General features: G+C 41.3%; 8 protein-coding genes across 13 annotated transcripts in view; 4 read left to right on the top strand and 4 right to left on the bottom strand.

The window, feature by feature from the left end:
- LOC140365892 (uncharacterized) overlaps positions 1–787 on the top strand; it is a 5,589-nt gene extending 4,802 nt beyond the window's left edge. The window contains exon 5 of the mRNA XM_072452491.1: positions 634–787. Coding sequence (XP_072308592.1) covers positions 634–702 — 69 coding nt within the window. The 3' untranslated portion in view covers positions 703–787. The remainder of the gene's footprint in view (positions 1–633) is intronic.
- Positions 788–6,647: 5,860 nt separating this feature from the next.
- Positions 6,648–10,084, bottom strand: cunh3orf18 (chromosome unknown C3orf18 homolog). 2 transcript variants are annotated; one of them, XM_072452489.1, is made up of 5 exons: positions 9,958–10,084; positions 8,986–9,421; positions 8,248–8,273; positions 8,042–8,171; positions 6,648–7,488 (listed from the first exon to the last, which is right to left on the bottom strand). In XM_072452489.1, exons 2-5 carry the CDS (start codon positions 9,265–9,267, stop codon positions 7,408–7,410), a joined length of 519 nt encoding a protein of 172 aa, XP_072308590.1. In that variant the 5' UTR covers positions 9,268–9,421; positions 9,958–10,084; the 3' UTR covers positions 6,648–7,407. The 2 variants fall into 2 exon arrangements, with proteins under 2 accessions (XP_072308590.1, XP_072308591.1); XM_072452490.1 differs by lacking the exon at positions 6,648–7,488 and adding an exon at positions 7,801–7,895.
- Positions 10,085–11,045: 961 nt separating this feature from the next.
- LOC140365763 (calglandulin-like) lies at positions 11,046–16,905 on the bottom strand. The gene is made up of 4 exons (XM_072452323.1): positions 16,692–16,905; positions 15,396–15,540; positions 11,871–11,971; positions 11,046–11,173 (listed from the first exon to the last, which is right to left on the bottom strand). The coding sequence occupies exons 1-4, from the start codon at positions 16,903–16,905 to the stop codon at positions 11,130–11,132; spliced, it is 504 nt and encodes a 167-aa protein (XP_072308424.1). The 3' UTR covers positions 11,046–11,129.
- A 3,654-nt stretch (positions 16,906–20,559) lies between these two features.
- gnb1b (guanine nucleotide binding protein (G protein), beta polypeptide 1b) lies at positions 20,560–30,315 on the top strand. 3 transcript variants are annotated; one of them, XM_072452488.1, is made up of 11 exons: positions 20,560–20,795; positions 24,629–24,739; positions 24,817–24,855; positions 24,967–25,073; positions 25,207–25,270; positions 27,313–27,475; positions 27,580–27,646; positions 27,716–27,917; positions 27,989–28,205; positions 28,281–28,396; positions 30,221–30,315. In XM_072452488.1, the coding sequence occupies exons 2-10, from the start codon at positions 24,683–24,685 to the stop codon at positions 28,385–28,387; spliced, it is 1,023 nt and encodes a 340-aa protein (XP_072308589.1). In that variant the 5' UTR covers positions 20,560–20,795; positions 24,629–24,682; the 3' UTR covers positions 28,388–28,396; positions 30,221–30,315. The 3 variants fall into 3 exon arrangements, with proteins under 3 accessions (XP_072308589.1, XP_072308587.1, XP_072308588.1); XM_072452486.1 differs by having other exon boundaries at positions 28,628–30,315; XM_072452487.1 differs by lacking the exon at positions 20,560–20,795 and adding an exon at positions 23,673–23,751 and having other exon boundaries at positions 28,628–30,315.
- Positions 30,316–31,740: 1,425 nt separating this feature from the next.
- Positions 31,741–39,771, top strand: tardbpb (TAR DNA binding protein b). Of its 2 annotated transcripts, XR_011927856.1 has the most exons (6): positions 31,741–32,514; positions 33,523–33,686; positions 33,783–33,920; positions 34,340–34,510; positions 37,032–38,078; positions 38,738–39,771. XR_011927856.1 is itself a non-coding variant. In XM_072452482.1 (5 exons), exons 1-5 carry the CDS (start codon positions 32,274–32,276, stop codon positions 37,512–37,514), a joined length of 1,197 nt encoding a protein of 398 aa, XP_072308583.1. In that variant the 5' UTR covers positions 31,741–32,273; the 3' UTR covers positions 37,515–38,678. The 2 variants fall into 2 exon arrangements, 1 of the variants encoding a protein (XP_072308583.1); XM_072452482.1 differs by lacking the exon at positions 38,738–39,771 and having other exon boundaries at positions 37,032–38,678.
- On the bottom strand, positions 39,574–41,210 carry cenps (centromere protein S). Its single transcript, XM_072452484.1, has 5 exons — positions 41,084–41,210; positions 40,859–40,982; positions 39,974–40,007; positions 39,818–39,884; positions 39,574–39,744 (listed from the first exon to the last, which is right to left on the bottom strand). Exons 1-5 carry the CDS (start codon positions 41,111–41,113, stop codon positions 39,640–39,642), a joined length of 360 nt encoding a protein of 119 aa, XP_072308585.1. The 5' UTR covers positions 41,114–41,210; the 3' UTR covers positions 39,574–39,639.
- A 610-nt stretch (positions 41,211–41,820) lies between these two features.
- On the top strand, positions 41,821–45,086 carry LOC140365888 (uncharacterized). The gene is made up of 6 exons (XM_072452483.1): positions 41,821–41,897; positions 41,968–42,030; positions 42,124–42,203; positions 42,687–42,817; positions 42,884–42,950; positions 44,648–45,086. The coding sequence occupies exons 1-6, from the start codon at positions 41,824–41,826 to the stop codon at positions 44,725–44,727; spliced, it is 495 nt and encodes a 164-aa protein (XP_072308584.1). The 5' UTR covers positions 41,821–41,823; the 3' UTR covers positions 44,728–45,086.
- Positions 45,087–47,087: 2,001 nt separating this feature from the next.
- h6pd (hexose-6-phosphate dehydrogenase (glucose 1-dehydrogenase)) lies at positions 47,088–58,321 on the bottom strand. Of its 2 annotated transcripts, none has more exons than XM_072452502.1 (5): positions 58,244–58,321; positions 52,547–53,205; positions 51,917–52,034; positions 51,052–51,321; positions 47,088–48,559 (listed from the first exon to the last, which is right to left on the bottom strand). In XM_072452502.1, the coding sequence occupies exons 2-5, from the start codon at positions 53,177–53,179 to the stop codon at positions 47,208–47,210; spliced, it is 2,373 nt and encodes a 790-aa protein (XP_072308603.1). In that variant the 5' UTR covers positions 53,180–53,205; positions 58,244–58,321; the 3' UTR covers positions 47,088–47,207. The 2 variants fall into 2 exon arrangements, with proteins under 2 accessions (XP_072308603.1, XP_072308605.1); XM_072452504.1 differs by lacking the exon at positions 58,244–58,321 and adding an exon at positions 54,046–54,104.
- Positions 58,322–68,212: the final 9,891 nt, after the last annotated feature.

Below are 68,212 nucleotides of genomic sequence, written 5' to 3'. Positions count from 1 at the left end.
GCACACACGCTATTGTCATTCATGTACGAGTCTGTGCAAACCTCTACTAAGTTGACTTTGAAGACATTCGTTCAGGACAATGTAAGGGTCGCAAGGAACTTAAACCTTTAGCCGCATAATGACAGAAATCAACTTCAATAACATTGAAAAAACATTTACCAGCATCAACCTGATTTTGCAGTGTGGTTCTAAGTGTGCAACCTTTAAAGGTGCACAATGTAATTTTTCTGGTGGAGGTTCCACAACTTGCTTGTCTCCATGGATAAGTTTGATACCACTCTGGAACATTTCAGAGCAATAACATCTCCATGTAGACAAGCAGGTGACTGACCTTCCTCCAGAAACGTTAAATAAGATAAGATAAGATAAGATATGGGGGGCATGAAAGGCAAAATATGAATCAAATGAAAAAGTCATTTGAAAAAGTCTTTGATGTTGAATAATGGCACTTTCTGAAGCCTTTGTACAAACACAGAGAAGATGCAAATCTTTGTGATATTTCATGTGAATAGGCCCAGTAATTACAGAGATATTAAGCATAAAACAGGTCAACAAATCTCAGTTAAATTGAGTCTCTTATGAGGCCAGAGCTGAACTCTGAATCTCAATAGGATGTTTCTTTCCTCATTTCAGGAGGAGTCTGAGGAGGATCCATCGCAGTTGGAGTCTGCGTCATCTCAGGATCCAGAGGAAGGGCAGTAGACAGTTCTACCTCAAGGTTTGTTCTCGAGCAAACGGGGGACCGCAGACCCCCCTCTGCAATGAGGATTCAGGAAAACACACACACTCAAAGATAAATATCATGGTTTCTTTTCACTTAAAAACTCAAACTGAAACATTTTGGATGTCAGTCGCCCCGTACATTTGCTGAAGCGGGACAGGGAGAAGGGCGGGAGCTGAGGGCTAACAATTGGAGAAGGGTGCAGGGGAAAAAAGGAACCAAACATTTATTTTGTTTTATTTTCAAGTGTCACAAACCCTTGAATAAAATGAGTGCCAGACACTGACATCTGTATCAATGCTACAATTTAAACATAATGCGCTGAAGTCGTTACTATTTCCAGCCAATGTGAGAGGTTTGGTTTTGAGATCCAGTGTCAAACGGAGAAACAGCAATGAGATCTATCTGTAGAGTCCCTATATTAGCACGGAATACATTGAGCAAAGACTAGTTTTGTATCCTTTGAATATTAAATTAGAGACTGATATTTTTGCAAAGTATAGTATAATATATACTGTATCTACATATTTTTATACTTAAATGCAGGTCGTCTGATCCTGGGGTCTCTTGATATTTTGCTCAAACTAAAATAGCACAAAGAAAACAAATGAAAACGATTTAGTTTTGTCGCCCAGTTTTAGTCGGACAATGTCATAAAGTGATATAAAGCTTCAGACTTTCCAAATTCAAGCCACCATTTATAAAAGTGGTTATGGAACACGATGTGTTACGATGACACGATGTGTCTAGTGGAGGGTCCGTCTATGTTATTGCTTGGTCTGAAACGTTCCGCAGTATGACTCTCCATGGAGACACATGAAGCACATGAAGCTACAGGTCAGATCTGTGTTTGTTTGTGTTTTTTTTTGTTTTTATTTAGTAAGAAAGACAGCTGCAGTTAAGTTAATCCGTCAATCAATGAATCAGGAATGTTTTTTTTAAAGACTATTTGAATATCGAGTATAATAAAAACAAATGCTAGAAAAAGAGTTATGGTTATGCTGTAAACTTTAAAAGGGTGTACGGTGATATTTCTGCACTTTTGTAACATTTGTCTGATCATTAAACCGCAGCTGACACGTTTAAAGACACGTTTCTGTTGGATTGACATAATATCGTCTGAATCTCATTATCGGGTTATTCATTTTTGTCAATATCGCCCAGCAAGTAGGTGGTGGACCTTCTACATTGTGCACCTTTAGTTGGTGTAATAGTGATGATTTCAAGGCAGTGGCATTTACGCATTTGATCTTATTTTGAAATCAAACCTCTCACATTTGCTCTGACAACATTTGGAGTTGACCCGTCATTTTACCACACTCAGGATTGTACTGTTACCGTGCGTTCTTTAACCCCACTTTTGAACCATTTTTTTGAAATATTGAAAACCTCAGGTACAGAAATATATTCAGGAACACGTTGCCAGTCTACTCAGTCGTAATGATTGTTCTGATGTTGTGTTTGACCATATTTGCCTCGACACAATGACCTCACATGAACCTCAGTATCATCTGTCATTCTACCTCACTGTACCTCACAGACAGCCACTCTCCACTCCCACACACACAACACCTGTCCTGAACACACACATGTACTCAGAGAAAAAGGCTGCAGTTCAACACAATACACGCACCGGCCATATTATTAGAAACGCTGCTCTAATGATTGTAAATGCAAATATTTTAGGAGTAAAACTAAAATATTGCAACTTAATGGGGGCATTTAGGTGTTGTTGAAGGCTAATAATGAAGAATTAGAGTGGTAATTAACGCTAGTGTGGTGTCCGGAACCCTATTCTGTCTCACAATTTAAGATGGTATTGATAGAAAGGCGGATAAACCAATCAGAGATACGCATGGTCCGTTTGAGTCAAAGCAAACATTTGGTGGCTTAAGAAAGAAAGATAATAACTTGGCACAGGGTTCTGCAGAATCAACAAGCCAACCGCTAAACTCACTGTAAATCTGAGAATGTATGAGTTATTTGTTTTGTTCTGAGGGATACAAGAGGAGATGTCTTTCATAGTTAAGAAGCGTGAGCTACAAATAAGCGGCCGTGGGTCCCAAACCCTCCTGCATTTGAACAAAAAGTACAGTCAATAGAGGTTATGTCGGTGACACATTCATTCATTCAGAATTTTTGCAGTGAGTGGCAAAAATGCACAAGAGACTATGGTGTTGAGTAATGTAATTGTCTCCTGTAAGAGCTCAAAACACAACAACAAAAATGAGAAAGAGCTGTAATAATCTAATGACAAATATGATGGTCTACTGCTAAATATCGTGTTTGTTCCTGACATCTAAAAGAGGTAAATCAATCATTTATCACTGATATAGACTTTGGGATCACACATAGTTAACTTGAATAAGTTTGAGTCATAACTTGACCAAAACAATGGCTACACGGTCAAATAAGCTCAAATAAATACATTTTATGATTTGCACTGCCCATAATTCTGCCACTCAGTCGAAATATTGAGTTTATTTTTTCTAATTAAAGAACGGGTGCAGTGCAGTACTCTGAGACCCATCTCCAGATCTTAAACTAAGATCTTGATCAAAATGTAGACCTGCCTAGGTGAAGATACGACATATTAGGCACGTTTAGTGTTGTAGGGGAAACCAAATTGCCCACAAAGTCCACCGAACCAAATTTCTTCTGAATTATGACGCATGTTTGTCTTGAACGCGCACCTGAATGCTCCTGGCTGCCGTCACATGATGTATTGTTCAAATATTTACGTGATCAAAACAATGTCGGCAACAGACGTACCTAATAATATGGCCAGTGGTGTTCACAAAACCAAGACATTACACTCCTTGGGTGAATTGCAGCCAATGGTTTACAATGCCTTAATGAAATACAGTACGTTTTGTTTAGGGTTTAGTAGTTCTTTGTGTTTTTATTTTGGGTCTGTTACTTTTATTTTTTTCTCATTTTACTGCTTCATGTATTCTCTGATCATTACACTGTAAATGTCACTCAGTCCGTGTGATTGAAAAAGCGGCCGATATCAACGCAGTGCTGAAATACATGACAGTAATTCACTAATGTTGTATTAGATAACGGCTTACCTGCTCATCACATTATATTAGATTCTCTGACTATTTTTATTGCATGTGAGGGAAACGGTTCAGTCCTAGCATTTTAAAACACACATGGAAATTACCTGCCGCAATAGACAGTATCAATAACTTAGGCAGTAGTTTTTATCAGTTGTATTTGTTTATCTACAGCTCTTGTCGACATTGAATTGGTGCTGAAAATGTTATTAGACTTGCTATTCTATATCTATGTTAATGAATACTGAGAAAACAATGTCATTATTTTTTTAACAAAGTGCGTAACCTGGACTATTTTTTAGCCCAAAATTTTACTTTTAAACTCCCCTTTCCACTTAGAACATCAACGCCTTTTCAAACCACATCCTCTCCATTTATCTAGATTTGGCACAAAACATACCCAATCTTATAGCCGTGTTATGTTTACGGATATGTATTTAAATAATCTTCTTGTTGATCTTCTTTTTAAAACAAAATCATTGTCCATTTCACTCAATTTACACATAAACGCACCAATAATTAAATTACAGTCTGTGTTTTTACCTCTTGACAATTTGCTTAATGTAATGAATTGAAAATGTTGTTTTTATAACCAGCTAATTTGACCTCTTATCTCTTTTTACTAGGCTCACACGAATAAAGTTTTTAGTTATGTCCAAATCATGTATTTCAGCATTGTTCCATATTATCTTTTCGTTGCTGGATGGACGAGCACTCACGCAGGGTTGTTTTTTTCTTGTTCAAACTGCATCGAGGTATTTTTACATTGCCAATGGACTACCTCTGCAAAAAAAAAAGCAAACACGCCTGGATCATCAGTCAAAAAAGGATCCAGTTTTGAAATAATGCAAAAAACATCGACAAAACACCTCAAAATACTGTAATATTTTTACTACACGTAGTCCAGTCATCTCATCTCGCTGCAGTGAAGTCGGCTTGAAGGCAAATCTTAATTTAAAAACTACAGCTATCAGTCAGTGTTTATTTTACATCATGTGTGGTGCATATTTACTCTTGTTTTTGGGGACAATTTTAATGTTCTGTGATTTTTTTAAAAACTGATAGTGACATACAATATACTTGATCCAGTTTCAACGCTTGAATGAATTAAAAGTTGAAAAAAAAAAAAGTGTAACTTGAGAAATCATCTTTTACGCCTTATTCTTAACCGCGTGTATTTCTAGTACTGCATATGTTATTGATTGTCCTCTTCCACTTACATTAACACAACTCACCAACCTGTGATATATATTTGTTATACTTCGTAATAACCATGTGATTTGTTTTACTCTGCTTCTTTTATTGCTTATCAATAAAATATCACACTTATTGAGCCGGCCTCTGTGACTTTGTATATGGTTCATAAAAGAAAGTAAACGCAGTCCTACTTTAAGGTGCATTCACGTTTGCACACACCACATCAAAACTGGGATCAAACTGGGGCTAAACTCGGAAGTAAGACAAGACCTGGACTAGACCTGGACTAGAAGTGGACCAAACCAGGTCTACATCAGGAGCAAACTGGGCTCAAACCAGGGCCATTACATTACAGGATAAAACAATCAATCAAACACACATTTAGATGATGATCTAGACCGAGATTGTGCAGGTCAGGTCACAGTTGTGTTATTATTGTAACTGTACCGTACATTTTTTATTGAAAGACCTAAAAAATTGGGTTGCCAATGTCTGTAAATACCATACTAATTGATCTTTTTCTCATGCATTTGAATGATAAGCAACAGTAGTGGATGAAGTACTTCTTTCTATTACTCAAGTAAAAGTACAGCTAGTGGAGCAAATACTACACAAGTAAAAGTATCACATATAAAAAATATTAAATTACATATTTAAAACTGTACTTTAAGAGTAAAAAGTAAAAATGATTCTCGCAGATTTTGAGAACTATTATTGTGTCAAATTGTGATCTTCTGTATCTGCCTCTGTATCTACCTGCGTTTCATCAATGAAATTTCCCCATGTGGGACAATAAAGGAATATCTTATCTTATCTTATCTTAATCAGAAGCAATTTGTGCTTTTTCAAAGCTAGGACTTGAACTCAAAAGATGTTGGCAAAATGTCTTCATTATCATGCGCAAAAATAGTCTAAAACAAAGACTATTTTTTTTCTACTTTTCAGTCCAGTTCAACATTGTAAAGTCGAAAGTACAGATTCTTGTCCTGATATTTTGTGGAATAAAAATATTCACTGTAAAATGTACTTAGGTATCGGTACTTTACTTAAATATAGTACTTTTTTACTTCATTACTTTCTACTATTGATCTGCAATGTTTTATTCACCAGGAAAGAGACCTTACGCTGCTTTTCAATGCATGATCTGAAATGAAAATGTTATTGAAAAAAGGGTAAACCAGAAATTAACAAATTAAATGATAATATTCAAATAGGTTTCGGGGGAGAATGTGTCAATCCCTCAAATCCATCAGTTTAAAGACAAGGATTAAGCAACTGATCCAAATGGATGGTTCTTTGCTGTGAAACACAAACTCATTTCAAACTGTTGAATTTGAAGGCTTGAAAATCAAACATGCAGCTGAAATTTAGAATAAAAAGTATTCAAACAGGTTTTATCAGGGTAAAACATTCTGATTTAATAAATCGCCAGTATTTCAAATTCTAAATCTGATTAAACAAATGATCTAACAGAGGATAAAAATAAGGTTCACCAGTGACAGGTAGCGGCTCAAAGTCGCACCAGGAAGGAGAAATATCTACAATAATATCTCAACTTTCTGAGAATATTTGGGTTGTAAATCGAAACCTTTTATAAGACTGACTGATCTAGATATTAAAATTCTGCAGTGGAAACATGGCCAGTTTAATTCTGTTAAAACAACACATTTACAAATACCATCATAGGTTATTTATTGAGAGATAACAGTCTCACATTGGCACACGGTCTAAAAAGTTACATTGTGTTGCTCAACTTTCGTTCAAGCCTCTTTGAAGACAAAAAAACAGGAAAATGCTCACTCGCTTTTCTCAACTACAGAAGCTCTGGAGAACTTCACTGACAAACTACAGACACTTTGACATTTTAAAAAAAGTGCACCACGACTGGATTTATATTTGTGGAAATATAACAAGTGCAAGATCGTACATGTGATGCCTCGTGATTTCTAACATGCGCCAGCTTTTTTCCACAATAGGTGTGAGAAGGTGTGAAACTTTGACTCTACATGTGAAAGGAATATCCAAACTGAAAATTCACAAATTTCAAACCAGAATATTATTTTTTAGCGTCCAGAAATGTGGCGTATAAACCTTTCGGCTCAAAATCCTTTCAACTAACACGAATCACACTTTCGAAATCAAATTATGCCACCACTTTTAAAGCTGTTGTGAAATAAATAATGTCCCTTCAGTTAATTTGTTCGGACAGAAAAGAACGTAGAACTTTGTGCCAGTTTTTCTGACAGAATTTTGACAGAATTCCGACCAATCCTTCAGCTCAATTTGAACCTAGAACATTCCAATGCCGTGAACTCGAGCGATTTGACCACAGCTCCCGCATCAAGAGTTCAGTTTGTGCATCTTTTCGTCGCCGTTCTGAGGCCAGTACCGTTACACGTCTGGACAGTGGTGAAAGGAAGTGTTTGGTTAAGCGTTCAGAGCTTTGGCTACGTCCGTGAAGACCAGTCGACTGGGCCGCTGCGTCGTGCCCTGGGAAGTGGTCAGAGTCTGCAGGAGACAAGACAAACAGATGTACTTTATTTTGTCATCGGAAAGCTCTTTAAATGGTGGAATAAGCTGAATTTATCAGATAGAAACATGTTTTGAAGAGTTTTTAGGAGTGAAAAGTTAGCCTCAGATGTAAAGCGTTGACCATGACACAGTTTTAATACACTTATTCCGTTTAATCCTACTGGAAAACAAGGAAATGTGTTGTTTCTATGTGAAAAGAAGAAACACTCAAGTAATAAAATGAGTATAGATGTGTATGCAAGGTAAAGCGTGAAATGAGCAGGGTTTATGTACCAACACTGTAATATTGAGTTGGGAGAGTTTAGGATCAGAAACACGGTTCATACAACACAAACAGGTGATACTTTACCCGACTTAACGTTACCATTAAACCATTGTCACAACTTCAAAAGAAATACAAAAATAAATCATTAAAACCTGATGCTTTCACACATAAAGCAACTAAGTAAAATTATTTGCATGCATAACACACACATACACAAATAACAGAGCATGGCATTCGATACTGCAGTTTTAAATCTAGTCTCACCTTGGCGTTGGCACCGGTGATGGTCCCGTCCCGTCCGTGGTCGAGCAGCTCCTGTTCCAGCAGGTCGTCCTGTTCCTCCGCCGGGTCAAAGTTGTACATGGGCATCAGCTGGTGCCGCAGCTTCTCTAACCTGCAAAATGAAGACAGAAATGATGATGAGAATGTTAATGAGAATCTAAAATCTACGGTATAAACAGGCCACTTACCGTTTTCTTTTTCGAATATATAACATCTGGGGGGACATGAAGAAACAATAAATGAATTTGCCATGACCATAACGATGGAAATACAGCAAATTCAGAGAGTTAAGTCAGAAAATACACATAGTTTTGACACAATTGTTTTTGTTTGTGGAAGTCATTACTTCAGTTTGAGTTTTACAAATCAGCCAAAGTAACGCTAAATGAAGAAGGGGAAATGAGTTATGAAAAGAAGAAAAATATGTATAACGCTTTATTTGAGAAGTGCAAGCTTAATTTAAATATATATTTTTATAATATACATTGTCTGTGCATTATGTTTGTGACAAGTCATCTTTTTCTCATGTATTTTATGACGATGCTTTCCAATTCATAATCTGGCAACATTGGGTATGACAAATGGAAGCCAGACAAACTCCCTGTGAAAAATAAAGATTTTAATACAAAAGGTAAACCAAATAAAATGATAATGGTTGAATGTGACTGTCTGACATATCAATAGATTTGTGGGGAGGATGTGCTGTTTATTGTAATGTGAATAAAGCAAACAAAGGGAGTTCATTTCAGTGTGTTAAGTAAGACATGCACGACTAGTCACCAAAGATCTCAACGGGCACACGACTACAGAACGTTTGTGAACTACTGATCCACACAATATCACGTCTAAAAACAAGCCGATGTTTCGTCCTTGCTTGTAACTGTTAACTGTATGAACTCAGCATAAGCTCCGTGTGACGTGCTTACAATTGCCACCGCTAAACCGATGACAGTGATGATTCCGAACGGCACGAGCACCATCCCCATCCCCGACGCCTCCGCCGCCGCCGCCGCCGCCGAGTTCGGGAATGCCGTGGCGTTGAAGGCGGTCTCGTTGGCCGCAATGGTGACGGTCATGAGCGTGGTCCGAGCGCTTTCTCTGGCGGCGGCGCTGGTGGACAGGGCCGGGCCGGGGACAGAGCTGGAGACGGGGGGAGAAGTGGAGAGCAGGCTGTGGGTGCTCTGGGCTGCAGCAGAAGTGCCAGACATGGTCCAGGTCCAGTCCAGCACTTTGGAAGAACTTTTCTTTTTTTTCCCCTTCTTTGTTTTTTGGAGATGTTCAGCTCGTGCAGTCGTCCACAACAGGTGCAGACATGGTTCCTGTGCTTGGCTGGAGCCTAGAGGGTGTCGTTTCCATACGACCCTAAACATACAAGGCATAAATACAGTATGGTAAGGCTGCATTCGTGCTCGTCTGTGTTTGACCCTGGTTTGAGCTCAGTTTAGGCCTGATGAAGACTTGGTTTGACCCTGTCCTAGTCCTGGTCTAGGCCTGGTCATATCCACTTTTAGTTCTTGCCAAGTAACTTTTGAATTCAAATGGATAGACATGACACAAACAATAAGACACAATTTGCTGTGGCTTTTAGATTTACAGTAACATGATGGGCTGTTGTTTTAAACTCCTTCACATAGAATAAACAAATAAAGAGACCCGCCTGATCTGAGCTAGCTATTTTTCCCATGCTCTATTTACAGAAGGTGCAGGTGTGATAAATCCACATGCATTTGTCACTCCTGGGAAATCAATCTTCATTAAAAAAAAAAAAAAAGTCATTGTACAGTAAACAAATTGACTAGCGCTTGCCATAAATATCATATTATAGACATGTCAGGTGGCACGAATGACCAAACTAACAACACTGTACAGGATTATTAATAGAAAATATTACGGTTTACCCATTGTAGCCTCGGTTCTGCCCTCCTCGTGCCCGTAACTGTTACCCGGTTGTGGTAGGATGTGGTTATAAATGATACAAGGTGCCAGGAAGAATAGTGGTATCTGCCTGAAAGGAAAGGAAAAAAACTAACTCAAACTGCAGTGTTCTTGGGTAAGAACACAGTGCACACCCACGTCCATTTTTCTAACACCTCCAAAATTAGATTCATAACAGTAAAGTAGTCGTTTTTCCCCCGCGCTTTTGTTTTGAGTAAAGGTATATAGTGACACAGGAAGGCAGTGGACATATGATCCGACCTTCTTTCTACTTTGCTGTCTGGTTGTGCCCTTAATCGGGACCATGTGTAGCAAAGGAAAACAAGCCATTCAAACAAGCAAATATACATGGCTAGAATAGTGCATTGGCTTTTGCTTGGGGATGTGTTATTTATAGTCAACAGCCAACTCTAGTGCTAATCCTACTGACATATATACTGACAGTGAATGTTTGCGTGAATTGTGAATGAAATAAATGCTGTGTACGTACCTTGCAGAGCTATAGGGGAAATTGCATTGGCAGGAGCATGTCTTTCTGTGTCTGTGGCCCTTCCTCCTCAGCTTCTCCTCTTAGCAATGGAGGTACAGGCTGTTTACAATGAAGATGCAGCCATTTCTTCCACGATAGACGCCATGCAGAGAGGTAACAAAACACCGATGGACGCCACCGGATCCCAGGCGCGTCTCAGATTGCTAAACCTCAAATGTACGGCCCGGTATTTCTTCCCCTTGTTCTTTTATTTCACACAACAGTGGCTGCTCAAAGGGATGCTGCAAACACACGATCACTGCCGACCAAGGAGAACCCACCCCCGCAGTCACCTGATTGGCCAGAGGGATTCTAATGGGGGATTATGATTGGTCGCTGTGGATTGTCAGTCTGGCTTTGCAGGGATGAGGATGGGATTTAATGGTTCTGCACACCAGATGCTGTCAATGCCCTCGTGAATGACTGCATCCGGGTCTCAGGTCTATGGAAATTAACCCGATCATGGTTTTATCCTCTGCTTATGACCCCAAAACCTTAATTCAAACACTTTAATCGTGTGTGTTATGATCTTTTAGGTTGATTTATTGTAAGTTTGCACAGATTTGTTTGGTTTTGATACAGTTACAATGGTCCACAGGGGGGGCTTCAGCTCATTTTGAACAGGTCTCCAGTCACCATGGCGACAAATTCTGTGGGATTTAAAGGTTAAGATTATAAGAATGCACAATATTGTAGGGCATCTGTTGTATTATGTGACAATGGTTGTCATAACAGAATCCTTTTTTTGTCTCATAAGCAGCAATAATCCCAATGAAAAATAAATACATTCATTACGACTGCTACATAATTCATTTGTAAAATACAATTTCAAGGGTCACATTTAGTTAATTTAAATTTAAAATTTAATTTTTTTTATTATATTAACTTCACTTGAAACAACAAAACATCTCATCTTCAAGGGTAAAAAACCTCAAGTCTGATCTTGTAGTTTAAAGAACGTATTATGTTTTTTTCTGGTCATAACTATACCCCTTATTTTAAATTTTGTTCATTGCAAGCCACAAAATTAGTTTGAAAGCGACTTCATAGAAACATTGAATTAATTGACTTCCTATTCAAAACTGAGCAGTTTAATTAGGCGCAATATGTCTCTTCTAATGCATGTGATTCTTGTATTAGTTTTGCAGTAACAATTTCAGTCTCTCAAATGTTCATGTTCCGGGACATACTTAAAATGTGTTCTATGATTATGAACTGAATTTCAAAGAGCACATTAAATGGCCTTATCTGTCATAATAATAATAATTGGTTCTGTTTTAGAATATAGTTATTATTGGTTCTGTTTTAGAGCCTAAAGCCTCCAGAGTGCTTCACTGATGAACTCACCTTCATAATCAATGGTCCCATCTCCATCTTTGTCAGCTTCTTTCATCATGGCCTCTGCCTCCACCTCATTTAGTGGTTCTCCGGCATTTGTCAGGACATATCTGTAATAAAATCATACTGTAATTAGTAAGCAAACTGTTCGATGTCAAGATTATTCAATTATTGTGTTTTTTCAGGAAATTAAACTATTTTAGAAGCAAAAATGTGTCATCTGAATTCAGTCTGAGCGATGAAAAAAGGAGACCTAAATGTATAATACTTTTTTTTATCTGGCTATTTATATCTCATTAACTTTACCCTCAACATTCAGAAAGTTTGATTTCATAAAGCTGGTCAGAAACATGCTCATACCTGATCGAGTCATGGTCTGATCACAGTTTACTTTATGGTTTAGTATGAGCTGAAACAGCAGGAGCCAGAGTGGAGCGACTAGAGTAAGCTGTCACTGTGTCCTTAGGCAACACACTTCGGAACATTGCCTAGTACGAATCTGGTGAGTGATTGGTTGGTGGTCAGAGGGGCTGATGGTGCAGATTGGCAGCCTCACTTCTGTCAGTCTACCCCAGGGCAGTTGTGGAGTGTGGAATGAATAAATAATGCACTGTAAACCTGCTTGTCGTGAAAGGCAATATATTAATCAAATTATTTAGTTTATATTTATTCAAATATTAAATTGTTTAATTATAAATATTAGGCATACTCATTTGTGTACTGATTGATAAGGTACTTATGGACACAATATGTAGGCTAATCAGTTAAACTAAATTATTAAAGTGCGTAAAGGGGGCACCGACAGAAAGTGATTCTACTCACAAAACACTCAACTCAATCCATATGTTTTAATTTTTCATGATTGAATGTATGTTTAAACGTTCCATGTCTTAATGACTGGACATTTTCCCTCTGTTCACTGCCGGCAATGCGAACACAGCTCCTGCTCCGGTCATACAGGGACCGGACAGCCCTGAGCAAAGGGCCCCGGACCCCGTACTCCCGGAGCACCCCCCAAAGGACACCCCGAGGGACACGGTCGAAAGCCTTCTCCAGATCCACAAAGCACATGTGGACTGGTTGGGCAAACTCCCATGAACCCTCGAGCACCTGATGGAGAGTATAGAGCTGGTCCAGTGTTCCACGACCGGGACGAAAACCACTCTGCTCCTCCTGAATCTGAGGTTTGACTATCGGTCGGATTCTCCTCTCCAGTACCTTGGAATAGACCTTACCCGGGAGGCTGAGGAGTGTGATCCCTCTGTAGTTGGAACACACCCTCCTGTCCCCCTTCTTGAACAGAGGGACCACCACCCCTGTCTGCCAGTCCAGAGGCACGGCCCCCGAATGCCACGCGATGTTGCAGAGACGTGTCAACCAAGACAGTCCTACAACATCCAGATACTTTAGGTACTCAGGGCAGATCTCATCCACCCCCGGAGCCCTGCCACCGAGGAGTTTGCGAACAACCTCAGTGACTTGGGTGATGGATGAGCCAGCCTCCGAGTCCCCGGTCTCTACTTCCTCTTCGGAAGACGTGACTGAGGGATTAAGGAGATCCTCAAAGTATTCCTTCCACCGTCCGACGACATCCCCAGTCGAGGTCAGCAGGCCTCCACCCGCACTGTAAACGGTGTTGGTGAGACACTGCTTCCCCCTCCTGAGGCGCCGGACGGTTTGCCAGAATTTCTTTGGTGCCGACCGATAGTCCTCCTCCATGGCCTCCCCGAACTCCTCCCAGGCCCGGGTTTTTGCCTCTGCGACAGCACGAGCCGCGGCTCGCTTGGCCTGCCGATACCCCTCGATGACCTCCGGAGACCTACAAGCCAGAGTGGCCTGATAGGCCTCCTTCTTCAGTCTGACGGCATCCCTTACTTCCGGTGTCCACCACCGGGTTCGGGGGTTGCCGCCACGACAGGCACCGGAGACCTTGCGACCACAGCTCCGAGCAGCCGCATCAACAATGGAGGCGGACAACATGGTCCACTCGGACCATGTCCCCAGCCTCCCCCGGGACATGGGAGAAGCTCTCCCGCAGGTGCGAGTTGAATACCCTACTGACAGAGGGCTCCACTAGACGTTCCCAACAGACCCTCACAATGCGCTTGGGTCTGCCAAGTCTGTCCGGCTTCCTCCTCCGCCAGCGGATCCAACTCACCACCAGGTGGTGATCGGTTGACAACTCTGCCCCTCTCTTCACCCGAGTGTCCAAGACACGCGGCCGGAGGTCTGATGACACAACAACAAAGTCGATCATTGACCTCCGGCCTAGGGTGTCCTGGTGCCATGTGCACTGATGGACACCCTTGTGCTTGAACATGGTGTTCGTTATGGACAATCCGTGGCTAGCACAGAAGTCCAATAACTGAACACCGCTCGGGTTCAGATCGGGGAAGCCGTTCTTCCCGATCACCCCTCTCCAGGTGTCACTGTCATTGCCCACGTGGGCGTTGAAGTCCCCCAGTAGAACAACGGAGTCCCCGGTCGGTGCACTGTCCAGTACCCCTCCCAAGGACTCCAAGAAGGCCGGGTGCTCTGCACTACAGTTCGGCCCGTAGGCCGCCACAACAGTGAGAGACCTGTCCCCCACCCGAAGGCGGAGGGACGCGACCCTCTCGTTCACCGGGGTAAACTCCAACACGTGGCGGCTGAGCTGAGGGGCTATCAGCAAGCCCACACCAGCCCGCCGCCTCTCCCCGCGGGCAACACCAGAGAAGTGGAGCGTCCAGCCCCTCTCGAGGAGATGGTTCCAGAGCCCAAACTGTGCGTGGAGGTGAGGCCGACTATATCTAGTCGGTATCGCTCAACCTCCCGCACAAGCTCAGGCTCTTTCCCCCCCAGCGAGGTGACATTCCATGTCCCCAGAGTTAGTCTCTGTGTCTGGAGATCTGGTCGCCGAGGCCCCTGCCGTCGACTGCCGCCCAGATCTCTCTGCACCGGCCCCTTATGGATCCTCCTGTGGGTGGTGGGCCCACGGGAGGGCGGCCCCACGGCGCTCTTTCGGGCTGTGCCCGGCCGGGCCCCGTGGGGTAAGACCCGGCCACCAGGCGCTCGCCATGGAGCACCCATCCCAGGCCTGGCTCCAGGATGGGGCCCCGGTGACGCCGATCCGGGCGACGTAAACTGCCTTGTTTGTGTTGTCATCATAGAGGGCTTCTGAACCGATCTTTGTCTGACCCGTCACCTAGGACCTGTTTGCCTTGGGAGACCCTACCAGGGGCATGAAGCCCCCGACAACATAGCTCCCGGGATCAAACCCCTCCACCACGTTAAGGTGTCGGTTCAAGGAGAGGTACTTGTGATTACTATACATAAAAATAAGTTGTCTAATCAGTGTATATTATAGCTTATAATAGCCAAAACCCTACTGTGTCTTCTTTAATAATGGACACTTAAATTGTGATAAAAGACCCCCAGCCCCCACCCCCAACATGTTTCTAAAAAGCCTTCCCATATTACAAAACTGCCAACATATACAGTAAATTAGAAAACACTGGACCACTGGCTGAAGCACATGTTTGCCTAATTTCGTACTTGAGCGTGTTCCAGTCGATGTATCCTTTGGCCTCTTTGTCGAACACTTTGAAGGCCGCTCTGAGTTCAGCGTCCTGGTCCTTGGTGCGTTCATGGTACAGCGCCATCAGGGCCAGGAAGCTGCCACAGTTAAACACTCCCTTACCTTGTCACAGTGAAGACACATTAGTGCTTATTATAACGTAAAAAGATCATGATATCAGTCATTTTCAAATCAAATCTAATTATCATAAAAAAGTAAAGTGATGCAGTAAGTAAAAGCTGAAAACATGAGCGAATGCGTCTGTTTTATAATGACACTCAATGAAACACTGACATCTAGTGGCAACATGCTGAAACAGCCTCGCTACCTTACACAATCCATTTAAATTGCTTTTTTTCTTTTCTTACTTACACTTTCTATTTGAGCCAATTGTGACGGCTGTACACTAAGAGCACCTATACATGATCACCTAAATATATCACAGCTACTTCCTGTATTCATTTTGAGACTCCAGATCCCCGGAGTGTCCCCAGATTATCTTTATGTTTACGGGCCAGAAGTGTGAGCATTTATGTATCTGTTGAGAAGCTCAAAGTATGACCACAGGAAAATATTAGCAGATGGGGCTGATTGAGTCCTGTTTCATAGTTAAATTCCATATTGATTCAGTCCCAGACATTTGCAAGTATCCTTCCATTAGTTTATATCGTTATTGTTCTGATATGGTGCAAAATGAAAGCTATTATAGACGGACTTGTTTCTGCATGTGTTGTTTGTGATAATGCCACACTTTCCTGAGAGAGTCAATAGGGAAACTTAAATATTGGGAAATTACTTTTATATTACTTGACTACGTACATATTTTTAATCTGACAATTTAGTGCCATAATTTGTGAAACCATGCCACAGAATCTAAATATTAAAAGGTAAACTGCGTTACTTTTCTTGTGGTTGGTTACTGTGTTTGCTTCTTGCTTTGTCGCCATGGAGATGTTTTTGTTTTGCCATCTGCATTAAAAAATATCAACCATTTATTCAATGTCAAGTGTTTTTACTGCTCAAAAACACAGTGAAAAACATGCGTCCAATCCACAGATCTGACCTGTAACTTGGCCAGAGAGATAGATAATTTTAATGTCACACTGTGGAACATTCTAAGCTACCCCACTTCACAAAAGACACGTCGTTGCGCTCAATTTGCATCCCTCCAGCTCAAAAGCAAGCATGTTTAAAATGTTGCAACGGCCTGAAACGGACTACAAGTATTTCTATATTTCCTTCTACATATTTTTGAACTGTTCGGCGCGTCTCACCGTCCTTGTCCACGTCTTTGGCCATCTGGATCAGCTCTCGTTTGGTCGAGTTGATTCCCATTAAACTTATGAGCCTCTCCAGCTCCTGCGTCTTCACGTCTCCGTTGCCCTCTTCGTCAAACATCTCGAAGACTCCCTTATACTCGGTGATCTGCTCCTGCGTCAGCTGGGTGGCCTGAATCAACCGGAGTGCCAAATTACACAATATCTTCATCTCTAAATGTGCATGATTTTTTAAGGAGAGGGAACAATTGTTTCCCTATAAATGTACATAGATTAGTCACACTGAGGGCGGCTAAATTGGTAGGAATTTGCCCAGAAGCGCAAAGGTCGGCAGGTCGATCCCAGGTTCTCCAGTATGAGCTGTTGTGTCCCTGGGCAAGATACTTTTGCACTTTTTACACCTATGCCTCCAGCGTCTGCATACACTGGTGTACTGAGTGAAGGGTTGAATGATTCCTTGATTAAATGAGGACTAAAACCTATTCTAAACCTGTACAAAATCAGGCAAACAAGCGAATAAACTAAGATTTAAAAGTACTCACCATTTTGAGGTGTGTACTGGATGAGAGCAGCAGAAGAGGATGTCTTCAGCTGAGCAGTTGTTCATAGCATCTTTTCCCCTGAGCTGAGGCTGAGTCTGGCTGCATTTAGACCTTCTATGGCATTTTGGGAGTAGTCCTGAACCCCAACTGTCTCTGAGAAATCAAAATAACCATCATAATGGACAAAGAGGTATGGATTTAAGCAACATTACTACAAAAAATTGGCAAAATAGTGTAACATTACAAAACAAATACAATATTTGTGTAAACTCTAGGTGACATCTTCTGAGGAGAACATTCATTTACTAAACAGGTGCTTGTGCAACCCCCTGTGACCGTTATGAAGGCAGACAACCAAATATGGATGGCTTTAATTTCAAGAAGTCATTTTCGCCAGTGCAAAGGGAATAAGAGGAATTTCACATTAGTTAGACAGGGCAAAAGGACAAAAAATCACCAAGGCAATAGGTTTTAAGTTCTTTGGAAAGTGGTCTTATTTGGTTTTTGGAGGCTGTTAATTCTGAAGACTCTTTGTAGATGTATGTTAGGCTAACTTTTGATCTTTTTTTGCAAAGATTGAAATCCCTGCTGAACTGTAATTGGTGGAGTTGTGTGCTTTTACTTGTGCATCATTGTAGTTATTTGCCTGTCGTGCTATGTCTCCTTTTTCTTCGGGAGCTGAGATTGCCTGAGGGACACAGACTTGAAAGCCCCACCCACGTAAACAATGTGGCTAACAATGAAAGTATTTACAATTATTTCTACTGACCCATTAAAGTTAAAGGTGAGTGTACCATTATTGTTGATTTAATCTGAATTTGCTGATGTCAGACACATTCAATAGGCTATTGCTGTTAGTATGTCGCTTAACGGGGACATATTTGACTTTTATGAGCTTTAAATCATATTATAGTACAAATCCCTCATTATCTCAGAGTTGTAATTTGATTATTTTGTGCATGTTTGAGTAATCATGCAATGTCCTGCATTTGAGGCTTGCGTGTAAAGAACATTTCAGTGTTCAGCTACCCCCCATCTTCGCCTACAACCCTGCACTTACTCAATACCACTATGAAGAACTTTTCTGACATTCTGACACATCGGCTGCACATTCATTCTGATGTCACCAAACTCGCACAGCCAAATGTCCATCCTTTTAAACACCTTTTACCTCGCTGTGCCTTCTGTGCAAAATAGTGTTAAATAAGTTCCTTAGGCAGAGTTAGGGTTTGTTAAAGAGGGTGTTAAGGCTAAGAGAGGATGCAGGATGTGGTTACATGGAGGCAGGTGAAGTGATGAGGAAAGAAAACACCCAAATGTGTTGCCAGTGTTTTACAAACTGACAGTCAATGTATGTACCAGAGCGCACGAAGGTAAAAAATGTGGATGCTTGGAGAATACAACAATGGTAAATCTAAATCCTCCAATAACATATTAAAATAAACCAATTTAAACTTTTAACCGTATAAAGAATTACCATCAAATTCTAAACAATGATTGATGAGCTTGATAAAAAGACCAAAAATGCTTAACATCACAGAACAAGTAGGACCATCACTTTGACCATCTCCTCAGTGTATTGTTGTGTTCTGCATTTAAAAATACTACTAGGTTACTTTTTGTTGTTTTTTTCTTTTTTGTTTTATTGAATTGTAAATATTGTTTGTGTTGACATTCAAATTATTTAAAAAAAAAAAGGAAATAAATGACTACATGAAAGAAACTTGGACAAATCTTCATTTCTGAAATTGTCCACAGTGTGTTAGGGGAGTTTAGTGCATTGTCTTTTCTGATACAATAAACTAATCCCACAGAGACTCCCGCTGTGATTCTAGGACAGCGGAAGGTTCTCCGCTGCCCTGGCCGGTGCAGCAGTGGGGTCTCCCGGTGCTATCTGCAGGGTTACCGCGCCCATCCCGTCGGCCAAGAAGCTCACTAGTGCGGGAAGGGAAGAGGGCAGATGTTAAGCTCGTCTTAAGGGAGGGAGAAGTGGGAGGCAGGGGATTGTTGAAGTGCAGCTCTGCGCTTGTTCAATCCCGTCTCCGTAGCACAAGACGGCGGCTGCTGCTGCTGCTGGTGCTGCTGGTGGCGGTGGTGGCGGGCTATGGGGGTTTAATTAAGGCTAGAGACAACATGGACTCTGAGTCGTGGCCATTGTGGCGGCCATCTTGTGATTGTAAGAAAAACAGGGCCAGATAATGCAAGGAACTCCACCTTATATCGCCGATATAAGAAAATGAATGTATGTATTTAATATTGATAAAGAGTTATTAGCAAAATCCAGAAATAAGTAGGCTATTTTGTTATATTCTTGTATATGAACCGTTAAAAATAGCTGAATAAAAAGGCAAAGCTCATGATTTATTGTTCAATCTATAGTCCGACACTCACTGCAATAAAATAATGGTTAGCGCTCTTGCCTCACAGCAGGAAGATCCTGGGCTCCACTCCCAGGCGACTGGGGCCTTTCAGTGAGGAGTTTGCATGTTCTCCCCATGTTCTCCCTAGGTTTCTTCTGGGTGGTCAGGTTTGCCACTAAAAACATGTCTCCTCCCCTCTGGGACCAGGACTCCCTGAAAAAAAGTCACTACATCTCAGTGGGACTTTCCTGGTGTAATAAAGGTAATAGATTAAATTAAAGTAGCCTGAGAGTTGAAAGAAGAGGCATGAGGCTGGATTTCTGACGTTTATTTCCATTAGTGCGGGACCCGGAGACATTAACCCTAAGACATTGCAATAGTGTGTATCCCGGTCTGATCCAGTCCAGTCTGGCTATGCTTCTGCTGTAGGGGAGTGATGTACCTCTCATGACATAGGCCAAGACAACAAGAGCTGAGCTGGCAGTGTCTGACCGGCCCCAACACTCATCTATGGTCGTGAGCTTTGGGTAATGACCAAAAGGATAAGATCACAGGTACAAGCAGTCAAAATGAGTTTGAGGAAAATATTGGGTTGAGGAGCTCAGTCATCCAGGAGGGAGAGAGGAGTCAGCTGGGGTCTTGGCTTGGGGATCTGTTTCAGAGGTGTTCAAAATACGCTATTTTTACCATCTATTGTTATTATTTGTTGAAAGAAAGCACAAATACAAAAAGTAAAACCAAGAAAGTACACTGAAGGAAAAATGCAATAAAATGTCCTCTCTCCGGGCCCATCGACATAACGAGTAACAATTTAAAACACAATATTCTATCTTTGAAATGGGGGATAAACACCTCAAAATGTAAGCCGCCGAACCCCACGAGTTGCTGTGTAGTTTACAGTCAGAACATGTCTGCTGGAGCTGTGGTTTCTCTCGTTTCCTTGTCCTCCCGGTGGTGGGTGTGATTCCCCCGCCCCTCTGCGCCGCGCTGACCGAGCTTTGCCGAGACCCAGGCGTCGTAGACTCGGAGCTGTGTCGGGGAAGGGCTGCTCGGGCTGATCACTGGCACTAGCAGCAGCGGGCTAAAGGCTAGTTACAAAGCTAGCGTTTGTGCTGCTCGTTGATGCGTGGATCGGAGATTTACGCCGATTTGTTTTCCAGTCAATGCCAAAACGCAAAAATAGACGCAAAATAAACCAGGTAAGAACCCACGTAGACGAAATGCGGTTGATCGGGTGTGTTTTTGCGGTGGTAATGAATGAAATTAGCTCGGAAAAATTGTGGGGGAAATTCAAGAGCCCGGGGGTGGGGTAGTGAGCGCTAGCATCTTTTAGCAATGTAGTTAGCCGCGTTTGGCTAACTTGGTTTAGCCACACAAACTAGACTTGCCACTGTCATTTGTACACGTCGTGGTGCGTTAAAAATACGGTTGGGTGAGGACGAGCCATGCATTTACTCGCAAAAACTCGTTTAAGTGCCTGAAACAATCATGGGGCCAATTCGGTGACAGTGATGGCCCCGCGGAGCTGCTGCTGATCGGCCTAAAAAAAAAAAAGCACTGTCGGTCTTATAATTCAACAGAAATCAGTTTAATCACCCATATTTTCGTAAATAGGATTCTTTTAAAAAATAAATTCGTTGAGTAGGGCTCGTTTTCTGCAGCGTTGGACTGTTAAATGTTTAATATTTTGCTGATAGTTGATGATGACATACTGGGGTTGGGCTGGCACCAAATTAACCAGAAATCTGGAGAAACTGTGCCGTGTCCAAAAATAGCATCGGCAGAACGAAACATGGATTTATTTAAACTCCAGAGTTTGGGCGTGATGTGACGGGGAACCACGTTATCGCCCCTTCTAAATTAACTTTGCGTTTTTCTATTATAAAACGGCTTTTCCCGTGTAATCTGCAGAAAGTGTCGGATAGAACCGCGGAGCAGGTCTGCAGCCACATGCATTTGGCTGATCTCTGTTCGCGTTATACTATGTTATTGTGTGTTTTTTATCCGATGGGGGAGTCCTCACAGGCCATAACCGCCCGACCTTGCAGTTTTACGGGCTCGGATCCACGGCACGCACCGGGACGCGAATAAACACTGTGTTCACCGCTTCGTGTTAATCAAATCAACTTGCTACTGCATAATGGGATTGTCTGTGTGTAACTAAGTGGATTTCTGTAGCCGAGCCGTCCGTGAGTTAGTAGTTTGTGGGGCTTATTGCTAGCTCCATAGCTCCTGTATAATTGCGGAAGAGCTCTGTGTGGTTAACGCCGTCGTGCATTGCTGAGATGCTTCCACTTTTTAAAAAAACACAAAACCACAATCCTTGAACAATTCTGCCGTTTTTCAACAAACCTACGCTTAGAGTAATGCTAAATCTCGTGTATAATAGTTGGCCAGTGGGTGTTGGTGGAGTCGCACTGCCCTCCCTGCAGGCCTCCCCTGTCGAGGCAGCTAAAGCTAACTAAACTAGCGGACGACGGTCTGCAAGATGGCGTTAGCTGCATCTTTTCAGATTTACATCAGTGCGAGTCATAATAACATAACACTCTGGACTCAGGGACAGGCAGCGTTTGCCAATAATGAAGCAAGCTTTAAAATATAATAATACACTAATTTGTTCCAATGTGGTTGAATCCGGGAAGTGGTTATAATATTCCCCTTTTTATAATATATTTTGTTTGGGCCATTTATTCAGACTTATTACAAGTGGACAAGTTGGAGTTTATAGCTTTATTTAAATGTAAGTTTTCATTCTACAAAAAACCTCAAGTATATATTTATCTTTAAACTAGTATAAAAGTATCACAGTAGAAGTGGCTGTTTCGTAATAGTGCTTATTTTCATACACCGAGTATCAGGAATTGCTTTCATTGCTACTTTTGAATTTGAAAAGACTCAAATGCCACAGCCACGTAGTGTTTCTCAACCGGTGTGTTGCAGCTATTCAAATATAATGCAAACAGACTGATTGTAGGCAAATCACTAACCTGCAAACATGACTAAGTCAACTCAGCCGCTCTAATGGGAAAACCTGTGCACAGAGAGCCTCTGACAATACTTGTTAAGCTTGTGTGTGCATCATCACCTGTGACTACCGTAACGAGGTTCAGCAGCATATGTGCTTCTAGTATGAGACACACAGCAAATCTAGGCACTTACTCTAAGCATGTTTATGTAAAAGTATTGAGATTATTTTCATCCTTTTATGTTGAGAAAATATACCTAATGTGAGGATTGGGTGAGCCAGCTGTTTATGTTGGTGGACATGGTGGGATTATGGAGTCATTGACGGAGGATTGTAGCTTTTGGGATTATGAAGCTGGTTATGGTCCTCTCTATGATCCAGCTTTAGACCTGTGAAAGACTGCATTATTATCATTTAGCAGCGAAATCAGTCGGGGCACAGTTTATGAACAGATGTAACTGCAGATTAATCTCCACAACATTGAAACGAAACGGTCAGTGACACCCTCGGCTCTTCAGAGGAAAGGCGCCAACTCCCCTTAGGGACCCGGGAACAGCTAGTGAGCTGCTACTCCGGCTGTTTGCCACAGCTCATTGTTTATCATGCAGTCAGCTGACCCTGATCAGGCGCTTGGAAAGGAGAAGTGATGAGGCAGAGGAACTCCCTAACTGTAAGCGTCCATAGAGGTCAATAATAAATAAGTCCTAATGTGAAGCTGTCTAAATATTGTTGGGTTATTTTCAGTTTAACAAACACAAATGTATATTACGAGGTTGGAAATACTGATGCTAATCTCACTCTAAAACGTCAAGGAAATAAACCAATTACAGCCTTCGCATGGGAGATGGGGAAATGCAAGAATTCAGTTTGTAAGAGTACAAAAGCTATGATTGAGAACTGTGCTTTATTTATTTATATATGGCCTTTCCTTCCTATAAATAGACCATCTTAACCTACATCACTCTATGTAACCATTTCAAGGTGAGAATGGCATTTGATTGACGATCAATTTGATGATACTGCTTAATAATCAGATTCCATGACATATTTATTATCTGCTTACTCCGTATAAGAGGATGACAGGTGTTATAAGGGTCAACCAATCAGAGAAGGCAGCCTGGATCGGTAAAGGAGGTTTGTTTCGTCTTGAGGGTTTGGGTTAGTGAGTCTGTCTGGCAGCAATACGACTGGTAAGGTGGAGCATCTTAGGCTAGGATATATGCTAACCTTACTGTTTTTACATTTCCTCAGCTTTTTACATTATATATTACACATTAACATACCGCAAGATGTTCTTATTGAATGTTATAATTTGATATATCGAGGCATTTCCTTCCATTTAGGCCTCTGCGATGTTGTTGTATGCTTATCGTATTGACATTGACGGATGATATACTTTGCATTGACAGTTTTATGATATAATTTGATTCAGGTCGAAATTGAATTGCACCGCGTGTCATCGAGTCTTAAAGATTGATGGCCTTTACATATCTCACAATTCTATTAAGAATTTTGATTGTTATGACGGATATAAAGTTTTTGAGTGTTTGTTTGTGTTATAGATGCGCTTTAAGGCTTGGTATTAATATAAGTTGCCTGTTGATTAGCTGGCTACATTTCTGAGTATCGCAGGGATTGAGGTCAACAGGATAATGACAGCTTTCGGATCACTAGAAAGTTGAGCCTTTGTCTAGCGTCTGAATTGTTCATCAATTTCTCAGAAGGTGATTAGTTGTGTGACGAGCTGAAACGGTATCTGTGGTACTGAAACTGTCTATATATATATATATATATATATATATATATATATATATATATATATATATATATATATATATATATATATATATATATATATATATATATATATATATATATATATATATATATATATATATATATATATATATATATATATATATATATATATATATATATATATATATATATATATATATATATATATCTTTGGGGTGAACTACATTTGTCGGCTTCGTGTCCCCACAACGTTGGGCAAGTGTTGAATCGCCTCGATAATTAACGCTTGTGTGTCCCGTTCTTTTGCAGATCAACAAGTGCCCCTGCCGCTGGAGTAAGGTAATTGAAAAATAAGAGTAAAAGATGAGTGAACTGGACCAGTTACGCCAGGAGGCAGAGCAGCTCAAAAACCAGATCCGAGTGAGTGCCAGTTTCATCTCCGGAATCGCTTCACTTTCTCAGACCTAATCATTAATTTCCGCCGTTGCCGTTTGCAGGATGCCCGGAAAGCTTGTGCGGATGCTACGCTATCACAGGTGAGTTTCCTCCCGTGTGGCCGCGTCATGTTTTTTTGTTTTTGTTTTTATTCTGGAGGGGAACGACAAAAACAAACGTGTGCTTAACCGGAACTCTTTTGTGCTTTGTAGATCACAGCTAATATCGACCCCGTTGGCCGAATCCAAATGCGTACGAGACGAACGCTGCGGGGTCATTTGGCTAAAATCTATGCCATGCACTGGGGAACGGATTCTAGGTAAGAGAAATATGTCGACTCACTTTTGGCAACGCTTTCACTCATTTATTATTGCATTGTTTTATTGGCGCCTGTGTGTTTTCCGCGAAACTGATGTCAATAATTGTCCTTTTGTTGTTCTGTTTTCCCCCAGGCTGTTGGTCAGTGCCTCTCAAGATGGCAAACTGATTATCTGGGACAGCTATACCACAAATAAGGTGAGTTTTCAGAGTTTATTTAAGGCTGTCTTGTTACTGTGGGACTCTTTGCTCGGATTGCTAGTAATTCTCAGTCGACGTCTCGGTCCCCAAAAGCCGAAAAGCCAGCAGGTTAATCAAGACTTTTTCTTATTTAAAGTCGCGGCAGGGTTTTAGTTACATGTAAGGGTGAGATGTAAGTACACGTTCCATTAGGGTCATGGTTAAATGGGAAAAAATAACTGGTTTTGTTAAAAATAGGTCATATGAAAAAAATGGGCTCCACCATCCCCCAGTTGAAAAGCAGTGCCGTAGAAAAAAAAGCTTCTTCCTTAGTGTCGCTGTGCTAAACAAATATTTTAATTGACGCTTGCTTTTAAATCCACAGCGTTTACTACATTTTGTTACTTTTCTCGTTCTAAACCTTTTCTTCAGCTAAAGCTTTGACTCTTGTGTCCAAACAGTGTAGTTTATCTGTATTATTTATGACGCAGCCCTAAGTGTGTTCATGTTTACGGCAGCTCCCGTCGAGACTAAGCAGCCTCCTCTGGTCCATTTAAGTAGCAGTGAAACAAATGGTTGCACGTCAGCTGAGAGAGGCATTTGTGGGCTGTAGGGCTAAATGCTAAATGGGTGGATGTGGTGGCGTGCTGTGTGCATGCCTGATGAGTAATTTAGGCAGAATAAAAGTGTTTTGTCTGCTACTAGATATGAAACTTGTATATGAAACTAGGAATAACGGCCTCATCGTGAATGGTGCCGGTGTTGTTTTGAGGTAGGCAAGACAGAATGGAATAAAGAATTGGATATGTTTATAACTGGGACAATCCTGCAAAAAGAGCTTATTTAAGAGCGATAAACAAATAAAAAAAAGAATATAAGGGATATTTTGATAACTTTTCATTTTCCAATTAATTTACTTTTTGTGTTCATTTATTTTAGCCTGAACCAAAATATCTACTGGCACCATTTAGAATAGATCTAAAACATGACTTTATTATCTGGAGAACCCCAAAAGGTGGTGGTAGATATGATATTCCTAAATGTAGATTTAGCCGTGCATCTCTAAATCTTCCAGTGAAGGGCGCAGGCTTTAGGGCTTAGGTTTTAAGGTCACAAATGTATAGCAGATACCTCGCTGCATGTGCGGACACAAATAGAAACCGAGCCAGCGCCTTTCCTCATCAGATTAAGCCACCACATTCTACTCTGTGAGTGGTACTTAGCAGCAGCTCACTGATCAATAAATACTCTATCGTGTTTCCTACAAGATGGACAGTATGCAGTCGTGGTTATCCCTTAGTACGCGGAGTGCCCTGGTCTCATTTCCAGGGAGGGTTATAGTTTCTGATTGGGAAATTCTTCTAAGATCGTCACCAAAGCAAATCGCCTGCTTCATATGGTGCAGTGATTTTTAGATTTAGTTTGAAGCTCTTTTTAGTCTGTTTTTACAAAAGGAACTTCATTTGTCAGGCTTTGGAGACACACAGTGTACAATAGATTGTGTAAAAAGGGTTGAAATTAGGGATGGGTGATATGTTAGTGGTAATATTGACTCTCGAGGGATGTTTTTCATTCATATTTGTGGAAAACTTTCTGCCTGATTTATTGGGAACATTTACCGATGCAGATTATATTTCAAATGGAAGATCAATTAAGCTAAAATATGTGGTTGTATGTTTACACAATCACAAAGTATAGCAATAGTTAATATACTCTATATTTGTGGTCCTGACAATGGAGTATTTTTTGTCAAACATCTGTTCAGGGCCAACAGCAGGACAAACATTGGTATCAGCTGAAAAAACAACCCAAGACCACCACTAGTTGAAATCACTATGGGCTTTTCTAATCCATGTTTTAATAACTTGTATTTTGTCATGCACAAACATTATTGATCCACAAGGGAGGTTACCTGGTTACTGTAGCTTGGTTGCACAGTGCACATAAACACAACCCAACAAAATGCAAAGTAACAGATAAGATAAGGTGGAGTGAAACTCGGCCACAAAAAGAAGGAATGATAGTTGCTGTGTTTATAATGGCGTGTGTTTCTGTCCCAGGTTCATGCCATTCCACTTCGATCCTCCTGGGTCATGACTTGTGCATATGCACCTTCAGGAAATTATGTGGCCTGCGGTGGTTTAGATAATATCTGCTCCATTTACAACCTGAAAACACGCGAGGGGAATGTACGTGTGAGCCGTGAGCTTGCCGGACATACAGGTTTGTGCTTAACTATTGGATCAAAATAAGATAACTATTCAAAGGTCTGTCCTGTTGTATAAGTGTGGTTGTTGCAGATAATAAATGAATGTCTTTATCTTTAGGCTACCTGTCCTGTTGTCGTTTTCTTGATGACAACCAGATTGTTACGAGCTCTGGTGATACCACTTGGTAAGTATAAACCCTCTGGCATTGGGGGTATTATTGAGGGGAGTTGTAACATTCCTGTCCTGTGTTCAGTGCACTTTGGGACATTGAGACCGGGCAGCAGACAACCACATTCGCAGGGCACACAGGTGATGTCATGAGCCTGTCTCTGGCCCCAGACTCTCGGTTATTCGTCTCTGGTGCTTGTGATGCTTCGGCCAAACTGTGGGACGTGCGAGAGGGCATGTGCAGACAGACCTTCACCGGCCACGAGTCTGACATCAACGCCATCTGTGTACGTTTGGCCTCAAATAAAACACTAATATTTTTCAAAACGTGTTCACTTATTTGAATGTCTCATTCCAGTTCTTCCCTAATGGCAATGCATTTGCCACGGGGTCAGATGATGCCACCTGCAGGCTGTTCGATCTGCGTGCTGATCAGGAGCTTATGATTTACTCTCATGACAACATTATATGTGGAATCACTTCCGTCGCATTCTCAAAAAGCGGCCGTCTCCTTCTGGCCGGATACGATGACTTCAACTGTAACGTGTGGGACACACTAAAGGCCGACCGCGCTGGTACGTGTTCTGTGGTACAGACATTTAGAATTTGTTCATTTGGGAGTGTTTTAATGCGCCTTGTTTGTCTTTCAGGTGTGTTGGCTGGGCATGATAACCGTGTTAGCTGCCTGGGAGTTACTGATGATGGTATGGCCGTTGCAACAGGATCCTGGGACAGTTTTCTGAAGATCTGGAATTGAAGCCTGAAGGTAAGCTTAGTTTTTCTACTTTTTATTTGTCATTGTGAGACCCTTGAGTCCACTATTACGACATGTCCAGAGCACGGATTACACAAGAAAGAAAAACAACGTTTCAATTCGGGCATTTCCAAACTATTACCTATGTGAAAACTACCTTGTAGTCAGAGCCTACTAAACATAGTTTACACATAATGCAAACCAGTGAATTGCTTTTGTCACAGTAATATTTTGCTTCTTTAGATGTTCATTAAACTCCAAAGTTGACTGGAAGACCATTACAACTTCAGAATGTTCACAGCATCTTCAACACTGTTTAAACTGACTTGGACACCACAAAATCGAAGGGAAACCAATGCCTTTCCTACACAAAGAAGAGCACAATTGTTTATCACCTAGTTATGAAAGGATCTCCTGTGGTATCAAATCAGAAACTTGTGCATTCCTTCTTGGACCATTTTATGTTACCTTGAAAGAGAAAAACAACACTATCATCCCATGCAAATGTGTGCGTCTTGAAAGCAAATGTTGGAGTGTAATTGTACAAATTATTTAACTTTTTTAAAGAATTCTATTCTGATGGTTTGTTATTCTCGATGGCTTTTTTTTTTCTTTTTGTCATTTCTTTTTGGTTTTAGATATATTTGAATTACAGCCTGTCTTTCTAATTCAGTAAAATTCATGTAACAGATGAGAGAAAACACGCAGAAGTAAAAGCTTGGATCATATTACACGAGCAGCTTTCAAAATGTCTACGATGTATTTATATACTAGCTGTTTTTGTTTGTCATCACAGCCTTTTGCACATGAAGAAGCTTTGCCTCTCAACTAATACTATGTTAACTAACCAAGCACATGCTAAGTTATGAATGCTCATTCCAGTACAAAAGGAGTTATAACTTATCCAGTTAACCCCCTTAATTCTTGTACATGCCTTTGACTCGGGGCGGGGCGTGGGGAGAGACCTAACCTTGGGCATGGCTAGATTTTATCATGATTATTGGGGGATTGTGTTTTAGTATCCACTTTGAGTGAAACACCTCACCCGACTAAATAGACACTTCCTTTTGCTTGGGACTGCAGTTGCAACTCTGTGAATGAAATGTACAAATCAATGTCTGAAAATAATGGTCTGATGTTTTAAGTTAAAGACATTTAATTTTGTCTGCCATGAATTAATTTAGATGTGCATGCTGTAGACTTGCTTTCAATGGTGCAAAATCCTTTAGATTTATTTCTGAAAAAGGAGAGTAACCTGTCGATTTTAACCCAATGAATAAAGGCCAATTTTTCTTTGGCTCAAACTCATGCATACATCATGTACTAATAATATACTGGTAATGCCATGCACCAGGGTGAGCAAGAATGGAAAAACGGCTTACTATTGACTGCATATTTAGTGTAAATTATGCTTACCAGTTCTATTGATGCCAACTTTGTAATAATTATAACAATCATTGTGAAATTTTATTCCTGACAAGTCCTTTCTCTCCTTTTGAATATTCACACTCAATGGAACAAAAGCATTCTCACATACTATCCATCCTAAATAAAAAAAATCTTTTGTACATTTTTTTTTCTTAGTCTTAAATTTAAAATTGGAGCATCTGAATGACAACATTTCACTGTATACAGAAGCACTTTTGTTAAAGTTGTGAAAATTTTTTCACTTTTTTTTTTTTTTTCTGCGATGATGTACAATAAATGTGATGTATTCGTGTGTGGCCACAAGTGAAAATGCAATTCAACTGAGATGGATTCCCTTTTTCTCTTTCCATTAATATTATAGAGCTCTGCACCCTTATGTACCTTTTCACTTTTTGTATTTCATTTCAGTCTGTTGGTGTTCCACGGTGAGCTGGATGCAAGATAGATACTGTACTAAATTGTACTGTTATTGATTGAAAAATGTAATAAAAAGCTGTTTGAGATCTCTTTGCCCCCGTTTTATTTTATCTTGACCCCCCCATTGCATGTGTAAACGATGAATCATAACTCATTGTTTGTAAATACATTTAGTACAGATACCAGACCACATTGTTTCAATACAATATTGTAATGAAACGGGAAGATTTAAATGTAAATTGTATGATTATGCCGATTGTGGCATATAATTTAACACAAAACTGGCTAAATTACATATGGCATTTTCTCCAAATTCTCCCAAGAAAGTTTGGCTAAAAAATGTACAATACTTGCTGTGTACGAACAAACAAAAACATTCTGAACACTTATTTTATATTCTAATTTTGCCATCTTAACAAAAACATGCTAAAATTTGACTTCCCCCCCTTTTCTTATCTATCTGTATTCAAAACAAACTATATTATATTAGCTTTGCAAGTGTTACAAAACGGTGGGTTTGTGTATTATGGATTCATGTGCTGTAATGCGCCCTCTAGCGGTCTTAGTGTTAGGTCTTAGCGAGAGGGCCGCAGGGAGAGGATGCGCTCTCAGCTGAGCCACGCAGTCACTCCGATTGGAGGAAAAACAAACAAGACACTGGAACATCTCTCCCCAGAGTCCCTCATACTCACCGCTCCTGGGACCCCTCCTCATATGAGCACTTTAAAGGCACAGCAGTACAGTGGGAGAAACAACTTGACAACCATATATGCGTTGGTACAAATACAAAGGCCCTATGGGTGGTAAATTGAGGGTAAAAGGGGAACCAGAAGCTCCATTAAAAATACACCAATTTTGTTTTTGTATTGTTTCACTTTTAAAAAATCGGTGTCTAAATCTGAAAAACATTATTTGTTCGTTCATTATTTTTGCGCTGACAACATGAGATCACTGCCCAAGTTATGTAGACTCTCGAACAGGTGATCGTTTTGACCACTGGACGTTGCCATGTGTATATAAAATGTAATGTATTTGTGTCAAAATAAGATACTTGATATTTATAGGCCACGTGTAAACATTTATTTTATTAATAAAAGCCTTCTAATTACCCCAAAATCGTATTATTCCTTCAAAATATAGGCATATATATATATATATATATATATATATATATATATATATATATATATATATCAAAGATCAATAGTTTAGCTTGAAGAATACAAGTCGTCTTGATTCAACAAAACATTTAGGCAAAATTGTAAAAAAAAAAAAACAATACTAAAAACGTTAGCATTGTTTCACTTTAATCATTTTATTTTTCTCTACTTTTTCTCTTATTTACATTTTTATTGATGATTTTGGCTTGTGTATTTTTATATATTTGTTTTAGTTTTAATCATTTTTAGCTAGAGTATTTTTTTCAATTCATATTTTCGTTTGTTAATTTTTTAATCATTATTTTATCTTGAGTGAGTTGCGCCCCGCCCCTTTCATTGACGTACTTCCGCCTCGCTCGGATAATGCCATTTTGATAGGCCTTGCGCGGTTGTGTCATTTTTTGCCTCGTGGATAAAGTATTTTTAATAACAGCGTGTTTACAGATTTCGAGTTAATGACGCGACAGGCGCATATCTGAAGTTTTTGCACTTTTATAACGCGTTTCCAATTTTGCTTGAGATTTCTTTGTCGTGTCGAATGTGTACTTTTCTAACGCAGTTTTCTTTCGGAGGTGAACTGTTTACGACACAGACCTCCGTCCTGCGAACAAAGGAGCAACAAGGCCCGTGTTTTCGTCCAAGCGGAGCCTAAACCGAGCTCTGATCTTGGCGATTTTTCTAACAATAGTCACCACTGCGATGTTTTAACGCGACCTTTTCACTTAGTCAAGATTGCATTGCTAGTTAAGCGTGACAAATTGAGTCCCGGTAGCTGCGTGCTAAGGTTAGCCGCCACTCTGGACTGGTGAGCTAACAGCTAACTTTAGCATTGTTTTGGTTGGAGTTTTGACCGAGAAACACACGAAGCAAACGTGGAAAACAGAATGGCCGAAGTGTATATTCGCGTGGCCGAGGAGGAGAACGAGGAGCCGATGGAGATCCCGTCCGAGGATGACGGCACGGTGCTGCTATCCACGGTGGCGGCGCAGTTCCCCGGGGCGTGCGGCCTGCGGTTCAGGAGCCCCGTGTCCCAGTGCATGAGGGGAGTGCGTCTGATGGAGGGGATCCTGCACGCTCCCGAAAACGGATGGGGGAATATTGTCTATGTGGTGAACTATCCGAAAGGTGAGCGTCCTTGGTCAGATCGCGTTTACACACAATAAGTACATGATGCATATTGTTATGGTGAGGTGGAAAAATATGAATGGGTGGGCACGCCCCCTAAAGGACGCCATTCATTCGTTCATACGGTGCAAGACTAAACGTACTTCCATAGTTTGTGTCAAGTTTAATGCCATTTCCTTTGGATTAAACGTTATTCTCTCTTGGCTGTTCTATATAATGGCAATCAAATGGAAATCACAGCTTGTTGCAAGTTTTTATATTTTAGAATGTACTTTGCAAAGAACCAATATCTTCTGTCTTTATGTATAAAAATCTTGTCGAACCAATGGACATCTACACACCTGTATGGGATTCTTGTATCCCTGTTCTCTGCAAATGTTAATTCTCCTTGACATGTTTACAATGGTCACGCTGAACATAATCCTACTTTATAAACATTTATTGCCAATCTAAAACCATTTCTATACTTGTCAGTAAATTGTCCAAAATAATTTACAGCCCTAAATGTTATATTAAATTACAGATATTTGAATTAATAACAGCAGATACGTTTACAACAAATTGGTTATTTTATAAATGTGCCATAGCTGCTGCTTAATAATTGTGTGAAACTATAACAACTATTATTGATAGTAAATACTAAAAAATTGATAGTAAATACTAAAAAATGCAAAAGTTTAGTTTCCTTTTAGATCTATTGACCGATGTGCAGTTTGAAGCCTAAATAGCATGATCTAATACGACGTGTAGTCCTTTGATTTTGATTCTAATGAAGTAACTCCTTTTTCTGTACCACCAAATGAAAGTAACTGTACCAGAAATGTTACTGATAACATGTGTTCTGAATATGCATTTTGCCGTACATGCATTTAGTTACTTCCAACATTGTTTGTGGAGTTATTCAATCATCAGCAGCAGAACTGATTGAGACGGTGAAATGACCTTGATATATTCCACTGTCTGTGCTTGTCTTAGTGAATGCCCATATGTAATCTTATACATTTGTAGATAACAAACGGAAAATGGATGAGACTGATGCTTCCTCTGCTGTGAAAATGAAGAGAGGAGACATGAAGACATCTGACCTCATCGTTCTGGGTCTTCCCTGGAAAACCACAGAGCAGGACCTCAAGGACTACTTCAGCACATTTGGAGAGGTCATCATGGTTCAGGTGGGACTTTTGAAATGTTTGCCCCGCTTTGCTTTGCATGTAAGTGATATTATATTCCATTGTTTTTATTTGCCACAACGTCTATGCATTTATCAGGTCAAGCGCGAGAGGGGTGGCAACTCGAAAGGATTTGGTTTTGTGAGATTTGCTGAGCACGAATCACAAGAGAAGGTCATCTCCCAGCGGCACATGATCGACGGAAGGTGGTGTGACTGCAAGCACCCGAACTCGAAGGTGAATAATATAACGACGATTGTGCATTTCTACTTCACAACATTCAATAGAGCTGCATTGTTTATATGAAACGGGACAAAGACTTTCTATTTCTATTGTTGATATTTTGGCAGGTCAGTTATAGCGATAATTAAACTTGTTGTCGCTTCTTGACAGCAGTGAAGCGCTCAATTTTGTAACGTAAAAGTACAGATACAGGAACAAGACTAATTGTCTAGTGGGTTAAAAAAAAGCTTTCAAATGTAGAGATGTCAACATACCTTTTACTTTTGTACTTTGTTACTTTCTTGAAATTTAATATTATGCCTTCTTTGGGCTTTGAAACTACTGATGCATTTCCTGGAATTAGAACGTTGCCGTTTCCTGGTTAGAACACAGACGGTTGCTATGTAAATTGATCCGTCTCAATTCTATAACAGCAAGGTCCCGATGAGCCTCTGAGGAGCAGAAAGGTGTTTGTGGGCCGCTGCACTGAGGACATGACTACAGACGACCTGCGGCAGTTCTTCATGCAGTACGGAGAGGTCACCGATGTCTTCATCCCTAAGCCTTTCCGCGCTTTTGCCTTTGTCACTTTCGCAGACGACCAGGTAAAGAGGATTATATTGTACCTACACGATCAGTCTAAAGTTTAAATTCTTAGGGATCATCTCAAAATAGGTTGAAGCTTAAAAGACGATTTTTTTTTCATCTCTCTGGACTCCTCCCTCCCTCAAAAGGCTAAAAAAATGGCATCACATACAATTGTATGCGTTGATAAAACGATAGAAGCTTGATAGACCTTGCTCACCTCTAGTGAACATCCCTGAACATCCTTTGGTATGTTTATCAGTAGAAGTTACTGAAATATTACGTCTTTTCAGCTTCGACCCATTTTGAGATGATCCCTTATCGGACATGCATTCTCGACTTTGCTACACTACTGTTATTTCGAGAGCAAAATTGAATAAATATGAGTCACACATGTCAGAAAAAGCCACTTCTGTTTATGGCTGGGTACCTTTGATGTAACCGAATGGCCAATATTATGCAAAAACATATATTTCACATTTTTAATCTTTCAAGTAATCCTTTAAATCAAAGCGTCTTTGAGTGTATTGAAATGCACTACATAAATAAAATGCAAACAACTGGATCAGGCTGATTCTCACATTGAGCCGCCCTCTTAAAATCAAAGTCAGCGCTGCACAACACGTGCTATTGACAACTTCAGGCTTTTGCAATACACCTGGGGATTACGGAGAAGATCATAAATTAATTTTGGCTGCAAATTTACGTAGACCTGTTTGGCTCAACACTGAATTTAGCCACACACCATTACAAGCCTCGAAATAACGGGCCGGACACGGTCAATGACCGGCGTAAAAATCAGTTTTGACCGACTCCAAAATCAAGGCTCTGGACACAATGACCGACGCTAATTTTTCGCCGTAATATATATTTTTAATAGGCAAAAACAGCGCGGTGAACATGCCCAAAGCGATTCTTATTAGAGCTGGGTTTCGATTCAAATTTCAAGATTCGATTCCGATTTTTAAGTTTCAAAATCGATTTTTTTCCGATTTCTCAGATTCCATCCGATTCGCTCCGATTTCGATCTGATTTCCGATTCGATTTGATTTCGATTCGATCCGGGGGTTAATGTTATTAAAAATGAAAAATGTATTTGAACCGTTTCCTTCACTTCATGACTGTGTAGAGAAGCAACATATTAAAACTAGTATAATATCAATATTAAACGGCAAATCTTACAAGTATTGGTAGTTACTGATGGCTGGAAGACTGATGAAAAGGTTAAGGGTCAATCTACCTTCAAGAAAGATAATCCAGGAGTCCTGAATTATCTTTCTTGAAGGTAGATTGAAGTTCACTGAGGGAAATGTGGAAAATAATTTTAATTTAAAAAAAAAAATCGATCTTTGGACGTACGAATCGATAATTGGTCATTAATATGCAAATCAATTAAAAATCGGAAAATCGATTTTTTTCAACCCAGCTCTAATTCCTATGCACAAACTCGGGTGCGCAGTCCTACACTACAGTCGATGCAACCCTAACCCTAACCCACGATTATTGCAGTAGTTATACAGCGGCGGAAGGCAGCGGAGCGCACGTGTGTGCGCACACATGCTGAGCGCACGTGTGTGCGCACACATGCTCTGCGCACGCGGAGCGCATGTGTGCGCGCGGAGAAAACCATGGCAGATAAACAGCACACTGCCGCTTTCAAACACAAACAAAAAACAGCGGCTGCAAGGACACTCAAGACTATCACCGTCAATAAATGGATTCATGATGATCTTGCTAAGTTTTGTGTCCGTGACTGGCTAGAGTATGATGAGAACAAACGCGTTGTCATCGCTCTAAAGTGCAATGTCTGCCATGAGTTCTGTAGAGAGATAGAATCCCTCTGTTTTTTTAAAAGTTATAACTGTGCAAGGGAGTAATATATATATATATATATATATATATATATATATATATATATATATATATATATATATATATATATATATATATATATATATATATATATATATATATATATATATATATATATATATATATATATATTATATATATATGAGTTGAGTTCATTTGATGTTAAAATGATGTTAAATGATAACGAGACATGTTAAAAACAGTTCATTTTTCATTAATGATGTTATTCTGTTTTCCTTTCCTTGTGACCGATTCAGAATTAGCCATGACAGGTACCAAATGATCGGTACCTGTCATGTTGACAGGGACGTAAAAATAATTATTTCAAGGCTTGCATTAACTTGAGGATTATGTCTTTTAACTGGACCGAGGAGGAGGATTGCAGCCAAATTTGGATCATATAATTTATGCAGACAGTGACTTTATAGACTTCACACTGCAGCAGAGGCATGGAAACAATAAACAGTTTTAAATTATGCCAGGGATGTGTGCGATACTTCATTAAAATTGACAAATGTCGTTACCACAGTCACTTAGAACCCTTGTGCATTTTGAGTTTTTATCACGCAATATTGCAGATATTGCGACTCAGAACCTAACGGTAATCTATTACAAAACACATAGTTTGTTGGTTTTACGTTTGTGCTTGATATTATTTTCTTCTTTCAGGTTGCCCAGTCTCTCTGTGGCGAGGACCTAATAATCAAAGGCGTCAGTGTCCATATCTCAAATGCTGAACCTAAACACGGCAATAGGCAGTTTGACCGCACGGCTCGGTTTGGCAACGGTTTCGCCGCTCAAGCGTTTGGCGGCAACCGCAGCGGGATAGGAAGCAGCACCAACAATAGCCTGGCCAATTTTGGTTCCTTCAACCTAAACCCTGCCATGATGGCCGCGGCGCTGCAGAGTAGTTGGGGGATGATGGGAATGTTGGCGAGCCAGCAGCAAACGTCCAACTCGGGGAGCGCCACCACTGGCACCAGCACCAATAGAGACCAGGCCCAAACGTTCAGTACAGGAAACAGCAACTACGGCAGCAGCTCGGCCAGTCTGGGCTGGGGCACGGGGTCTACCTCTACGACTGGGGGGAGCGGGTTTAGCTCAGGGTTTGGGTCCAGTATGGAGTCCAAGTCGTCTGGGTGGGGTATGTAAGTTAAGTGTTCGTATGGTAAGTATTGTGAGAGAGATGAGTCTTTTTGAGAGTTTAGTTCTGGTGGCGTATGTAAAACTTAACATTTTGTGGCAGATGTTTTTGTACATTTGAGGAAAAATGCTAAAGATTTAATTTAGAAAGTGTCGAAGTGATTGTTTGAGGATGTCCAACTTAAGTGCTATTTTCGATGTCTCATTTGTTTGTGTGTATCCATTTCAACTGGATTCTCTAATGCATGTATTGTGAAATGTACTATAATCCATTTGAAAATGCATGAATGTCTGTAGCTCACCATTATCTGGCATTTCATCTCCTATGAAGGCAATCTTGCATTGGGAAGAATCTGGTTGAAACGTAAATGTTTTTAAGTGCAACTTTATTTGCAGTCAAGTTCTGGAAAAGCCTTGATTGAAAATCTCTTCTGCAGTTCACCTCTCTTCCATTTCCCAGCGAGGAAGCTCCTCTTTGGCAGCATTCTTGGGGTGATATCGCGCTCATTGTCCCTCTCCCATCTGTAAATGCTATGCCATCACAGAACTCCACTTCGCATGTTCTGAAAGACGGTGGGTGTTTTCACTTTTATCCACTTTTTTTAAAAAAACAGAATGGAGAGCGCTGCGCAGCTGACTGACATTTTAAGAACTGAGTGCGTTGCGGATGACTTGTGGCGAAGAGTGAAGCAATGAGTGAGCGAACAGAGCGAGAGACGCGTGAAACGGACTGGTTGTTTTTGTGCATTGTACAAGCCCAAATCTGACTGCTTTCTGAGTGTGTGAGTGGAAGCTGCACATGCTACGAGCACCTCCCCATAACATGGACATTTAATGATACTTCAAGACATTTTTTTTTTAACCTTTTGCAAGTCTTTCCTTACTATCAAGTATGTTGATCAAGTGCAGAAATATCATGTAGTGGAATGTTGTGCTGAATATTTGTAATGCTTATATTAAGATCTGAATGGTGTGTGCTTTTTATGTTCTTGCCCTGATCTGTAAGTGTGTTTTGATGTGGGTGACACCTGTTGAAGACACTGGGGACGCGAATGTTACCGTGTGCGAACGTGGAGTGGTGTGTCCAATGGCTCCCCGTAGTTCTTGTTGTTTGAGGTGTTACAGAAAATGTCAAATGGAGGGAGTTCTTGAAATAAAGCTCATTTGAATATATGTTTATTAGTTGATATATTACTGTAGTCAAATAAATACAATCTAATTCACATATCCAGGGACCTTGGGCTGTGCTGGTCGAGGTCTTGCCTGACTGGAGTCTGAAGGATGAAGATGGAAGTTCCCTCACTTTGAGTGACACGGGGTAGTACCTGTCTCCTAACTGCTTTATGTGGCTTGTCCGTGATGCTGTGTGGTTAAGCAGACCTAGGGTTAGTAAGGAGTTTTTGTCTATTTGATCAGTGTATTATTTCCTTTAGAGGAATCCACCTGGCCTGTCTCCATGGAGATGTTGGTTTGTTCCACCTTATGGTATTCAATCTTGCATAGAATAAATTACAGGTGATTGCATTTCTTAAATACTGTAAAAATGTATTGTTGCTATGAGTAAGGTCACTGATCCACAGATCAAACCTGTAACTAGTGTTACAATACTAAAATTTATTAATAACGCACAAAAAAAATAAAATTTTTAGAAAAGACTGTTGAATGAACACAGTGATATTATATACCATCTGGTCTTATCCATGGCTCTGCTTCATGTTATGATCATTTTGAGGACCAAAAAATTTGCTCAGCTGAGTATCAACACTAGTTGTGGCATGGAGATAGACATTAAATGGTCGACATTGGAATATTTCTATCCAATCAACGCCATGGAGGCCTGTTAAATGGTGAACCCTCCATCGAAAACGTATAGAACCTTCAGCCATCCTAAACTCCTAGTATTGGACTGAAGTCTTTATACAAGGTAGACAGTGCCTACAATTTTGGTATCAATGTGCAAAGCAATATTTATAGCATCTTTTCTACCTAATGCAGTAAGTAATACAACAAGAATGTAGCTCCACTCTGAATCCAAAGTCCCCAATGTAAAGAGCAGAATAACCATGGATAGTTTAGTGTAAGTATTTTATTTCCATGTTGGTCTGAGGCGAGGTGTTAGCAGGGCTGCTTGTGCCTATAGTCCTTGGTCTCTGCTCTCCTCAGTGTCTTTACTTTTCCTCTTCCCAGTGTTCTTCTTTACCTGGTTCAATTCTTCACTTTTGTTCTGTATGTACATGAACTGAAAAATAAAAGTGTGATTTTGAAATGCGTTTTGTTTGATATTTGAATGGAAAATTAGTGAAATGACTTACAAGTGCTGTGCTGCGACGAGCTACAAGTTTGACGTCCTCTGCCGACACGGTGGTTCTTTTTGCATGTCTGAATAGGGTCAATTTAATAAAAAAAAATAATTATTTGTATATTTTAAATTATTTTTGTGGAAAGATTAGCATATATTGATTAACTACCTGGAAAATGCTTCCAAGTCTTTGGCAAAGATTTCTGAAAAAGAAAAATAGAATGCAAAGGTGACATTTGTATACATTCAATTTAAAGACATTTTAAACTGTTATTGATGTCATGTTATTTCACTTAGGAGGTAATGTTTTTTAGATGTAATATTCAGATACAAATCAAGGTTTATGTTGGCACAGGCAATACTTATTTGAATAAATTTATAATTTATGGAGAAACTTTTGTATGATAGCGTTCAACAAGCAAAATTAGTAGTTTGTAATACCAATTTATTCAGTTTTAGTTAGTCTCCCCTTGTCCATCGATTAGTCGACTAAAAGGGGGCGTGGCACTGGTAAAACTTATCTGACCCAAACTACTCGCAAGATCACAGGCCCATAGGAGTTCATGCAAAAATTTGCTTAGTTTAGATATATTGTTTTTTAAACAAAACAATAGGCCTGTCTGGAATCACTATCATTACTATATTGACTTTTATTCAATAAATAATTACATTTTTTGGGCTCACTATCGTGTTGTATATGATTTAAGTTGCAGAGAGTAAAATAAGTGACTATATCAAGTACTAAAGTATTCCAGTCCGTTTCAAGTAATTAAACAATTTTGTACATTTAGGAAAAAGGTTTACGGGGAATTCGTTATTGTGACAGGCCTGTCCATGTCTTACAGGACTGTTGCCATGGCGATTCACAATGTAAAAAAGGGGGGGGGGGGGAAGTCCTCAAACTGTTGCGGAAGAAGAAGCCACGTGACGAAAATCTCAACTCCAGCCAACTCTCCGAAATAAATTGACTCAAACTAATAATAATAATAATGTGGGGAAAGCTATCTTAAGAGGCTAGTAGCCGTGTTGTTGCCATGACGAACTGCACATTCACCACATTGTCTGAAAGTCGTCTCTGCCACGGCTGCGATGGTTTGTCGACTGAACTCTTTATTCTGCTCCTGTCCGATCTTCTGACACAGACGACCCACGGTGTAATGGACCGCTGCTTTTAACCTCTGCGACGAAAGAAGAGGCAAAATATTCAACAAATACAACAAAATGCAGATGCGTTTAATTGCATCGACCGCTGTGTAAACTCTTGGGGAAAGTGTCTGACCTGATGCGCCTCGTCTTTATCGAGTGACATGGCGCTTCCAAATCGACATAAAAGCTTGAACTAGATTTGAAAGCGAATATTTAAAAGAAAAGGTTTGATTCAACAAGCGAAAACAAAATCATGAATCTCGCGGCAAAAACAGAGTCGACTGAAGTAAGGCGGAAGTTCTGTTGCGCCCTCTTGTGCCGCGGAGGGTCACGTGCGCTTTGTGTTTCAGCGCCATCTTGCGGTCACGTGGGAGCCTTGGTTTAACAACGATTTGGAAGCAAAATAAACGAAATTAAACAAAATAAACGTTGATTCTTCTAAATTAACTCACTATAAATACTTCTTTAATTTTCCCTTCTTATATTCGTTTATTTGTGTAATTTATATTTATTACATTTGATCTGTAGCTTAATATGTTCTTTGCTTAACATGATATTCGCTGTATGTATTAAATGTATGTATATATATAATTTAAAGTATTTGTATTCTTATAAATATATTATTTATTTTATTTTTTCAGTAAAGCATTTTAGCAAATTTGAAGGGTGATTTTTTTACTTCTCAATAACAGATGTTTGTACAGCATATCTCTCTATGCCCAGCTGCACCAACACATGCACAATAGAGCAGGCTGTTTGCTTGGTCTGCAGGTGAAACACGACCCACCCTCTGAACCGGAGACACTTGGGCTTTAGACCAGATTAAAGTGTACGCCGGACACAAAGTTACAAATGAATAAGAGAAGATCATCCATGTTCCTGTACTTACTAATTTTTATGGCATACTTTGGTTGCAGAAGGATACCGAGAAGTCAGAGGATCAAATTGTATGTCTATTTTGGTATTTTTTTAAAACTATAAAACACTGTAATTTCATGTTATATGCCATTTTTACAGCCAACTAGTCAATGTTATGTTTACGGCACTCGTCCTGGGACCTCAGCTCTACGTCTTAACAAGGTAATCCCCACTTCCACTGATTTGAAATAAGCATTGTTTTTTCTTTACAGGCTATTATACATATATTCTGTTTGTTTTAATGCATTTCTGCAGGCCAGAGTCTTCCAGATACTGCAAACAGCCTCTGCTGAATAACCTCTCAGCTTCCATTGTGCTGTCCTGCATAGCTGTAGGTAAAGAGGCCTATGATTTGACAAAGACAAAGGCTTACTTGATTATTTCCGATTGTAAAATGTCATGTTCTCGAACAAATATTCATGTTACATGGGCAATTATCAGATTGTATTCTCCAACCACACTAAAAAATCAACAGATTTAAAATTGACTTTACCTGTACTCATTTTGAGACGCTAAAATGTGTTGTCCTTTTCCATTTAAATAAAGATACATACTTTAAATATGATTTATCTGCTTACTAATAAAATCTGCTTAAATAATTACATGAAAAAAAACATGTAAGCAGGGTCAACATGTTATGTCTTCATGCAATCCAATAACTGTTGCATCAGACAGCCTCCTCTTGCAACAGAATTAGCAATTCAAATCAAACATTTTGAATCATAGACCTGAATAAATGTCTATTATGAATAGTGAAAAGTACTCAAAATAGCGCCTGAATTGAGTATCACTTGGTTTATTTATTTTTTACTATACAGGTTTTTCGGTTGTGTTCACATTGTTGGAGCCGGTTCCTTTAAGTGTGTGGAGGTGTTATTACATGTTTGGACTTCTGTCTTTTGGGCACGCATTAGGCACAGTGATTATAACCTCAACAGCAGCCCCATGTGTAAGTTAAGTATGTTATTTCAATGTTTTGATCAAAAGATAATAACGTTTGTCCCACTTTGAATAGGCCAAGACCACGCCCGAATTGTATTACATATCCTTGGTGCTGACTGTGGCATCCGTCGTAAGCACAGGTGAGTTCAGGATTCATTAACAAGACTGGTTTGTTTTTTGAAGGAGAAGAAATAAATAAATTCCCTCATTCAAGATAGTTCATGATTTTAAAGGATCAGGAGTCATGTTCAATCTGAAGGTACTGGTTTGAGAAGATTTGATACTTCCCTGAGCTAGATTAGTCCTGCCCTAAGGGAGGACTTGTCAGGTAAATCATTGGGCCATTCTATCCGATTGCGTGTTCTCTGGCACTTTAAAGAGAAAGAGCATTAAATCAGAAAATCCTTCTCTGAACAGAAACAGTGGACTGAGATACAATCTACCATCTGTTTACAACTCCCCTGTAAAACCATGGCAGAAATCAAATGCTAACCTGGCAGCTTGGAGGGAGATACTTTCAGGGAACAGTAGGATATAATGACCCAAAACTGCCAGGGAGAGGATAGAATGACCTCAAAATGATCCCAACAAGTAAACAAGGGCAGGGCAAGAGTCAGTTATGGCTCCACTCGTATGACATGACTAATCTGGCTCCAGAGCGTGTGCATTCTATCTTCTCAAACCAGCAGCTTTAGATTGAAAATGACTTTCAGATTTTGTGGTGGAGGGTCCTTCACCTGTCTCCATGAAGATTATTTATTGGCCTAGGATGTTGCAAATGGCATTATTAAACATAATCTATAATGCATTTACTCAATTACAGGTTATTGCGCGAACATTTTTACCATTTGTGTTTTTTGCACTGCTCCTCAGATATGATTTAGTTTGTCTCATTTTTGTGGTTGTCCTGTGAAAATACCATATTTTGTGCATTATTTAATGTTTTGCCCTTCAAATTACATTAAAGGCGTAATGGACGATTTTTGGAGCCAAATCTGAGTCTCATTTCCTCGTGGCGTGGACTGCCGATTAGTTCAATCATAGAACGCACCTACTGCTCACCTGCAGCCGCGTCCGGCTCGTCCCCATAAGAGCAGCACGTTTGCCTGTGTCTAAGTGCATAGATCTATTATAATATAGTTCCCTCAGTGAACGGGACAAAATTAAGACAGAGAAAGACAGTTCGAGCTGTCTCTGAAGAGTCTACGGAGACGAGATGCATCCGTCGCGCTAATAAACAAACGCACGTGTAGCAACAAGGCTTTTGTTTGCCTCCGCACGGGGGAGTGCGCATGCACACTACCGCTTGAGTTCTCAAATCGGCGAAAAATCCTCCATTATTCCTTTAACTTCTAATTATAAAACCGGATGTTCCATCCAGCTACTCGAAATATTTTTTACTTACTTGGACCATTACTTTGTAGTCCTAGAATTATATTATTTTCAAGCAACTTTACTCTTGCTCGAGTAAAATGTTTGGATACTCTATCCACCTCTAACGCTCCAGGTACTAGTACAGATCTAAACCAGGTTTATAACAGGACTATTCACAGTTCCAAACTAGGGCTAAATCAGGTCTAAAATATGACAGAAGTTCTAAACATGGACTAACCCAAATGAGAAAAATGTGGATTAAATTGACTCGAATGACTTGAATGAAGTTAACACTAGAACAGAAGGGGCATATGTGCACCACCAGTGGAACACGTACCACCCCAAGTTGTTTTTTTTTGCATTTTGCAATCCCCACCGCACCTTTTGCTATCAGGTAACGCAGTGTTACCTGATATTTCACAGTGCGCGTTTAACCTCAGATTAACCCTGTATTTCCGTTTAGTATTTTTGGTGGTGAAATGTGGCCTGTGGCTGATCAACAGGCTGGACGAGGACAACGCACAGGAAGCTGCGCCGCCCTGACACACGATCCTCCACATTAAGTTTTAATGCCGTCGCCATGCCACCACACGCCGTAACTTCAGACCATGGGAACAGAAAAAAAGGGAAAGCAACTTAATCCGTCAACGTTTTGATCTTCACTTGGCAAAAACAGCTGCTCGTGTTTTATTATAGTTTGTGAACTGAAATTTGAACTGGGAGTAAATCAAATTAAAATGGAACAAAACAAATGGAAATCTCTCTGTAAATGTTGAAATATGAGAATGTAGACAGTTACATTGTGAAAAGACAAAACATACATTCATGTTGGTGCATATATTCTAAGCAGAGGTAGAAAAGTAGAATTTACCAAAGCATTTTATTTAATGTTTTTCAAAAATACATTGTGCGTGTGTAAATCCTACTGGTCCCATTTACATTTTCAGCTTCAACTAAATTCAGATTTTAAAACACAAATTGCAACTCTAATGTCAAATGCAGTTGATAGATATTAGATAATAAATAATATATGTCCAATTCTTGAAGTGACAAAACTTTCCACCTCAGTTCACAAGTGTCTTTACTATAGAAATGTTGGTCCTTGCATAAAAATAATCATTGGGGCTGTGATTCCCAACTGGTGGGCCGGGCCCCACAGTGAGGTTGAGTTTGTTCAGTTTATTCAGAGCATTGCGGTTATACAGATGGTACGTGTCATTTATAATTAACTTTGGTTCTTTGGTCACATTTGCCATTAGGGATCAACACACCAACAGTTGGAGAATCACAGTTGTACGTCTCGTGAAAAGTCACATGTAAAAAAAGAAAAGAAGGATTACACAGAAAATGCATGTAAAGTATACACACGACTTCCTGAGATTTGAAGAGCAGCCACATCTGTTTTTTTTCTTTTAAGTTTTATGAGCCCATATGTTCAAACAATAATTTAGCGCCCTTTACTCAAAACCCTGCATCAACCATAAAAACTCACCAAACACTCACACTCTATAAAATACATTCATTTGTCAAATCCACTGCAAAACTGTTGATTAGAGCAATATCAAAGAAGCATTCACAGTAATACGGGACAGTAATCTAACCTTATAAACTCCACAAACCCTTCCTCTTTGTAAAGTTCTTTGTTTTGTAGTTTTGAATAAATTACCTTCAAACATCTGTTTTAAAATTTAACAACCTTTAAATTTGTCCAAAATATAGTTTCTCACTTTTTTAAATCACTTTACCCAACAATATATTCAAGTTTTGGGAGGTCAAACTAAAGTTTATAATACCGGTATGTATGGGACAATTTAGCTTAATTTAAATTCCAGGATGACACAATAAAACCCACCAATACTGTGATTGTAATAAAAACGGACAATAATGATACACTTGTACAATATAATTACTGAAAGGTTGGAATTTCAGGCCAAATAATTAGACCAGTATCAATAAATGTATACCAGCCGTTTGTTTTTTACTAGTAAAATACATAGAAAAGTGTGAAATATTTCCTTTTTTACTTCACTTCGTCTCCGCGGATGTCTTGATTCGCCAAGAATGTTTCCACGGTAACAGTATGGCATTAAACATCTCCGTGGAGCGTTTTGTTGGCGAATGATGATACAAATTCGAGGTGGATTTGTATGACACGCTGTGGCACTTTCCAAGCAGGTGGAGGTCCCTCAAGCAGGAAGGTTACATAGTGCACCTTTAACCCTGGGACTATTCTTTGGGTCTGGTTGTCCCTCAGGTGAACTCCTCCCTCCCTCCCTCCCTCCCTCTGTTTTTAACCCGTGCACCATCTTTGAGTATAACACAAGGACTAAAATCTAAAATGACAGTAAGAGTTTGATTGGGGTTCGTTTGGGAAGTAGCTGACCTATAATGAATGTGGCCACCAGGGCGCAGTGTGGAGGAAAGTCTATATTAACAGGTTTTATAGTGCTGGGTGATTGGGTTACGGGAGGTCACATGGTTTATACTGCTTTCATGGAACCGGGTGGGCGATCCTCTACTTTCTCAAGTATTCTTCACTTGTGCCATCCATTTTCCCGTTTTTTCCCCCCATACGCTATACTTTGATCTGAGAGCATCTACTTAAACTGTTTATTCAATCAAGAATTCAATCAAAGTTGGACTATATCAGGACAGTCTGGAAGCTCGTTAAGCCTGGATCCCGGCACCAGCAACCACGACAAAAGGTTAGGACTAAGCTGTCGTTACAATTACTGTTGGATAAATTTACATGGAAAACATCAGAAAACCCAATAATTAGATCCTATTTTTGGTGTGTGTTTATGGTATGGGTCAAAGGAAACACCTTTCAGTCACAGTGAAATTTTAGAGAACTGTTGCATTTTGAAGACAAATTATGAATTCAAAATTAACAATTTCAGTCTCTACTATTTTCTCATTAGTTTGTCATTTTTATGCATTATTTTTTTCCTTGTCAAAACCTGCGCAGGTGCGAACAATGAGAAATAAGTCCCGCTCACATCAGATGTCCCTGATGTGTTTGTTTACCCTAAGAGAGCTTCGTAGTCAAGGTACCAGACCACGCTTCTGTTCTCCGTCTTCACCCAAGTCACCGGCCACTGCGTCGTCTCCCCTTTCACTCTGCTCAGCTGTATCACCGCTTCGTGTTTGAATTTACCCATGATTAAAATCGCTACTTTCTGTGCTTGGTTTATGGCATTAAAAGTCAGGCTCATTCGCTGGTGAGGTTTGACTGGGCTTTCTGTAAAGACAACTAAACTTTCCCCATGATCCTCTGGTTTAACTCCGGGAAATAAAGACGCTATGTGGCCATCGTAACCAACGCCTAATAGCACAAAATGAAAGCTTGAGGCGTTGACAAATTTCCTGATCTCTTCTTCATACAGCCAAGGCCCTTTGTCCTCTTCTACGCACAGACGCTGGTTTAGCTGCACGGGCATCGGATGTATGTTATAATACGGTATCTTTACGTGTTGGAGTAGGTGGTCGTGGAGGCTGCGAAAGTTCGACTCGAGTTTGTTTAAAGGCACGCAGCGTTCGTCCACCATCCAAATGTGCGTCTCCCTCCACGGGAACGCAAAGTGGTACAAAGCCAGTCTGTGAAATAGCGCCAGCGGAGACGCGCCGCCCGACACCGCCAAATGAAAAACGCCGCCTTCGCGCGTCGCTTTCTCCGCCGCTTCCTCTATGTCGGACGCCAGCTTTTCAATGAGCTTCTCCGTCCAGCCCGAAACCATCTCGTCGTTTCGAAACTTGCCCTGCATGACTTGGAAGTTGTTCGCAGTTTGCCCGCCCATCGGGTCTTGGTTGAACAGGACAACTTCATTGATGTAGCTCAAGTCTCTTCCTTTGAGTAAGATGTCGAGCATCTCTTTGTTCTCGGCGCCGCCCGGATAAACTCGAGGGAATGTGTCGGTGGTGCTGGTTAAAAGCGGGGTCCAGAAATCCCAAGAGGCCAGGAGGTTCTCTGTACTGATGAAACTGTTTCGTCGTCCGGCAAATATATGAGAAATCAACTCCGTGTACGCTTCCTTTTGCACTATTGGCGTCTGCACGTAATAGTCTGAAATGGGCAATCCTAAAACTGCGACATCTTTCTCTTCATGTTCAACTACTTCTTTCCACTCGCTGTCGACGACGCTCGGTTTGAACAGGTTTTTGCTCACGAGGATTGCGGGGTATTTAAGGCTGCCATGTCCAAAGTAGAAGATGATCTGTTTGGGTTTGCAGTGGACGCTATTCTGACGTTGGAGACAGAAGATGTCGTCCTTGAAAAGCACACGGGCGTAACCCACTCGCTCGTCCAACTGTTTGCCCGAGATCATGAGAATCGGGACGTCTTCGTATTGAGACTCGTCGATGTGGGCCAGGACAGCTGAAAAACAGACCATATTTAGAAGCGGGCAATATTGACAACAATGAACTATACCGTTTGTTTGTTTTTAATATCCCAATCATCAGATTTTTTTGCATTCCATAAGAAAATGTGCCTGATAATGTCTTGGTTGCCGTTCAAGTATTGCAAAAAGTGAATAACCTGTAAAGTAAAATTGACCATTGTGCCAAGATAACCCCATATAATCAGCTCTTTTTGCATTTTTATTTAGGGAGTGTCTGCAGAGCCGCGGCACGCGGCCGAAACTGCCATGTTATTTTTGTGCCGGCCGCGCGCCACGGCTCCTGAAACTGCGCCGCTATTTGACCGTGCCGGGTTAGGGTTAGGGTTAGGGTTAGGGTTAAGGTTAAGGTTAAGGTTAGGGTTAAGGTTAGCCATGAGGCTATAACGGGCTATAAAGGGAAATGCCGCGGTCCCTGAAACTGCGCGGCCATTTGACCGCGTTTTAGCGCCGTTTTAGACCGCGCCGGTTTAAGGGTTAAGGGTTAAGGTTAGGGTTGAGGTTAGCCATGAGGCTATAACGGGTTCGAGTTAGAGTTAAGGTTAAGGTTAAGGTTAAGGTTAGCCATGAGGCTATAACGGGCTATAAGGGAAATGCCGCGGTCCCTGAAACTGCGCGGCCATTTGACCGCGTTTTAGCCCGCGCCGGGTTAAGGGTTAAGGGTTAAGGTTAGGGTTAAGGTTAGGGTTAAGGTTAGGGTTAAGGTTAGGGTTAAGGTTAGGGTTAAGGTTAGGGTTAGCCATGAGGCTATAACGGGTTAGGGTTAGGGTTAAGGTTAGGGTTAGCCATGAGGCTATAACGGGTTAGGGTTAGGGTTAGGGTTCGGGTTAAGGTTAAGGTTAGGGTTAGGGTTAAGGTTAAGGTTAAGGTTAGGGTTAGCCATGAGGCTATAACGGGCTATAAGGGAAATGCCGCGGTCCCTGAAACTGCGCCGCGGCTCTCCAGCCATGGCCTTTTATTTATAGTCAACTTAACAATTAGAGTTTAACTTAAACTAGACCAAATGTAGTCAATAGTCTGATATTGCATATCTTCAAAACAACTACATTCAGTCTTTGCTCATGTGTAGTTACTATGAAGTGTTACCATTATTTTGTATATAATCTTGTGGACTATATATTACATTTATGGCTGGGCATATAACAAACATAATAATCACAATATATATATATTGTTTTCCTATTGATCAACTACAATTTTTGGTACAATTTTATTTTGTCTTATTAAAAGCAAATAAAAATGGCTTTCACTATAAATGTTTTCAATGCTATTCAACACAAAAAATAGTCAAATTTCTCCCTCAAAGACTTTAACTCTGCTCCAACCACATGTTTGTACGGACATAGGATTCGCTGTGGACCTTTCCATCTAAAACGAGCCAAGCTGATCACTAACGATTAGAAACCACCAGAAATCACAAACTTGATTCAAATTCTATAACATTATATGACAAACAAGGCTGTTCCATTTGCGTGAGTAAGTTACATTGTTATCTCAAAGCTTTTATCTTCCTGAACAGCTGAAAGCCGCCCACATGCAACAGGATTTCCAAGGAAGAGCAAACTGACAAAAGCTGTTTCACCATCACCAGGATCCAGGGGAGCAGCCAAGACACGCCTTTGATCACTAATGAGTTATGAATGACTGCATCAAGGAAGAACCTTTTTGGTTTGTTTGTTTTGAAGCCAATAATCTTTGTCAGAGGTTGTCATTGTGTAATTCTTAGAGTGAAGCTTGTTGCAACAGGAAGTACATCTGACCTGACAGGAGAATGCAGTGTCTCGCATAGAAAAACAGTACGCTCAAGATTTGAACTGGTGAGCATTTGGTTGAAGATGTACTTAAATTGACAAGACACTACTCTGACTTTCATCTAAAAGAGAGGTTTGAGTGAGCTACAGGTATATCTTTTTTGACATCCCACTAGAAGACGTCAATCAAGTTTGTGTTGTTAAAAGTACATAATTATTATCACTAAGACTCCATAATTTGCACGATACTTTTATTACCGGTGTATTTTCCGCTGCCTGTACCGATTCTCTCATATCTTACGTATGTGTTAAAGAAAACCTATTGTCCTTTTGTCCGTTATAGTTCTAATCCACTACACACGTACAAAATTATGTGATATTTTGGAATACTGATCTAAAACGACTTAAAAATCGACACGATACATACATTATCATTTTATATTTAGTTCATTATAAACCCCAATATTGAAATAAAACAATGGAATAATAGAAATGGGTCCATTGACTCCGCCTCTTCATAGTCACATTTCCCCGTAGCAGCAGTAGATTTTCATTTACTAGTTTTTGTTGTTGAAAAATGGCAGTGTGACATTTTTTAACATGTATGACCCAAAATCATATTTTTTTGTAATCTCAGGTAAGTACAGTGCAGTGCAACAGACAGAGTCTCCTCTGACCATACAGAATCTCGGATCATTCCAATTGAACATGCTACAGACCTGCAAAGGTGGGAGTCAGACTGACGTGTTCCTTGGTTTTGTTGAGCTCCTGCTGGACCTCTCTCTGGTAGGTCTGGTACTGACCGATCACAGCCTGGTTTTTACTCAGAGGCAGCAGAGACGTGAAGATGTTCAGTTTGTTGGTGAGCACCTCCTGGCTGTTGCTCAGGTTTGTGGGCAGTCGCATCGTCAACAGGGTCATGACTTCAGTGAGATGGTTCTGCAGCACGTCTCTGATCACGCCGTACTGGTCATAGAAGGCAATGCGACCTGTGATTACCAGAAGAAAAGAAAACACATTTGGTTTGTTGTTGCTTGCATTCATTTATTTAGGGGTTCTGGACCTGAGGTTAACCTGGCATTTATTTGATTGTAGTTAATTGTAGCTAAGAGCAGATCACAATTTGATTTTTATTGCTATATTTCCCAGCACAATCCACAAATAAAAAACAAAACACTTATTTACACAATAAAACTATTTTTTCCCCAGACATTGGTACTTTCCTTCACATGGTGTAACAAAGCCCAGAGGTGAACTGCTTCTGCTTCTGGGAAAAGGTTCCTGACACCCAAAACATAATGGAGAGAGAAATAACCCACACACAGAAGCTTTGTTGAGGTTTGTTGAATGACAAACATGAAATCAACTCAATGATCAGTCTTCTGTTGGAAAGTAAGACGAGTGTGGGGAAGTACCTCTGATCATTCAAAGACATTTTCAGAAGCTTGACTCAATGGGGTGAAAGGTTCAAGTATTTCTTGTTGTTATTGGTAAAATGTGGGTTAGGGTTAAATCCACCATCTGTTTGAAACACTAATAAGTGAACCAATCTTATAAACACCTGAAAAGTGAATTTATACTAACCTTGAACATCAAGTGTCTCTTTTAAAACTATCTCCACTCTCTCTATGAAGTACTTGTTCCACAACGGGTCGAGGTGCTTCTTGTTCTGCATCCTGAACTGAAGTATGTTTGCAACCACCTTCACAAGAAAACAAGAAAACGAATGATAAATAAAGTCTGGCAAAACCCTCAGTCCACCAGATTCCATAACAAAAGAAAATGTAAGTCTGTCAAATGCATAAACGTTTTACTCCAGTTTGTCCAGTTGACAGAATTCCATTTCCAACAAACTTGGTGCTACTTTGCGTACACATTTAGCAACAATTTACTACAATTTCAAAGTATGTAATAATTTAATGTAGCTATAGTTTGTATTTTAAAGGTTCACTACGTAACTTTTGTCTGCCCCCTGCTTGTGATTGCATTGCCTGGAATGTTTCACAGTGTTGCAGAGTTTGTCTGTATTTTAGAGAAAAAATGTGGCATATTTGCATTTGAATAAATGCAAACTAAAAGATGAATCTCCATAGCAAAAGTTACATAACTCACCACAACTAGTTCTACATTTCATTTGCGTGATAATTATATTTCGTTATTGTCTATATTTCATTGACATTGACTTCAAAATGGTCTTTGGACAAATAACTTTACCTGCTTTCCCAAATAGTGGTCAATCCTGTACATTTCTTCATCCTTCAGTGAGGTTCCCAGCTGCGTTGCTAGCACTTGGGCACTTTTGAAATCATGTCCAAAGGGTTTCTCCAGCACCACTCGCAGCCACGCCCCTTTCGGTGGTCTACAGCTACTATTGATCCGGTCTGCAATCTCTGCATAGGCAAAAGCAGGAACCGACAGGTAGAACAGCCTCCCTGCTTCTACCAAACCCTCTTGTTTCAGCTGTTTTTGAATGCTTTTAGATAGATCTTGGTAATCTTCTAGACTTTTAAGTTGCTTGTACTTCGACAGTCGGAAAAACTGCTCTCTGAGTACGGCACAGCGCTCCTTTGAGACATCTTTTGAGCAGTTTAAGGCTTTTAAAACCTCAAAAAGGACAGGTGTGGACTTGTCGGCGGGTGACAGTCCTCCGCCGTAGAAGGAGAAACTGTGTCCGCTGCTGACTTGGTTCGCGTAGAGTTCGAAGAAGCCCTGCCAGAGGTATTTCCGGGCGAGATCTCCGGTTCCCCCCAGGATGACCACAGACACATGCCCAGGTTTGTGAGCCTCGTCTCGGGCAGTGGTCGCACACAGAGGGAGCAAAAGCAGCAGCAGCACAGACGGGAACATGCTCCGCGCCTATAACATCCAACAGGCTGAGGAGACAAAGCAGTAGTCATTAGACAAGTCAGTATAAGAACCAATTGCTGCACAATCAAGGGTCATGTAAATAGAACTATGCATGCAGAAAAGTCCCAAACATCCAGAAATCTTTCCCTCTTCTGCTTTGGCTCATATAACTCTGAATACTTCAATCCATTTTGTAGTTAATAATTGGGATTATATTTGTATAGAAGAGGCAGCAATATCTGATCTAAAGTCTATAATAGTTCAATATCATGCAGTCAATATATAGGCTTGTGTTTAAAATCTGAAAGTCTGTACAGCAAGTCACAAAACGTTTGGTAATCTGTTAGACATTGAGAACAAAACTTTGATGTCAATAATCATGAGAATTATAGACGTTGCTTTTTTCCACTTTGGTCGAAATCATGTTATAAAGAATTCGAAAGGTTATATAAATGTGTTTAGTCTCTTTTTACAGTAGTCACAGTTTAGGCTCTGGTTCAGTTTTGATATAGAGATGTTGTGAACTTTGAAGCAAGTTTGATTAAACGTTCACTAGATCAGTCATCACAAATCTCAGATCATTTGTTTGACATTCTTGCTTGAAGATTTAACAAAAAAGCACACATTAACATATCACAGTATATAAAAAAACAACACAGAGCTGTTAAAAGTTAGGTTTTTGAGTCAGGTGCCATTTCAAAGATAATTCATTAAATCTGTGTAAGCATCAATACGAGTCTGAATGTATTGACAAATATATGAATGACAATGAAACCTGTCTCTTCACAAAGCAACATTGTAAGTGTTTACTCAATATCCAATGTCCAAACTATAAGATAAAGACATGAATGTAATAGTGAAAATACCTATGAAAGTCTTCTCGTGAAGCCTCTTGGATCCACAGACGCACAGCTCTAAACTGTCGTTTGTGTGTTGAAGGAACAGTCAATATAGACTTTGAACTTGGCTCGAGGGTCGAAAAAACTAACTCTGCTGTTGATTCCGGTAAAGTCTGCAGATCATGGGCTGATTATGCAAGGTCCCAAAATAACCGGGAAGTGCTGTGGTTCCAATCGATTGGTTTTAGGTTAAATGATAAAGTTATCAAGTTTGTAATAAATTCCTGAAATTTGGGGTTAGTTGATGGGGAAATTTTATTTTGTGTAAAAGGGTTTTCCACTGTTTCCCTTTGCCATACAATACTCTGCTTTAGAAATGAGAAAAAAGAGGATCTGCAAGATTTAGGACAAAAGTCAAGTATTGCAATTACATTTTAGATTTGTGATTTATGTACAAGAGAGAGGGATTTTGTTCAGAGAGCACATTTCAAACATTTGAGAGAAGACTGGAATATGAACTTGTAGTGGTTCCAAAAAATAGAGTTGCTGTTGTTTGCAGTGGACGTTCTATTACCTTAATAATGTGATAATTGCACCCACTCAAAATTTGATTTAGTCTGTAACCCAAATATGCATGGTTATTATTATGACTGTGTTGTAACGTATTATTAAGTTATTTTCCCACAAAGGGAACTTTGTACAGACAACACAAATAAAACAATGATGTTGAATCAAATAGTTTACTGTAATTCGGTTCATAAGCATAACACTAGAACTGCAGCCAATGGTCATCTTATCCCATCACATCCCAAATCCAACTTTATGAAAAGAACTGTTTTGTACAGAGCAATATCCATTTGGAACCGCAATGAATGTGTCAGTGGAAGTTCCTCCATGCTCCACTTTCCCCCATAAACCCATATCACGCATTTAAACCCTTCAGGCAAGGTCCTGACCAAGCTGAGTTCAAGAGCTCCAGGCGCTGCTCCTGACAATTTCTCCCAGTGCCACTGAAGGGTCAAATACAAGACAACATTCCCTATGGGGGACAAAAAGTTACTTGTGATATTTGCTTTTCAATTGCCGCATTATTTGTTAACTATCGTCACAGCTTCTCCAGGCAGATTGATGGAAATGTTGAGCCCACGGGCCTCAATATGTTCATTATGGCGTGAACACTTCACGGCTAAATCATGCAGAGAGCATGAGTATAAGCAGTACTTTAGCAGGATAGAATAAGGACACAGAAAATCGATTCTCTAAGACGATTTTTGTGGATAAAATCATAGTTACTTGTCTCATTGGTGAAAGTCATTTCTCCTGAATAATCTTGAATGATTCAGAACATGGCTTGCCATCAACTTCTCTAACTAAGATTAAATTTAAAACTTTGCCCATCGAGATAGATGTTTGCACCATTTAGATGTTTGCACCATTTAGATATTTGCACCATTTCTCCGTCCTATTATTTCTGTTATTTCTCTCTTGATTTTTTTCCTTTTGAGCCCCCTGTTTATTCTAATACGGATGACGCATGCATTTTTCTGACTGCATGGTCCGTCTGTATTAGAATGAATAATTCTGATACATACTGTACATACATATCAGTAAGAATTATTAAAAATAATTCTGATACAGTATGTAAGACCTGTCAATCATGCTCATCAAAACTAGGGGAGATAAGACACAACTCACACCCAAGTAATGATAAAATTGCAGCTAAAGATCTGGATCTTGCTTCAATTAGAGCTGCTCTGCCACTAACAGTTTGCCAAGAGGATGAGGATGAAAAGAAAACAATCCAATAATGCTTTTATAACTATCAAAATGAACAGAGCTGAAGATAATCTGTGGTATTCTTTAAATCATATTATTGCACATGACCCAGCACAAACTTTTCTATAAAACCAAACAACTGCATCCATCATATGAACTCACTATAGTCAAATAAACGATTTAATAACTTCATGGTTTGTATCATGAGTACACTGTTATTCACAATTACTGGGTAATGATAAAGCTATGGTGCCTGCAGTTATAGACAGCAGCTCATTTTGTAGTGGTGTAAAATGGCGTCCGTCTGTATGGCCTCAAGAATAAGCTTTTATTTCACCTTAGTGCCAGGATCGTAGACAGCAAAGTAAGTGTAGTGTACGCACTGGAGGTGACAAGTGTGAATGGTGATATTATTATGCCACAAAGTGTACAAGGCTTTAAGGCAGAACTCAAAAGTATGATCCGGAACCAAAAAACCAGTACAGTTGACTGCAAACTTGAGTAATTAAGTAAAACGAACAAATATTGTAGTGTTGAAAAATGAATGTTCTGCCTTAGTCAATGTTCTGTGAAAGCTGCGTGACATACATCCGTCTGACTGACTCAGTGTGTTGAAAACTGCAGCGATGGGTATTAGACTTACAATTTATGTTTTAATAATAAGAGTCTGTTTAAAGTTGACATTTTAAACGTGTCCAGGAAAATTTATAAAAAAAGACCTGAATGAAGTGATAAACTAAGAATCATGTTTGTACAAATCTAAACGGGTTAGTGTTTTTTTGTTTTATTTATTTTTTAATACCTTTATTATAGATATTAATTATATTTTTGTTTGTGAAGGAAATTATGGAATTTCAAAAAATTTTAACAGTTGCTAATTATGTGTTTTTATTGCGATTAATCTTGCAACTGAACATAGGAAAAATGTTTGGACAGTCCTGTTGCAATTGGCAATCGTTTCATTGACAATCATCTAAATAACAATCTCTTCTTAATATGTAAACATGTAACAAACCTCTGTGGGACTCTTGTATTTGTTTAGCAGTTAATATCTCAGTCTTCTTTCAAATGTTAATACCAAAGCTAATCTTAAAAAGATTGTCAGATTATTATTCAGCACTATCATGTTGTTGTTTGTGATGCCGTTTTGACTAAATTAAACTAAATATTGACTAAGCTGAAAAGACAATGACAGTCCCATGATGTCACTTGTGTTATGTCTAATTAGTCAAAGCGGTTTATCGTGGCATAGTTCTTCTCACACTGTTGAAGTCAAACCACAGATAGCCGATGTCCTCTAAAAAAGAACAACCTGATTGCCAAACAGTCAATAATACAAGGCCTAGATGTAATTAAATACAATGTCATATAGAATTTCCAATTAAAAGAGGGTACTACAGAGAGAAAGCTAAGAGTCAATTCAATTATTTATTAAAAAAAGAAGAAAAAAAAAGATCAAAACAAACAACTAACAATTATTTTTCCCAAACGATTTTGCAATAAGAGACGTTTACTAAATCGGACCCAGATTAAGCTAAAGTGAAGCTGCTCGGAAACAACAACAAAAACACTACCGTACATTTATAGTTCAGGTAATGATTATTAAGTTATTATTAACTACGCCCTAATAGTTTTCTGTAGACTCCTGGCCGTGCTTTCAGATTTTATAACAAGAAAACGTATATATGAAGTTACCCATGTATTATTCTGCTTAAATCCATACATAAAAACAATTCATAGACTGCCACCACAGCGAGGTCAGCCCTATGTTCCATGGGTTTGGTTTAAGGTTATATGTTGCTATAGTTTATGCTGTAAATCCATACGTCCATGCACAACATTTTGGGACGTGGAACCTGAACCAGTAGCCTATGCTAGTATTAGCGTAGTTCCCCGTTCATAGAAAAGGGGGAACATGGGTACCGGGGAACATGGGTACAGGGGAACATGGGTACAGGGGAACATGTAATGCAAAATTCCGTAGATTGAGGTACAAAACAGCAACATTTCTATCCTTAATCGTTCTTTTTTTCCTCTACCGTTTTTAAATGTGAAAAACAGAACAAAAAGAACAGAACACGACCAGAGAACGCTTCTATCGCTTATCGAACGTCTGCTTCTCTTATTGTTACTTTGAGTAGCGGAGAGAAAAAGCAGAGTTGAAGAGTAAAATGCGTTAGCCACAAACACTGGCTCGTGTATGTCCACATTGTTCAAGATAAATAAAGTTTTAACGATCTCCCGCCGCGAGCCCGTCGATCCACCTGCGCCCCCGTGCCCGCGCGCGACGCTGTCACTCTCCACTTCCGCTATAAACACCGCAACGCTACGTGGTTAAAATACGTGACTGTCGCGTGTTCGAAAGCGTGACACCGCACGCCCGCAACACGCACGGACCGATACGAGCAGGCGGCGGATGATTCGGTGGAAGCTTTGCGTGAATACGGACCTGTTTCTCGGCGGCGCGTGAAAGAAGCGCGTGGGTCTGAGGCCGAGGCGCTTCCGACCTCAGTCACGTGACCCGCTGACGCAGCACGACAATGAGCACGACGCCCCCTACGTCCATGGACGCACCCGGCAGAGGTCAAAGGGCAGCGGGGCTGAGGTTAAAAAGAGGGATTGTTTCCAGAAAAGAACAAAAGATTGCGCGAATGTCTGTATTTTTGGTGAAGTTACTGATTCCTCTTTGCTGTGGGGGAATGTTTGTTGTTGTCCTCGATGTTATAAAGTGACACCTTTTGCCAAGATAAAATAAAGAGTTTTCTATTCTAGTTGGAAACGCTAAACATCAACTATTATAGGGATATCTGCTGTTTTTCATGTGTTACTTAAGTAAAAGTACAGATACAGGGGGGAAAATGTACTCAAGCCAAAAGACTAGAAAGTACAGATGCCTGCTCTGAAGAAAAAGTAAAAAGTATGCACTGTAAAACTTACTTGAGTACAGTACTTTTACTTTACTTAATCACATTACATCACTGTGCCTATCTAATAGGCTTCAGTTGATTGAGACATTAAAATTCTATTGGTAGGAAGGTTTTTTGCAGAAATAAATGATACAATAAACAAATGAGTCATAGTAACACTGTCAAGGGTTATTAAGCAGCTCCCATAATGTGGATTTAATTTATTTGGGCCATGAAACTGTAAAAGTCTATGGTAATACAATACATTTGGATTGATTTGAACTGAACATGTGTCACTTGACATTCATTAAATTGTTTAATTGACTTGACTCAGATCAGGGGTGTCCAAACTATGGCCCTGGGTCCAAATGCACCCCCCAGACATATTTGTATTGACCTTCAGGCCTCCAGGCGCTTATGTTTTAGTATGGGCCATACATTAACATTTTTTGGACCCTCTGGCCTGTAATTATTCAAGTCAACTCCATCACCATAAAGAAGTATAAATGTGTGGACAATTGATTTGTTTTAATTTTTTCATTAAAGCTAAAACTGATATGTAATTTACAAAGGATAGGTGAGTACACAAAAAGTGTACTCAAGTCAGAGTAAGTATATAACAGAGTCAAAATATTATTATTCCAAGTAAAAGTACTTAAATGGAAACTATTACCCAAGTAAGAGAAACTGTCTGGATAAAACATCCATTTCAAGACAAATATCATTGATGCACAGCTTTCCACAGCTGTTCACTGCGTGTGTAATGCCACACACCCTCAGCCAAAATGTATTTTTTAATGAATTGTGTGAATTAAGATAGCTTTTTTAATCAATCAATATTTGCATATGTAAAATTGTCTTTATTCAAAAAATTCCATTCAATTTACCGCACCACCTCTAAACGCCACGAACCCAACTTTATGAAAAACTGATCTAGAAGTCTAAAACAAAAGAAAAATATTAAGCTGCATCATTTTTTATTTTACTTTTTATTCATTCTCAGAATAAATTTAGATGTTCAAAGAAGAATTAGCAACTCAGCAGATTTCTTCTCCTCTAGCACTTTGCACATCCTCTCCAGCAGGTGGCGCTCTTCCTCTGCCCTCCTCAGCTCTTGTTCTGCTGCACTTTTCTGCTCCTCCAGCAGGTGGTGCTCTTCTGCTCACTGTTTCAAAGCAGCAGCATTCTCCTCCACCTGTTCAGCTTTCAGTCGTCGTAAATGGTCTTCAATATCAGCGACCTGTTTTGTCAGTTCCTCAGAGCAGTCGTCCTTCAAGGAGTTAAGCAGGAATCCTTTCTCTTCCACTTGGTCCAGTTCAGTTTAGACCTTCTGTTTCTCCAGTTCAGTCTTATGAGCGACTATTGTCTGCTCCATGTCGCGCAGTAACGTCGACTTCTCCTTGTGCTGTTTGTCGCTCAGCTCATGTTCAAGTTTGAGCCACTTGTTCTGTTCTTGATTTTGAAGACTCTTGAAAACTCCGTCCACTCTGTTTTTCTGAACTTCTTCAACTCTTCTTTCTCTTTCCCTTGTTTGGGCCTCTAAAGCTTTAGACGCCCTTTCCAGTCGTAACATCACGGTATTTTTTTACGCTATAGCGTAAAAGAAGAGAGAGAGAACGAGCGAGATCGAGAGTGAGGAAGGGAGAGAGAAAGAGAGAGAAAGAGAGAGAGAAAGAGAGAGAAAGAGTGAGAGAGGGTAAGGGGGTGAAAAAGAGAGAGAAAGAGAAAGAAAGAGAGAGAGAAAAAGAGAAAAAGTAAGAGAGAGTGAAACAGAAAGAAAGAGAGCGAGAAAGAGTGAGAAATAGAGAGAAAGATAAAGAAAGAGCCATATATACTCTCTGCTCTCCTCTCCCTCCTGCTCCTCAGGGTGCAGAGCCTGGATCCTCACTGCTGTTCTGAGTTGGCCTCTCAGTTCTTTCACCAGGACGCTGTCTCTTCTGAAAAATTTCATCTCGAAATTGTATTGCTTTCTCACGACAATCAGAAGACTCTGCGTTTGACCCAGTTCGGCTGATGTTGTTGTTGTTGTTGTTGTTGTTTTATGGCGGTTGGCATTGAAAGTGTTGCATTACCGCCAGACTTTATTCCTAGGGACTTTGTCGTATTCTGTTCGGCTGATGAATTGTAATGAAGTTGTTGTTGTTGTTGTTGTTTTATGGCGGTTGGCATCCAATTGTTGCATTACCGCCAGACTTTATTCCTCAGACTTTTCGTAGTTGTTGTTGTTGTTGTTGTTTTATGGCGGTTGGCATCCAAGTGTTGCATTACCGCCAGACTTTATTCCTCAGACTTTGTCCTAGTCCTCAGACTCTGTCGTAGTCCGTAAAAGTACTCCTTCCATTGCTTTGGTGTTACAAAGCCCATGAGGTCATGATATGTCTTTGTGACTAGAATAGTTGTTGTTGTTTCAGACAACAACCGGCTTTATTCCAGGGAGACTCTTCTTCATCTTCCTCTCCTTCTTTGACGTTCGGTGCTTCCACCGTACAGCTTTATTCTTTAGGCTTCATTCTACAGGCTTTAATATTTCCACTGATGTCGCTGCTTGGTAGCCGTGCGTCTACGAGACTGGACGAGGACAGGAGACCACCCCCACCCCCATCTCGTCACTCTGATCACTCGTAGTCCTCAGACTCTGTCGTAGTCCGTAAAAGTACTCCTTCCATTGCTTTGGTGTTACAAAGCCCATGAGGTCATGATATGTCTTTGTGACTAGAATAGTTGTTGTTTCAGAGACCAACCGGCCAGCTTTATTCTTTAGGCTTCATTCTATAGGCTTTAATATGTCCACTGATGTCGCCGCTTGGTAGCCGTGCGTCTACGAGACTGGGCGAGGACAGGAGACCACCCCCACCCCCATCTCGTCACTCTGATCACTCTGACTCCCCACAAGCAGACCCCCATCACTCCGACTCCCATTTAGTGCCTTTAGCCTGTTTTCTATATCTGCCCAATCAAGCTCCTTTGTTCCAAGGAATCTCCCTGCAGCTTTAGCAATGATCCTGATCCTTTCAGTTCTGCTTTGAGTCTGAGCAGCACAGTTTACAACATCCACCATAAAGAGTACAAAATCCTCTCTATCCACAACCATGGTACTCTCATTAATTCTGGAACCTGTACACTTGGGACCTCCACTCTTGAAACCTTCACACTTCTTGGGAGCCACGCTGGCCTTTCTCATTTTGCCCTGGCTGGGAGCAGCGCTGGCTCCTCTCTCTGTATTTACTCTAAACTCGTTACTTGAAACTTTCTTGACTGCATCTGCATAGGATATACCTTGAGAGACCTTTATTTTATGCACCTCAGCAGCTCTTTTGCTAAACCTGCATCCCCCGTAGGCAGAGCTATGTTCTTCCCCACAGTTACAGCACTTCAGTTTTGCTCCCACGTCACACTTCCCATACTCGTGATCTCCTGCACATTTACCACATCTTTGCCTCCCTCTACAGACCGCTGCAATATGCCCAAAGCGCTGGCACTTAAAGCAACGCAGGGGCAGTGGAACATATGGCCTAACGTCATGGCACATGAACCCAATGAACACCTTACTAGGCAGGCACCTCCCTTCAAGTGTTACCATTACCGACAAGCTGTCACATCTTACCCCAGACCGGGTCACCTTCAACCGCCTAGCGTCCACCACCGTAGCTCCAGTCAAATTCTCCTTAACTTCATCCACAGACGTCGCCGTAGGGACACCTACGGCGACCTTCAGCATCAGACACAAGAATGTCCTTTCCACCCTGACGTTTAGTTCCAATCGCCTTCCGTTGCTGAGCCGCGTCCTTGCACACGACCAGCAGCGAGCCATCTCTAAGGACACTCGCACTCTTGTTGTTGTTGTTGTTGTTTCATGGCGGTTGACATCCGAGTGTTGCATTACCGCCAGACTTTATTCCTTAGACTTTGTCGTAGTCCTAAAAGTTGTTGTGCACTCTTGATCACTCCCACAGCTACAGTTAGGCTCTTTGACAATGCCACTGAATTCCACTCCTTAAAGGATGCACTATCCTGTGCAAGCTTTATGATCACCTTACAGTCTCTGCTCTCACCCCGGACATCAATAGCTTCAGCCTCATCCTGCTGCTCATTCCCAGAACCCTCGGACGAGCTAAGGGACTTTTTACGTTTCCGGGCACGTGCAGGCAGAAAAGGCTGCTCCTCCACGCCGTCCAGAACGTCTTCCATCCCCGATCCACTCTCCTCCGCCATCTCCCGTCTCTCCAGACCGGGAAGTTGAAGTTACGGTGGTGGACGCTAGGCGTTTGAAGGTGACCCGGTTTGGGGTAAGATGTGACAGCTTGTCGGTAATGGTAACACTTGAAGGGAGGTGCCTGCCTAGTAAGGTGTTCATTGGGTACATGTGCTATAGCGTCAGGCCATATGTTCCGCCGCCCCTGCGTTGCTTTAAGTGCCAGCGCTTTGGGCATATTGCAGCGGTCTGTAGAGGGAGGCAAAGGTGTGGTAAATGTGCAGGAGATCATGAGTATGGGAAGTGTGACGTGGGAGCAAAACTGAAGTGCTGTAACTGTGGGGAAGAACATAAGATAAGATAAGATATTCCTTTATTGTCCCACATGGGGAAATTTCATTGGTGCAACGCAGGTAGATACAAAGGTAGATACAGAAGAACAGATCACTTATAGGAAGTATGAAAAACACTTTCAGTAGAAGATCTCCTATAAATAAATAAAAACTCCCATAGACAAATAAATAAATAAATACCATTGCATGTGATCCCGACAGTAATTGCACATGAATATGTGTCACGACAGCACATAGATTGCACATGAATTTCACAGTAATTGCACATGAATTCCAACAGCAATTGCACATATGACAGAATTGCACATCAGTATTAGGTTAGGTCAGTATTGCGAGTGTTCAGTACTAACATTTTTTGTTATAAAGTCTGACAGCAGCAGGAAGGAAAGACCTACGGAACCTTTCCTTCACACATCGAGGGTGGATCAGTCTCTCACTGAAGCTGCTCTCCAGAGCGGAGAGAGTGTCCTGCAGGGGGTGACACTCATGGTCCAGCATAGATGTGAATCTAGCCAGGACCCTTCTGTCCCCCACCTCCTGCACCGAGTCCAGAGCGCAGCCCAGGACGGAGCTGGACTTCTTGATGACTCTGTCCAGCCTCTTCCTCTCCCTCTCTGTGATGCTGCTGCTCCAGCAGGCCACACCATACAGGAGGGCCGATGCCACCACAGAGTCGTAGAAGGTCTCCAGGAGTGGCCCTGTCACTCCAAAAGACCTGAGTCTCCTCAGGAGGTAGAGCCGACTCTGGCTCTTCCTGTACAGTGCGTCTGTGTTATGAGTCCAGTCCAGTTTGTGGTTCAGATGAACACCCAGGTACTTGTATATACATAGCTCTGCCTACGGGGGATGCAGGTTTAGCAAAAGAGCTGCTGAGGTGCAGAAAATAAAGGTCTCTCAAGGTATATCCTATGCAGATGCAGTCAAGAAAGTTTCAAGTAACGAGTTTAGAGTAAATACAGAGAGAGGAGCCAGCGCTGCTCCCAGCCAGGGCGAAATGGGAAAGGCCAGCGTGGCTCCCAAGAAGTGTGAAGGTTTCAAGAGTGGAGGTCCCAAGTGTGCAGGTTCCAGAATTAATGAGAATACCCTGGTTGTGGATAGAGAGGATTTTGTACTCTTTATGGTGGATGTTGTAAACTGTACTGCTCAGACTCAAAGCAGAACTGAAAGGATCAGGATCATTGCTAAAGCTGCAGGGAGATTCCTTGGAACAAAGGAGCTTGATTGGGCAGATATAGAAAACAGGCTAAAGGCGCTAAATGGGAGTCGGAGTGATGGGGGTCTGCTTGTGGGGAGTCAGAGTGATCAGAGTGACGAGATGGGGGTGGGGGTGGTCTCCTGTCCTCGCCCAGTCTCGTAGACGCACGGCTACCAAGCGGCGACATCAGTGGACATATTAAAGCCTATAGAATGAAGCCTGAAGAATAAAGCTGTACGGTGGAAGCACCGAACGTCAAAGAAGGAGAGGAAGATGAAGAAGAGTCTCCCTGGAATAAAGCCGGTTGGTGGATCTACGACGATACCTCGTGCACTTGGATGCCAACTGCCATAAAAAACAACAACGACAACAGTTTGGATATTACGGCAACATAGAGGAACGCCTCGGTCCGTATGACGGGGAAGAAGAAGAGGAAGCGTGACCTGGTCGGTGACGATATGAACAGCGGGGAGGACCCCCCTGGAGCCACTGATCCTGTGCAGCGTAGGGCGTCTTCTTGCTCGTCTATGGAGGGCTCTCTCAGTGAGGAGCAGGGCGAGGGGGTTGCAGATGTCGGGGATGTGAGTTCAGAGTGTAAGGTGTTCATAAAGCTCGCGCAGGATAATGCGTCCTTTAAGGGGTGGGATCCGATGGCGTTGACAAGGAGCCTGACTGTAGCTGTGGGAGTGGTCAAGCATGCGAGTGTCCTTAGGGATGGCTCGCTGCTGGTCGTGTGCAAGGACGTGGCTCAGCAAAGGAAGGCGATTGAAGCTAAGTCTCTGGGGGGGAAGGACATTCTTGTGTCTGATGCTGTAAGAGGCACGGTTAGGGGAGTTATAGTAGGCGTCCCTACGACGACATCTGTGGATGACATAAAGGAGAATTTGACTGGAGCTAAGGTGGTGGATGCTAGGCGGTTGAAGATGACCCGGGATGGGGTAAGGTGTGACAGCCTGTCGATAATGATTAGATTTGAAGGTGGGATCCTGCCTCGTGTGGTGTGCGTTGGGTACATGCGCTATGGCGTACGCCCATATGTTCTGCCGCCCCTGCGTTGCTTCAAGTGCCAGCGCTTTGGGCATATTGCAGCGGTCTGTAGAGGGAAGCAGAAGTGTGGTAAATGTGCAGGAGACCACGAGTATGGGAAGTGTGACGACGGAGCAAAACTCAAGTGCTGTAACTGTGGGGGAGAGCATAGCTCTGCCTACGGGGGATGCGTGTTCAGCAAGAGGGCTGCTGAGGTGCAAAAAGTTAGGGCCTCTCAAGGCATATCCTACGCGGATGCAGTCAAGAAGGTGTCTGGTAGTCAGGTGACGGTGGATGCAGTGGGGGCTGCCAGTGCTGCTGGTGTCCTAGGCGACAGGGGAGGGGGCAGCGTTGCCCGCGGCCAGGGGGAGGTCCTCACTGGGATGCCTGTGAGTGTGCCTTCCACGGGCAGAGGCCCTGTGGGTGCGGAGGATGTACTGGTTGTGAAGAGGAAAGATTTCTTCCTCTTTATAGTGGAAGTGATTAACTGTACTGGGCAAACCAAGAAGAGATCCGAAAAGACTAAGATCATCGCTAAGGCTGCAGGGAAGTACTTTGGAGCTGGGGGCCCCGAGTGGACGGAGATAGAGGATGCGCTGCGGGAGGGCGCCCTGCCCCATTCTGGCAGTGGGAGTGGGGGGGCTCCCGATGCGCCGTCAGGTTCCGGGGGCTCATAATGGCGGTGGTTGTCTTGCAATGGAATGCGCGTAGTCTTCGTGCTAATGGCCAGGAATTTAAGCATTTTGTCTCTACCTTGTTGAACAAGCCTCACGTTATGTGCGTGCAGGAGACTTGGTTACGACCTAGGTGGGGTTTTGGGATACAAGGGTATGTGTGTGTTAGGAATGATAGGGAGCAGGGTAGAGGCGGAGGTGTGGCTGTGTTTGTCCGAGATGACCTAAATTACGTTGTTGTCAGTGTGAGTAAAGCGCCGGAGGCCCTGGCGGTGAGGGTCTGGCTGGGTGGTGAAGCTGTTACTGTGGTTAACCTTTATAATCCGTGTGGTGAGTTAACATTAGAGTCCTTGCATAGTATCGGTAAGGATGTTCGGGGAAAGGCCGTGTGGTGTGGGGATTTTAATGCGCATAGCGCTTTGTGGGGCGGTAGTGGTACCGATAGGCATGGGCAGGTGGTAGAGGGTTTTATCAATCAAAGGGAGTTGGTTTGTCTGAATGATGGGGGTGGGACCCGCTATGATATGGGGACCGGTGCGGAAAGTGCAATAGATCTTACACTTGTGTCCAAGGAGTTAGCTGGTGTTTGTAGTTGGGAGGTTCTTGGTAATCTTTCTTTTGGTAGCGATCACTATCTAGTCCGCACCGTGATTGGCTTTGGGAGCTGTGTGGTCAGGGGGACGAGGATCCAGAGGTGGCAGTTGGCAAGGGCGAACTGGGGGGCTTTCCTGAGGAAAGCTGATGATGGTTCTAGGGTTCTGCAGGAAGGAGGATTGACTCAGGTGGATGATCTCAATAGTGCAATTGTCTCGCTCATCACGCAGTCAGCGGTAGGCACGATTCCTAAGAGTGGTGGTAGTGGACATAGGAAGCGGGTGCCGTGGTGGACTGAAGCATGTGGTCATGCTGTTAGGGCGAGAAATGCGGCGTTTCGCCGGCTAAGGGTTGCCCACACTGAGGGTGCCCTCATTGACTACAAGAGGGCCCGCGCTGTTGTGCGGAAAACTGTGAGAACGGCCAAGAGTGCCTATTGGAGGCGGTATTGTTCCAAAATTGGGAGAGAAACGCGTCTCGGGGATGTTTGGGGGATGATTAAGCGGATGCATGGGGTTGAGCGCCGTCATGGGACCCCGGTCCTAGTACTGAATGGTGTTGAAGCAGTCAGCGACGTTGACAAAGCTGAACTGTTGGCCAGCACCTTTGTGTCGGTGCACAGCTCTGACAATCTCTCACGTGCGGAAAGGCACTACAGGGAGAGTACTTTGGCCCAGAATTCTGAGCTGATTGGGCACCAGCCTTCGACTCAAGATGACCTTGACCTTCCGTTTAGTTTGTTTGAGCTAAGGAGAGCACTTTCTAAGGCGAAACAGACAGCCCCGGGTAGAGATGAGGTGTGCTATGACATGCTCTCTCATTTGACTGATGACACGCTTGGGCTAGTCCTGGGTCTTTTCAACCGTGTTTGGGATTCAGGTTGTGTTCCATCTGCGTGGAAACAGTCTACGGTTGTGCCGGTTCTGAAGCCGGGTAGGCCAGCGTCTGACCCTTCAAGTTATAGGCCGATTGCCTTGACGTCGCAGCTCGGGAAAACGATGGAGCGCATGGTTACCGAGCGGTTGGATTACTTCTTGGAGAGTCGGGGTTTGCTTCCTGCGCACCAGAGTGGTTTCCGTAGGGGCAGGAACACCATGGATTCCGTGTTGTGTTTGGAATCTGATATCCAGCTGGCCAGGGCTCAGAAAGAAAAGGTTATTGCGGTGCTCTTTGATGTGGAGAAGGCGTACGATATGGTTTGGAAGGATGGGCTCCTCATTAAGCTGCGGAAGTGTGGTGTGAAGGGTAAACTGTTTAACTGGGTCCGGAGCTTTCTGTCTGGCCGGCGTATCCAAACCAGAGTGGGCACTGCTTACTCTGGGGTCTATGGGGTGGAGAATGGGATCCCGCAGGGGAGTGTGTGTAGCCCTATCTTGTTCAATGTTATGATTAAGGACATCTTTGACGACGTGGATGGGTCTGTTGGGAGGAGCCTTTATGCTGACGATGGCGCTCTATGGGTGAGAGGGAGGAATCTC

Source organism: Eucyclogobius newberryi, unplaced genomic scaffold (assembly GCF_026437365.1).
Source record: "Eucyclogobius newberryi isolate DKJ021-1_F unplaced genomic scaffold, fEucNew1.0.hap1 SCAF_19, whole genome shotgun sequence".
Classification (NCBI taxonomy): Eukaryota; Metazoa; Chordata; class Actinopteri; order Gobiiformes; family Gobiidae; genus Eucyclogobius; species Eucyclogobius newberryi.
Note: the sequence above shows the minus strand (reverse complement) of the source record. Positions and strands in the feature narration are given on the sequence as shown.

What these genes read in the sequence shown, in the direction of transcription:
- cunh3orf18 (XM_072452489.1), bottom strand. Translation starts at nt 9,267, where the DNA reads ATGTCTGGCACTTCTGCTGCAGCCCAGAGCACCCACAGCCTGCTCTCC. An exon ending in TCGGTTTAGCGGTGGCAATT is followed by an intron (nt 8,274 to 8,985) that starts GTAAGCACGTCA and finishes ATGTCCCCCCAG; the next exon opens with ATGTTATATATTCGAAAAAG. An exon ending in TCACCGGTGCCAACGCCAAG is followed by an intron (nt 7,489 to 8,041) that starts GTGAGACTAGAT and finishes TGTCTCCTGCAG; the next exon opens with ACTCTGACCACTTCCCAGGG.
- LOC140365763 (XM_072452323.1), bottom strand. Translation starts at nt 16,905, where the DNA reads ATGAAGATATTGTGTAATTTGGCACTCCGGTTGATTCAGGCCACCCAG. An exon ending in CAAAGACGTGGACAAGGACG is followed by an intron (nt 15,541 to 16,691) that starts GTGAGACGCGCC and finishes CACTGTGACAAG; the next exon opens with GTAAGGGAGTGTTTAACTGT. An exon ending in ATCGACTGGAACACGCTCAA is followed by an intron (nt 11,972 to 15,395) that starts GTACGAAATTAG and finishes ATTTTATTACAG; the next exon opens with ATATGTCCTGACAAATGCCG.
- gnb1b (XM_072452488.1), top strand. Translation starts at nt 24,683, where the DNA reads ATGAGTGAACTGGACCAGTTACGCCAGGAGGCAGAGCAGCTCAAAAAC. An exon ending in AGCTCAAAAACCAGATCCGA is followed by an intron (nt 24,740 to 24,816) that starts GTGAGTGCCAGT and finishes TGCCGTTTGCAG; the next exon opens with GATGCCCGGAAAGCTTGTGC. An exon ending in TGAGCTTGCCGGACATACAG is followed by an intron (nt 27,476 to 27,579) that starts GTTTGTGCTTAA and finishes CTTTATCTTTAG; the next exon opens with GCTACCTGTCCTGTTGTCGT.
- tardbpb (XM_072452482.1), top strand. Translation starts at nt 32,274, where the DNA reads ATGGCCGAAGTGTATATTCGCGTGGCCGAGGAGGAGAACGAGGAGCCG. An exon ending in TGTGGTGAACTATCCGAAAG is followed by an intron (nt 32,515 to 33,522) that starts GTGAGCGTCCTT and finishes ATACATTTGTAG; the next exon opens with ATAACAAACGGAAAATGGAT. An exon ending in TCACTTTCGCAGACGACCAG is followed by an intron (nt 34,511 to 37,031) that starts GTAAAGAGGATT and finishes TTCTTCTTTCAG; the next exon opens with GTTGCCCAGTCTCTCTGTGG.
- cenps (XM_072452484.1), bottom strand. Translation starts at nt 41,113, where the DNA reads ATGTCACTCGATAAAGACGAGGCGCATCAG. An exon ending in ATAAAGACGAGGCGCATCAG is followed by an intron (nt 40,983 to 41,083) that starts GTCAGACACTTT and finishes CTTTCGTCGCAG; the next exon opens with AGGTTAAAAGCAGCGGTCCA. An exon ending in GACGACTTTCAGACAATGTG is followed by an intron (nt 40,008 to 40,858) that starts GTGAATGTGCAG and finishes TTTCTTTTTCAG; the next exon opens with AAATCTTTGCCAAAGACTTG.
- LOC140365888 (XM_072452483.1), top strand. Translation starts at nt 41,824, where the DNA reads ATGTTCCTGTACTTACTAATTTTTATGGCATACTTTGGTTGCAGAAGG. An exon ending in AGAAGTCAGAGGATCAAATT is followed by an intron (nt 41,898 to 41,967) that starts GTATGTCTATTT and finishes CCATTTTTACAG; the next exon opens with CCAACTAGTCAATGTTATGT. An exon ending in CAGCTCTACGTCTTAACAAG is followed by an intron (nt 42,031 to 42,123) that starts GTAATCCCCACT and finishes GCATTTCTGCAG; the next exon opens with GCCAGAGTCTTCCAGATACT.
- h6pd (XM_072452502.1), bottom strand. Translation starts at nt 53,179, where the DNA reads ATGTTCCCGTCTGTGCTGCTGCTGCTTTTGCTCCCTCTGTGTGCGACC. An exon ending in ACCACTATTTGGGAAAGCAG is followed by an intron (nt 52,035 to 52,546) that starts GTAAAGTTATTT and finishes TTTCTTGTGAAG; the next exon opens with GTGGTTGCAAACATACTTCA. An exon ending in TCTGACTCCCACCTTTGCAG is followed by an intron (nt 48,560 to 51,051) that starts GTCTGTAGCATG and finishes TCTGTTTTTCAG; the next exon opens with CTGTCCTGGCCCACATCGAC.